Source organism: Oncorhynchus masou, chromosome 6 (genome assembly GCF_036934945.1).
Source record: "Oncorhynchus masou masou isolate Uvic2021 chromosome 6, UVic_Omas_1.1, whole genome shotgun sequence".
Classification (NCBI taxonomy): domain Eukaryota; kingdom Metazoa; phylum Chordata; class Actinopteri; order Salmoniformes; family Salmonidae; genus Oncorhynchus; species Oncorhynchus masou.
In genome coordinates this window covers 69807082-69877323 of record NC_088217.1, presented here as the reverse complement: position 1 = coordinate 69877323, position 70242 = coordinate 69807082, and the positions used below count along the sequence as shown (strand labels likewise).

The following is a 70242-nucleotide window of genomic DNA, read 5'->3' as shown; positions in this document are numbered from 1 at the left end:
AGAGAGAGAGGAGAGGACAGATTGAACGAGAGAGAGAGGGAACGATAGATAGAGACAAGCATAGAGAGAGAGGGGGGGATGAAAGAGAGAGCAATAGAAAGAGAGCGTGGAGGATAGAGAGAGAGAAAGAGGGGGGAAGACAGACAGACAGACAGACAGACAGACAGACAGACAGACAGACAGACAGACAGACAGACAGACAGACAGACAGAGAGGGGTCGATAGCTAGAGAGAGAAGAGGAGAGGAAGCCAGAGCAAAAGAAAGGGGAGGATAGATAGAGAGAAAGAGAGCGAGAGAGGAGGAAAGATGGAGAAAGATAGAGGGAAGGATAAATAGAGGGGATGATAGATTTAAAAATAAATAGGATAAATAGAGAGAGAGGGGAGGATAGATGGAGAAATTAACCCGGAGAAGAGTCCCCTGAGCAAGCTGGTCCTCTGTTCACAAACACAAATAGACCCCACAGAGCCCCAGGACAGCAACACAATTAGACCCAACCAAATCATGAGAAAACAAAAATAAAATGACTTGACACATTGGAAAGAATTAACAAAAAAACAGAGCAAACGAGAATGCTATTGGGCCCCAAGTTCACAGTGGCAGAAAACCTGACCACTGTGACTGACCCAAAATTATGTGCAGACTCAGTGAGCATAGCCTTGCTATTGAGAAAGGCCGCCAAAGGCAGACCTGGCTCTCAAGAGAAGACAGGCTATGTGCACACTGCCCACAAAATGAGGTGGAAACTGAGCTGCACTTCCTAACCTCCTGCCAAATGTATGACCATATTAGAGACACATATTTCCCTCAGATTACACAGACCCACAAAGAATTAAAAAATAAATCAGATTTTGATAAACTCCCATATCTATTGGGTGAAATACCACAGTGTGCCATCACAGCAGCAATATGTGACCTGTTGCCACGAGAAAAGGGCAACCAGTGAAGAACAAACACCATTGTAAATACAACCCATATTTATGTTTATTTATTTTCCCTTTTGTACTTTAACTAATTGCACATCGTTACAACACTGTATATATACATAATATGACATTTTAAATGTCTTTATTCTTTTGGAAGTGAAATGTTTACAGTACATGTTCTATTGTTTATGATCCATTTCACTTGCTTTGGCAATGTAGGCATATGTTTTCCATGGCAATAAAGCCCTTAAATTGAATTGGAGAGACGGTATAATGGAGGCCCATTTGAATCGTTATAGAAAGAGGTAGTGAGCCATGCTGTAGAACTGCACAGTACAACCCTGCAGATAAGCAACTCTATTTGTCCATTATTACGGCTGTAAAACAAGGCAGGCAGGCTAACATGCTAACAAGCGACACTAATCTCTATGAGGCTTAAATGGATTCCTTTACAACAGTTCTGTTGTTGTCACCAACACGAACTCACACCCCACCCACCTACCCACACACATACACACACAAATCCCCAATTACAATTAATTGGAGAGAAAACAAGTCACATTGATTATAGTATTATTATATTATTAACAGCGTGCAACAATGAAAGAGCGGAGGTTGCCTTATATCCCTACAAAACACTATGAGAAATTATAGGAAGAAGCCTATAACACTGTGGCCTGATGCTGAGAAATATGACCACATTGAAATTCATAGTCGTAGCCCTAGGCCTACATTCCCCCCTCCCCCCCAAAAGAAATCGATCCAAGTTTGACAGAGAATTTTCCTTCGCAAACCCCCCCCCCCCCCCAGCTCTTATCAGTAATTACAGCGGATTCACTGTTCTGTTCTCACAAATCATTTCCTGCCATTTAAATGTCACAACGAGTGTGACAGAGTGGAAAACAACACGTCTTCTCTTCTTCATCACATTTTACTGCTCGCTGCTGTGTGTGTGTGTGTGTGTTCATGTGTGCCATGCCTGGCCTCACCCTCAAATCAGCAAGACTGTTGAAAGATTAGAGCTGCCTTGCCTATAATAAAAGCCCCAAGTCGCCTCACTCTCGACAGCTACGAATACATCCGTGACTTCAGCAAAATGGATCTAAGAACAGCATTGGGGGGGGGAGACTTATCGCTCCATGTCAATGTCCTCACGTAATGCTACAGCCATTTGTCCAGCCTTTATCCACTTGACATGAGGGCACATCATACCAGGGCATAAAGAGAAAATATACATTACGCCCAGAGTATTTCAAAAGCTGTGGTGCATTATAATCAGTTAACCCAACTGTTATGGGTGGTGTGGAGAAGAAATCGACCCCGTTACATAGCGGGATATTCTTTTTGAGGATGTATCGTATCATTGTGACAATATCGCAATATCATTGTTTTGCTAGTTTGCTGTACCTGCACCAAATCTCCAGTATAGCTTGTTCCCCATCTTCTTTTTTAAATAGGGAGTCCATTTGTTTCCAGCACTTCTATTTCCATGACTGATCAAAACAAAATGTTCTCATGGGTCTCTCTTGTCCATCTGTAGCAGATATGGTGAGCAACATGTTTGGAACATCGAATTGCAATAAAATTACAACACATAGAATCGTAAGAATTGTGAGACTTGCAATAGATATCATATCGGCACACACTGTAAATATTGTGATAATATTGTATCGCGAGGTCCCTGGAAATTCCCAGCACTAATGGGGACTTTATTAATTGACTGTATAAAAGCCTTGGTCTTTAAGCTGTAAATACCTACAGTACATGTGTTCTGCATTATTGGGGCATCAACTAATAACACAATCCAAGACAAATGTATTGTTGTTGCTTACATTTTTTTTATTTTAAATATATATTTAAAAAAAATAATAATAAAAAAAAAAAATTTAAAATCGCACAAATGTCCAGCAACGTGAATAATAATTTATCCTCCATGTCTGTTCCATGAGAACGTTTTATACAGCACAGTAGCAGGTCCCCATATTAGGAATAGTCTCATTATAATGATGAGGACTAGAAATGGCTCACTATGGAGGTTAAAGGTCAGAGAGACACATTAACTGATGGAGAGGCTTCACAAGTTCCCCTCAAATCCATAACCTCTATTTCTGACTACACTCTCCCCTAATCCCTACTTGTCCAAAGCCAGACTAGTCATAGCATCCTTGTACTCTAAAATCACTCATTTGGAGCCACTAGTCTGCTTTAAAGGGGCTTACAGAATCACAGAAAAGGCCTCTCGAAAGAAGGTGGAGGGGACTTTTCGCTGGCCATCTCTGTGCCTATAGATGGAGAGCTTAGGCACTTTTCAAAACATGTTTACAAACTAAAACAGGTAGTCTATAGTCTCTAATTTATATATATTTTTTTTATCAAACGTTCAAATCTCCAAGGCTCTCAAAAATGTTAGGAATTTGTGCCTCTAGTGCAAGTCAAAAGGCTAATTGTGGACCTTTTTAGTGAAGAATTGTTTGTTTTCTATGATGTTTTTCTTTTCGTACATTGATATGTATAGTGTATATTAATATGTATAGTGTATATTGATGTGTATGTTGATGTGTATAGTGTATATTGAGGTGTACATTGCTGTGTATACATGGCTCATCTGTAAAAGAGACCTTGGTCTTAGCATTACTCCCTATCAAAACCCTTTTTTTTCTAAATAAAATGAAATACAATTTCAATCTACAATAAACAATCTACAATAAACAAAGATGAATAAATTAAAGAATTTGATCAATGAACTATTTTTTTAATCAGAAACATCTTTGATGGCATTGTTTCCAGTGATCCCGGTATTATTCATCAAAATATCATATTTATGCTTAAAATTAAAACCTCATCAAAGCTCGATTGACGTAAAACTACAAAGATAAATCGAACTACTAAAACGATAAAGAATAAAAGACACAATTTAATAAAAGCAATTGAACTATTCTACTCACCAACCAGAGACTCAACCAGGTTTATAAACGCACACAGTTTGCATAGAACACTGCCTTTGGTAACACATTGAAACACCCAATAAGTCAATTGAGGATGTTTGGCACCCGAGGCACTAACCGTCAAAAGGCCAATAGGTTGACTGACTGAGAGGACATACATCTGTCCACTGGTGCTTTGCTTGGGGTGTGAAACTATTTGCCATATGTGATGTCTTAACTTCCTACTTTAAACCTGACCCAATCTTAGCCAATCATGTTTTTGGTTATAGGGAAATGGAGAAAGTGTAATAGATTCATTTCAATGTACTAAACATGAAACCAAAAAGCGTTTAAATAACAGACAAAAAAAAAGTGTTTGAATACAAAAAAAAAAACAAATCCCGGGCCAAAGGGAAGAGGCATTCAGCAGAGTTATACACGCTATAGCCTACATTAGGTCAAATGTGTTATTACTATGTTTAGTGATATAACATGTGGTTATGTCAAAAACATGCGGGTGAGGTTTCTTTCTAAAGGGACAGCAATCACTTTTAGGCCATAGGGCGGATTGTAGCCTAGCAGTAGAGTGTTGGTCCAATTAACAGAAAGGTTGCTGATTTGAATCACCGTGCTACAACGTGAAAAATCTGCCGGTGTGCCCTTGAGCAAGACACTTAATCGTAATTTGCTCCAGTGCCACCATACTACTATGGCTGACCTGTAAAACAACATTTCACTGCACCTATCTGGTGTATGTGACAATAGAATGTTTTTCCCCCCAATAACTTTGCCAAAGCATCCTATTCATGGATGTATACAGCACTGTAGCCTATTGAGGGAAATGTAAACTTGTATGCCCTTGTCCACACCTGCTGTGCCATGTATAGAATGCCCTTATGGAAAGTCAAACTACAGATGCAATTGCCATTCAGGACCTCTTCTGGTGTCAGAGAACTGTTATGTGGTGAAGAGGTGTCGCAAGGTTCCTTTCAAATAAAATTAAACCATCCCATGATCACAGATATTTGACTGAAAGTTTCTAATAGGCCTAACAGTTATTTTATTTGGAATAAAGGCCAAATGATCACCATGGTGATGCTAGGGGATGCTATCTCTGTCGTGATGTGAATAGCTGCCTTTACACTGCATGCGATGTGAAATCCAAAATACACTCGGAAGGGTTTTTTTTGCGGGGGGGGGGGGGGTTATGCAATTTATTAATATAAACAAAGCGTGTAGCCTAGGCTACTGCATTGATCAGAGTGGCTATTTGAACAGATATGTAGACGGCAAACTATAGCCTACGTAGGATAATATAATAAAACATGACTGATCTCGTATACAATAGATCATATAAGACGCCGGTACTTACAGTATCTGGGGCAACCAAAGAGGAATTGTTCTTCTCACAGTTTGATCAATCTACAGTCCCTCGTCCTCTGTCAAAACCCGCTCATTAAACACTTGACGGGTGATGTGTGTCCAGACGCGCTTACGCTGAATACCACCGAGCACAACAATAGTGATGAACCGCAGCGAAACTTGGCAGGCAAAAAAAAAACATCTACGCAGCCAGACAGAAAAATGAAGAGAAGCACTGACTTCATTGGATAAGGAAATGTTGGAGCGATGCTGTTGTTTCCTTATTGGACACTAGTCAGACGATGCCCTTCCCGATTGGATAGGGGGGAAAAAATAGGTGGATACGAATAAATTGGACGAAATTGGGGAATTTTGACAAGTGAATTGCGCACGACGATTGGACGCAACCATGCGAATCTTTTACTCTTTTCAAACGTGTAATTTATATTATTCTGATATTAAATGTCTTTATAGAGCATTCATAAAGGCGTTATGCACTATGCATAGATGCTTCTCAAATAATTTATCAGCAAAGTCATCATATATAAAGCATTCATAACAGTATAGAAAATTACCTATGTATATTCTGAGGCATTATATGCCTTATCAGAGCCAATTTGCCCAGGGCCTCATAAAAGGTTATAACGGTTTATGAATGCTTCATTAATTGGGGCCATTATTCCTGGTGTGAAAAAAGTGGTAACAGACTTAAATAGTTAATAGTCAGCACCCTGAACATCTGTTTGAAGTCCTTCAATGTAAAGAACGTAGAGCACAAATATTTCTTCCATTGCCATGGCTGTGTTTATCTTAATTATGGTTCATCATCATTCTTAAGTGACACATCCTCTCAATCATGTAGGCACATGCGCAAAATGGCAAAGTTCCGTCCCCTCCACATAATCTTTAATTTATTTCAGTTTAATTTGAGTGAAATTCCACATTTCTTTATAATAAATAACTATCTTTGAAGAGACCAGGCATAAATTATTGCATACTGAACAAACATATTAAGGCAACATGCAGCAATTTGAAAGATTTGACTGAGTTACAGTTCATAAGGAAATTAGTAAATAAAAAAGTAATCTAATCTATGTATTTCACATGACTGGGAATACAGATACGCATCTGTTGGTCAAAAATACCTTAAAAAAATGTAGGGACATGGATCAGAAAACTTGTCACTATCTGGTGTGACCACTATTTTCCTCATGCAGCACAACACATTTCCTTCGCATAGAGTTGATCAGGCTGTTGATTGTGGCCTGTGGAATGTCGATCCACTTCTCTTCATTGGCTTGCGAAGTTGCTGGATATTGGCGGGAACTGGAACGCGCTGTCGTACACGTCGGTCCAAGGCATCCCAAACATGCTCAATGGGTGACATGTCTGGTGAGTATGCAGGCCATGGGAGTATTGGGACATTTTCAGCTTCCAGGAATTGTGTACAGATCCTTTGTGACGTGGTGAGGTTGGACCCAGGTGCAGAGAAAAGACCAGACGAGGAATCAGTGGTTAAGGACAAACATAATACTTTACTGAGAAACGGTAATCGAAGGATCACAGTAACACGCGAAAAACAACAAACACTAAGTCTCGAAAACTCACTTCGGAGACAAACGTACAGGGCAAACACTTCAAGCTTCTGCAAAGGACAACAGAAACACACCTCTTTAAAACAGGGAAATCCTTAATGACTAATAGGACACACCTGAATGTCATTAATGTCTCTAGGACGGTCTGTCGCCCTCTGGTGACAGGTGGAACCATGACATCCTTGCAACATGAGGCCGTGCATTATCATGCTGAACCATGAGGTGATGGCGGTGGATGAATGGCACAACAATGGGCCTCAAGATCTCGTCACGGTATCTCTGTGCATTCAAATTGTGTTTGTTGTCCGTAGCTTATGCCTGCCCATAACATAACCCCACCGCGGAGCACTCTGTTCACCACGTTGACATCTGCAAACCACTCGCCCACACAACGTCTGCGGTTTGTGAGGCCAGTTGGGCATACCGTACTGACAAATTCTCTAAAATGGCGTTGGAGGAGGCTTATGGTAGAGAAACTAACATCAAATGATCTGGCAACAGCTCTGGTGGACATTCCTGCAGTCAGCATGCCAATTGTACAGTCCCTCAAAACTTGAGCCACTGTGGCATTGTGTTGTGTGACAAAACTGCACATTTTAGAGTGGCCTTTCATTGTCCCCAGCACAAGCCACACCTGTGAAGTGGATGGATTATCTCAGCAAATGAGAAATGCTCACTAACAGGGATGTTAACACATTTTTTCCCCCAGAGAATTTGAGAGAACTGTTTTTAGTGCGCATGGACCATTTCTGCGATCTTATATTTCAGGTCATGAAACGTGGGACCAACACTTCAAATGTTGCGTTTACATTCCGGTTCAGTGTATAATTTAGGCATATTTGAATTATCAATTTGGAGCTGAATATGATGATACTTAATAACTACAGTATGCTCATTGTTCAATGCATTTGCATATCCATCTATTATTTCAAATATCTGTAAATACACTGTCATGGCCAAATTTGCAAACTACAAAATAAAGTGCGTGTGTGTGTGTCAAAGATTCACTGACTCACCGCACCTGCCTGGAGGGAGAACGACTTGGGGACTAGTCACATCTGCAAACAGTCCTGAAGACGTTCCACAGGAGCCAGCCAGCCAAAACAATGATGAGCAGAGAAAATGTGTTCAAACCACACACACACACACACACCACCACTGGCTTCATGGATGAATCACATAATAGCTGCACTCTGGTGAGTCACTCCCCAATGTCCTGAAGACTGTAGCCGACAACAGAGCATTGTGGCTAACAGTCACTTGTAGTTAGTCAGAGCCACAAAAGACATGGGGATATGGGAATGTGTAGTTTCTTTAACATCGATGGAGTAATTCTGCATAGTACTGTAAGGCACCATTCACTCATTCATGAGTAGGTTACGAGCAGATGACTGTGTTGTACATTACCCTAATGAAAGTCATGGAGGGTGTTGTTTTTAGCTAAGCCTACCCAATATGGTACATAAAACTACAGTAGGAGTCATGAATGAGGAACATGGCAGCTGGGCTTGAGGAACAGAAACAGACAGAATGCACAACAGACAGACATGAAAAGATCCTGGTTCGAGAAAAACATCTACAAGCCATCCAAGGACATGTGTTCAAGAAAATGAATAGACAAGACAACACAACACGTCAGTCATGTAGAGTGGAGAGCAACGGATCATTATTTGCAGTTAAGTTTAAAAACATATCACACACTAAGAGAAAGATATCACACACTGTGCTGTCCCACTGGCCCTCACAGTAACAACAGCACAACACGACACCCTGCTACCCAGAATACCAGTGGAAGCACTGCTCATTTAAAGCCCCTATACTGGACAGGAGACGAGAGCAATCACTTCACAAGGCAGTCTGAGTAAGCCTAACCTCACACCCAGAACCTCTGTTACAAGAGACTAGTGTAATCCTACTGATATATACAGGACAAAAATCCCATGTATCATTTTGAAATATGCAGTGGGAACTGAACTGCTTTGCTTCTTGTTACAAAGTCATGCCCATTCCCGAATACTTGAAATTAAGACAAGATGGATAGGTGTTGCTGAATGGCAGTGCAATTGCCTGTACTGTAATGATTAAAACGTTAGCCTGTAACCAGGGGGTAACGGCAGACTGATATTTGCACTATAAAACTGCCATAAGCCCGTGTAATTCAATAACGCGCCATTGAACGCCATAGAGGCCGACATGATTCAACAAAATATAATAATATGTTATTTAGCAGACGGTTTCATCCAGAGTTATGCGTGCATACATTTTAGATACCGGTGGTCTCGGGAATCAAACCCACTTTCCTGGCATTACAAGTGCCATTCTCTACCAACTGAGCTACAGAGGACCACAAGATAAATCTACTGTAGGTCCAGTGGCTATCAGTCTTCAACCTGTGTTGATATGAAGGACAGAATGTCCCTGTTACACGCAGAGTACTAAGCACGTATCGGCTACACAACTCTGATTAGGACTCATCCAGCACAATGGTCTACAGAAATTCCTCCAATCATATCAAGCATTACTAACAAGTGCTAACGGCCTGTGCCAGCAAACAACATACCTTCCATTAAATTGGCTATTATTTATTCTTCTCTCAAATGTAATCAGATTGGTGCCTGAATGGGCAATGAACCTCTAGCCTCTTAATCTTCCTCCTCCTCCTCCTCCGGGGGTTGTACCCTCTGACTGCGTACAGTTTGCTATAATGCACTATTCTTGACCTGGGCCTAAAGTAGCGCAATGGGGAATAGGGGGCCATTTTGGACGTAACCTCTGTGGCTCTAACAGTCTGAAGTGTCCATCTACATCCATGTTCATCATCGGTTCTAGGCTGAAGATGTTTCCTTTCTATTTCTGGACCTGCGTGGCACATCGCCGTTGCTACTTATGCTCATTGATATGACCGGTTGGTTTCCATGGATATGCTGCTGTGCTGAGCCTCAGGATTGCAGATCGCAGTTTGAATAGAATGTATTCGGAATACTGCTTCCAAACTGGAACCTTCCATGTTCCATATCCATCACGATCTGATCTAAATTCATATTCACCAATAATCACAAAGACGTGACACATACGCAGTGTTATACAAAATGGAAGGCAAGTTTGAATGTACTGTATTGCATTTTTAATATTGCTTAAAAGAAAAAGTGGAAGAGACACTGTACGCAAATTGAAAGGAGACGTTTTGATGACAGATCTATTCTTAACATTTACAACATCAGTTTGTTTTTCCCTCATCCACAAAGGTAACTATTCATTTTCAACTTCTATAGAACTGGGGGCATGATCTAATTAGGCGTTGTGAACTTTGCCGTTACTCAGACAACCTGTACGTCCTCTGATGTTTTACTGGTATAGTGCACAATGACCAAAACCACTTCAATCAAAAAGAGCCCATTGATTTTGGCAGGTTTGGTAGATTGGGCTCAGGGATGCAGGCATCACCCTTAAATAAAAGGCAGGGTCTTTCGTGTGCCATCGCCGTGTTCGAAAGCATCAATTTATGACTGATCGACAAATAACAATAAGTAGTTATATAGGATGCAAAAGGTTATTTCTAGATCAGTCAGTCAGTCTGCAGTTGCCGACTGCAGCGTAGTCGATCTCAAACACGACCCCCTGTCTCTGCTCTACTGCAGATCCAAATGGCGCCTCCAGTCGAACACGTTAGCTAGGCCCCTGCTCCTCTTCCTGCTTCAGTCTCTTCCTCAGATGCTCACCAATAGCTGCCAGAGGGTTAGTCTTGCTGTGTGCCAGGTTCTTCACAGCTTCACTAAACCGACTGGTCTCACTCTCCCTGAGATCAAAACAAAACACGTAGGTCGTATGGTAATAAAAAATATAAAATAAAGAGACATAATAATGGTAAAAGTAAACAGCAGATGGGCAGTTTATTATCTTGGTTGCGCTGATAATCAGCAGGACAACATTTAAATTTAAGCTTCATGTCATTTTCTCATGGAGAAAAACAAGTTAGACATGTGATCATCAGTGGTGGTTTGGCCATGGTCGGGTACAGGTCAATGTGAGGTCTTACAGGAGTTTGCGTTTTTGTGCTGGCTTCATCAGGCTGAAGTCTGTTGGTTCTGGCTTCTTCTTCACTGGCCTGAGAGGGAGAGACAAAATGACAAAGGTGGTCAAAAAAGTGATTGATTTCATATGGAATGATTATGGTTAAAAAAAATGTAAAACAAATATATATATATATATATATATATATATATATATATATATATATATATATATATATATATATATATATATATATATATATATATATATATATATATTTTTTTTTTTTTTTTTTTTTTTTTTTAATGGTAGTTGGGACCACAATGTGCTGTCCATGTGCGATGCTTCCAGGCAGTGCCATAGTTAGGATTTTCCTGTATGTGTTTAGTTATTTAGGACTGGGGCCAGACAGACGAGTACTTAATTTACTAATAACAGACAGAGATGGAGGCAGGCCAACTGAGCTGATCCATTCTGGCCTTGTCCAACAGTTGACCATGCCAAGTTGTGATGTACAGAAGAACCTTGTTTCTTTGGCAAAATGGATGTTGAGTTTACCAAACACATCAGCAAAGATGTAACAAGAACGCGGTGGGACAAAACATGCTCTTGCGAGTTGTGACACGTTTGTCAGACAAGAGTGAAAAAGGGGTAGACGCGGACTTGCTTGCGAATTAAAACTATTTCAATCCAAATAAATGTGTTTTTCAGCAAAAGAGGTCATGGGAACTGCAGCTAGGTTGGAGGCAGTGGGGAAGCCAAAGGTCAAAAGGTGAAAACAGCCCTGTGGAGCTACAGTAAACACACAGTCTAGTCCAAAAGGTCCATCCAGGACAGGACAGCTACAAGAGTTCAACGCGGGAATTAATCAAATATTATCATCATAAATATCAACTCTTCTCATAATAACACAGATGGAACACAACTGAGAACTTGATATCGTTGGCAACTGAAGAGAGAATGTTTTGGCTGAAGAGCTAGTTAGTCAATAATGCCTGAAGGCATTGGCAACTGGAGGCCCATGGGCCGTACCCCTTTTTGTAGGCCTGCGGACCAATTAAAAAAATGTTTAAAAAAACTCAGTGGCGATATCAACTTATTGTTGAGAGTTAGAATAGAATACACAAGGTGCAATTTCAAAAGTTGGTTGTGCATCAGTCACTCAACTAGCCCATGTCAGCCCCAAAAAAATGTGATTGGTCAAGTGGCCAGCTATTTAAATTTGTAGTAAGCATGGTCGAATGACCGACCGGGTTGGGATCCATTCATAATCAGTTATGATATTAAAAACTGCAAACATTTGCATCCAACACATGACAAAATGTGTAGAATTGCAGGAAACTTAAAACATGTATTTTTTTCTCTTCGCCGTCACGAGGGAGGCCGCTAAAAAGTTTTGCTCGCAAGGTGAGGTAAATAATTAAAATACTGATCTATATTGTATGCTAAAAAAAAAAATTGGGAAATTATATTAAATTTATACTAATACAATTGCACAGAGAAATACATTTTGTCTAACAAGTAATACCCCAGGACCAATGGAAGAAAATAGCCCATAACATCAAAGATCCACCAGCATATTATACAGTTGGTATGGGGCTCTTTCCTGCTCATGCGTTCTCATTTCAAACCCCCCCTTCGTGGGCGTGGCCAAAGAGCTTGATTGTCATGTCATCTGACCAAATCATTGGTGCCAATCCAAGTGCCAATGCCGTTTAGCAAACTCTAGGTGTTTACATTTGCTGGATGACATGAAAGTATAGCTCTTGGGCCACACACACCCGTGGTAGGTTTGGCTTTGTTTCGAAATGAGAACGCATGAGAAAGCACTCACATGCACTCAATGAGAAAGCACTCACAAACGTCTACAGATGCACAATCGAGAGCATCCTGTCGGGCTGTATCACCGCCTGGTACGGCAATGGCTCCGCCCACAACCGTAAGGCTCTCCAGAGGGTAGTGAGGTCGGCACAACGCATCACCGGAGGCAAACTACCTGCCCTCCAGGACACCAACCACCCGAGCCACTGCCTGTTCACCCCGCTATCATCCAGAAGGGGAGGTCAGTACAGGTGCTTCAAAGCAGGGACCGAGAGACTGAAAAACAGCTTCTATCTCAAGGCCATCAGACTGTTAAACAGCCACCACTAACATTGAGTGGCTGCTGCCAACACACTAACTCAACTCCAGCCACTTTAATAATGGGAATTGATGGGAAATGATATATTTTACATCACTAGCCACTTTAAACAATGCTACTTAATATTATGTTTACATAGCCTACATTACTCATCTCATATGTATATACTGTACTCTATCATCTACTGCATCTTTATGTAATACATGTATCACTAGCCACTTTAACTATGCCACTTTGTTTACATACCCTACATTACTCATCTCATATGTATATACTGTACTCGATACCATCTACTGCATCTTGCCTATGCCGTTCTGTACCATTACTCATTCATACATCTTTATGTACATATTCTTTATCCCTTTACACTTGTGTGTATAAGGTAGTAGTTTTGGAATTGTTAGGTTAGATTACTCGTTGGTTATTACTGCATTGTCGGAACTAGAAGCACAAGCATTTCGCTACACTCGCATTAACATCTGCTAGCCATGTGTGTGACAAATACATTTGATTTGATCTGAAAATAATCTCATACCTACTGTAAAATATGGTGGTGGATCTTTGATGTTATGGGGCTATTTTGCTTCCACTGGCCAGCTGCGTCATGCCCTTTACCCAGTACCAAGACATTTTTAACCAAAAACCTGGTTGCCTCTGCCAGGAGCTTGAAAATTGGCCACAAGTGGATCTTCCAGCAAGACAATAACTAAGCATATGTCAAAATCCACAAAGAAATTATTAATTGACCACAAAATCAACATTTTGCAAAGGCCATCTCAGTCTCCAGACTTGACACCCACTGAAATCTTGTGGTTTGAATTGAAGAGGACAGACCATAAGCGCAAACAAAGGATATCTGCCACGTGTGCTCCCTCTCCGGTCTCTAGGACACCAGGCCGCTCGTTATGGCGCACACCTGTCACCATCGTTACACGCACCTGTGTGTCAATACTCACCGGGACTCCATCACCTCCTTGATTACCTGCCCTATAAACTCAGCAAAAAAACTTAACATGTGTAAATATTTGTATGAAAATAACCAGATTCAAAAACTGAGACAAACTGAACAAGTTCCACAGACATGTGACTAACAGAAATGGAATAATGTGTCTCAGACCAAAGGGAGGGTCAAAATCAAAAGTAACAATCAGTATCTGGTGTGGCCACCAGCTGCAATAAGTACTGCAGTGCATCTCCTCCTCATGGACTGCATCAGATTTTCCAGTTCTTGCTGTGAGATGTTGTCCCACTCTTCCACCAAGGCACCTGCAAGTTCCTGGACATTTCTGGGGGGAATGGCCCTAGCCCTCACCTTCCGATCCAACAGGTCCCAGACGTGCTCAATGGGATGGAGATCCGGTCACTTTGCTTTCCATGGCAGAACACTGACATTCCTGTCTTGCAGGAAATCAAGCACAGAACGAACAGTATGGCTGGTGGCATTGTCATGCTGGAGGGTTATGTCAGGATGAGCAGTAAGGGTACCACATGAGGGAGGAGGATGTCTTCCCTGTAATGCAAAGCGTTGAGATTGCCTGCAATGACAACAAGCTCAGTCCGATGATGCGACCGATGATGCTATGACACACCGCCTCAGACCATGACGGACCCTTCACCTCCAAATCGATCCCGCTCCAGAGTACAGGCCTCGGTGTAACACTCATTCCTTTGACGATAAACGCAAATCTGACCATCGCCCCTGGTGAGACAAAATCGCGACTCTTCAAAGGGCACTTTTTGCCAGTCCCGTCTGGTCCAGCGATGGTGGGTTTGTGCCCATAGGCTACATTGTTGCCGGTGATGTCTGGTGAGCACCTGCCTTACAACAGGCTTACAATCCCTCAGTCCAGCCTCTCTCAGCCTATTGCGGACAGTCTGAGCACTGATGGAAGGATTGTGTGTTCCAGGTGTAACTCGGGCAGTTGTTGTTGCCATCCTGTACCTGTCCAGCAGGTGTGATGTTCGGATGTACCGATCCTGTGCAGGTGTTGTTCCATGTGGTCTGCCACTGCGAGGACCATCGGCTGTCCGTCCTGTCTCCCTGTAGCACTGTCTTAGGCGTCTCACAGTACGGACATTGCCATTTATTGCCCTGGCCACATCTGCTGTACTCATGTCTCCTTGCAGCATGCCTAAAGCACGTTCACGCAGATGAGCAGGAACCCTGGGCATCTTGCTTCTGGTGTTATTCAGAGTTAGTAGAAAGGCCTCTTTAGTTTTCATAACTATGGTCTGTGACCTTACTTGCCTACTGTATGTAAGCTGTTAGTGTCTTAACGACCGTTCCACAGGTGCATGTTCATTAATGAAACATGACCTGCCAAACCGCACTCAACACCAGACCGTTTAACCAGGAAAACCAACTGCACCAACGTGTTGGAGGAAACCATTCCGCAGACTACGCTGGGCCAATTGTGCGCCACCCCATGGGACTCCTGGTCACGGCTGGTTGTGACACAGCCTGGGATCGAACCCGAGTCTGTAATGAAACCTCAAGCAATGCGATGCAGTGCCTTAGACCGTTGCGCCACTCGGGAGGCACCTTACTTGTTAAACAAAATCCCTTTCTCTGAGCAATTGTATTCGTTTAAAAAAAATGTGAATACATCTAATTATGTATTTTTTACAGTCATTTTTGCTCATCTTTATCAAGGGTGTCAATAATTTCAGACCCCACTACACACACATTGTTCCTAACAAATATTCTACCTACCACATACAGGGCAAGAGGGTCTAAGTTGTCATAGGTAGGCCAGCATGTAATATAGGCGCCGTCTGCACTCTTACAATGGTTGAGTTGTATAAGGAACCACACAACCCCCATCTTATTTTAGAGGTGTCTGTCAGTGTCAAGAAGAACAACCTTCCTCTGGGGGGTGAAAGTTCAGGTACCCTTATTCCATAATTCCTTATTCCATTAAAAATCTATTTTTAAAGATAACAAAGACATTTTATGGTTTTTGATAAAAAGGTGGAATTGAAGGAAAATGTATCTGACATCAAGTCAAAAATCATCAGAATGGAAAAAGAACAAACGTTCCATTCCTTTAACATGATCTGCCTGGTCCCGTTTGATCTACTCTATGGAGAATTCCAAAATTATAACTTCAGTCAGAGAGGAATTCCAGTGTCACACAGCTGGCGGTCATAAGCTGGTCTTGTTCACACTTCACACACACACTTATAGTCACTGCTGACATCTCTGGCCTTTGGCTTATGTTAGGATCCCTGTTTCACACTTCAAATACGTCCATATGTCAGCCCGACAGAACAGTATTAAGCCTTACGTGACTTCCTTGTATGAATATACAACGGGCATGTCAAAAACGGGTTCAAAAGCAATTTGCCACATCCATCTCCTGGTCTTCATCAAAAGACTGCCTTTCACCAGCATATAACCGTTCATATAACCGTTCTCGAAGACTTGTTCTCGATCTTCTCTATAGCGCCTGCTACTTCGGACTCCTGGGAAAATTAACTTGGGAGAAGGGAGCTAACCTCGCCACTGCCTAGCAACCATGTCTCCATGGACTCTGATGGAAGGCTTTGCAAGAGCCACGAGGCTAATTACATGTACTGGAACATTCTAAAGGGCCCTTTTATACAACCTATATGGTGCATAGCTTTTTTTTGTTTTTGAGTCTGATAGTTACAATTAGGAGGTGGGCCTGTGTGTGCTCCGCTGAGCCCCCATCTTGTTTTACTTTATCTTTAAGCTGAAGAGAGGGAGAGGGACACAGATAGAAACAGACAGGAAGGAGCGAGAGAGAAAGAAAGAGAAATAAAAAAAGAGAGAGAGAAAGAGAGAGAGAGCTGTAGCACATGAAAAAAACAAAAGCAAGGCATTGGCTCCAAGGCATTAAGTCATACAGACATTTATGACTGATTGAAAAACTGCCCATTACAATAAACAAGCTCCACTGAGGCTTTCCCGAGCTGAATTTGACTGCAATAAATAACCCTGGAAGCATCCAGAAACCAAAAGAGGAATGGTATAATGCACAATTGAAATGTCCTCAGAACGAGATCAGACTTCATTCACTTGCAGGATTGCCGTTGGAGGAGACTTCTTCCCCTCTTATTTAGTGAATTTTACTGCATAATCTCACCACTGGTGTATTCATTAGTCGAATTCCATTGCAAAACGTTTGGTGTGTTTACCGTTTACTCTAGGAACCAAAGGGAATGAAACGAGGAGGGACCTACCTGCATTCGTCTAATAGAAAGGTTTTGTAAAAGACCAAAACGTTTTGCTAAAGACCAACCTTTTTGCAATGGAATCCGACTAATGAATACACCCCAGTCCTCTTCCTTCTTCCTCTGTTTTGAACGGAAGTCAATTGCTCCCTTATTATCTTGCAACCCTGCCACATCCGTCCTCTACGCCTCAAAACGACTTACTAAAGCCTGGCTAACTGTGCTGAAGGCCATACTGTAGAGGTAGGGGAGTATTGTGTGCTGTGGCACTCTGGTTCTGTCATAATGTACTGTGTGGAAAATATATGGAAATGTCCATCCAGGTCTGTGCTGTAACATGGCTCATTAAACCCAGTGACAGTGTCCTGAAGCACTGCTGCTGGGCTGGCCCCTGCTACCAGGGGCCCCTGAGACCAACCAAACACTAGGACATTATGAGCTCATGTATTCCTGTGACAAAAATGCTAAGAAAGACCTAAAACAGAGGATTGAAATTCACTTGGATAAACTCAACTTGACAAAAGGCAGACAAAGGGTTGGACAGTGTGAGGAGACGACAGAGTGACATAAATGGAACCTATGACATGACATGGTGGTAAAGAAAATGATGACCCATTTCATGGATGCAACAAGGCTCTGCTAGACAAACCTACAGCTGTAAGAACAGTCAGTGGGTGTGAGGAAAAAGAGGATGGTGTGAAATCATAGCATTGTTGGGGTGTTCCCCAGGGATATGTACTTACACACGGTTCTTTCTGGAGGCCTTTCTGGAGGTCTTGGTGGTGGAGGGGATGAGCTGGCAGAGTTCTGGCAGGGCGTCTGCCAGTGGCCTCATGTCACCTACAACGGGCATGGCTGCCCTCTTAGCCTGGGCCACTTGTTGCTCCTTGGCCAGCTTGATGGAGCTGATCTCTAAATGTCACACAAAAAAAGCATTTAAATCAAATCAAACTTTAATTGCCACATGCTCCAAATACAACAAGTGTAAACTTTACCGTGAAATGCTTACTTACAAGCCCTTAACTATTCTTGAATTGCACTGTTGTTTAACAAAATATTTACTAAAGTAAAAATATACTAAAGTAAAAAAATATTGAAAAACTATAAAAAGTAACACAATAATGAGGCTATAAACAGTGGGTATCTGTACCGAGTCAGTGTGCGGGGTACAGGTTAGTTAAGGTCTTTTGTACATGTAGGTAGGGGTGAAGTGACTATGCATAGATAATAAACCGTGAGTAGCAGCAGTGTATAAAATAAATAGGGGGGGGGGGGGTCAATGTAATAGTCCGGTGGCCATTTGATTAATTGTTCAGCAGTCTTATGGCCTGGGGATAGAGCTGTTGAGGAGCCTTTTGGTTCTAGACTTGGCACTCTGGTGCCGCTTGCCGTGTGGTAGCGGAGAAAACAGTCTTTGACTTGGGTGACTGGAGTCTGACAATTTTATGGTCTTTCCTCTGGCACCGCCTATTATATAGGTCCTGGATGACAGGAAGCTTGGATCCAGTGATGTACTGGGCCGTACTCACTACCCTCTGTTGCGCCTTATGGTCGGTCAGATGCCATTCCAGGCGGTGATGCAACTGGTCAGGATGCTCTCGATGGTGCAGCTGTAGAACATTTTGAGGATTTGGGGACCCATGCCAAATCCTTTCAGTCTCCTGCAGGGGGAAAAGGTATTGTCGCGCCCTCTTCACGACTGTCTTGGTGTGTTTGGACCATGCTAGTTCGTTGGCGATGTGGACACCAAGGAACATGAAACTCTCGACCCGCTCCACTACAGCCCCGTTGATGTTAATGAGGGCCAGTTGGGCCCACTTTTTCCTGTAGTCCACGATCAGCTCCTTTGTCTTGCTCACATTGAGGGAGAGGTTGTTGTCCTGGCACCACACTGCTAGTTCTCTGACCTCTTCCCTATAGCCCGTTTCATTGCCATCTGTTGGGGCGGTCTTTGAATTTGAGTGGGTCTAGGGTGTCTGGGAGAATGCTGTTGATGGGAGCCATGACCAGCCTTTCAAAGCACTTCGTGGCTACCGACGTGAGTGGTATGGGGCGGTAATCATTTACAGGTTAGCGTCGCCTCCTTGGGCACTAGGACAATGGTTGTCTGCTTGAAACACATAGGTATTACAGACTCAGTCAGGAAGAGGTTGAAAATGTCAGTGAAGACACATGCCAGTTAGTCCCCGCATGCTTCGAGTACACGTCCTGGTAATCCATCTGAATCCTGACCTGTTTAAAGGTCTTGCTCACATCGGCTACCGAGAGCGTTATCACAGTTATCCAGAACAGCTGGTGCTCTCATGCATGCTTCAGTGTTGCTTGTCTCGAAGCGAGCATAAAAGGCATTTAGCTCGTCTGGTAGGCTCGTGTCACTGGGCAGCTTGCGTCTGGGTTTCCCTTTGTAGTCCATAATAGTTTTCAAGCACTGCCACATCCGACGAGCATCAGAGCCGGTGTAGTAGGATTCAATCTTAGTCCTGTATTGACGCTTTTCTTTTTTGATGGTTCAGGAAGGTTACAATGTTGTTTCCATCATGGCACAAGCAACAGAGACTTACTGTATGTCAAAGATATGCCTCCACAACAAGCCTTACCAAGATGACCTATAACCCTTTGTAGAGTGGCATTTATACACTACATGAGCAAAAGTATGTGGACACCTACTCGTCAAACATCTCATTCCAAAATCATGGGCATTTAATATGGGGTTGGTCCCTCATTGCTGCAATAAACAGCCTCCACTCTTCTGGGAAGGCTTTCCACTAGATGTTGGAACATTGCTGTGGGGACCATTTATCACAAGAGCATTAGAGAGGTCGAGCACTGAGGTTGGACAATTAGGCCTGGCTCGCAGTCAGAGTTAGCGTTCTCCTGGCATCCGCCAAACCTAGATTCGTCCGTCGGACTGGCAGATGGTGAAGCGTGATTCACCACTACAGAGAACGCTTTTCTACTGCTCCAGAGTCCAATGGTAGCGAGCACTACACCACTCCAGGCGACGCTTGGCATTGCGCAGGCTTGTATGCGGCTGCTCGGATGGAAACCCACTTCATGAACCTCCCGATGAAAAGTTATTGTGCGGACGTTTGCTTCTTGAGGCAGTTTGGAACTTGTTGCTCCCAGATGTTTCCACTTCACAAGAACAGCATTTACAGTTGACCGGGGCAGTTCGAGCAAGGCAGAAATTTAGATGAACTGACTTGTTGGAAAGGTGGCATCCTATGACGGTGCCAAGTTGAAAGTCACTGAGCTCTTCAGTGAGGCTATTCTACTGCCAATGCTTGTCTATGGAGATTGCATGGCTGTGTGCTCGATTTTATACACCGGTCATCAACAGGTTTGGCTGAAATAGCCGAATCCACTAATTTGAAGGGGTGTCCACATACACTACATAGTGGATACAAAAGTATGAGGACAATCTCTTTCTCTTGAGATTGAAAACATATGGTTAAAAGCATTGTGGTTTGGGCCTTTTGGCTTTCATCATAGAGTGGTGTTGATCCCATCCATTTCAGCCATGAGTTATGATGACTATGAGCCATATGGTTTCTTATGTGCAGACTTGCCCATGTAATTGACTGTGACCATTATCTGCTGCAAAACACTAAATCCGACATCCCCACAGACTTGAACAAATACTGTGATCAGAGCAAAAGGGAGGAATATTCAAACCAGATGTCATCGGTACAGACGTACAGTTCGTGAACAGGTGAAAATTGAGGCGCATTAAACTTTATGGCTTTAAGTATCAATTCTGACTTTGGTGGATACGACCTGATCATAGACAGGACGTGTTGAAGGTATTAAAATGTCTGCTGAAAAATTATTCGCCGTTCATGTCATTTAGGCTAATCCTTAGGCTATTTCCAGATTGTGTAGAACTGTAGCTAGATACTTGATTGAATTGCCACCTCCATCTCTTATTTAGGCTAAATGAAGGAACACATGGGGTATTAAATCACCTCTGTGGAATATACAGTCGGAATAATAACCCTTATTCGTCAACACATATTTTGCACATCCTCATCAGTACAGATCCAGAGGACCCCCATACTGCAGATACAGACAGCCCTGCCTCTTCCTGGAATACAGTTGGTCTACGTCGGAAAAGCAATTATCCAATTTTTTTTCTTTCTCCTTGTTAATTTCCAAAAACTGCAGAGGTCTGAGGCTCGCAGCCTGTCTCTAATTTCAGACTGAGTCAAAAGAATCATTAGAGCCTAATGATATGCACAGAGGAGACATCTTGTGTTACACAGAGAATTGATTGGATCAGCAGATTGGGTTACTAAGTGATCACAATTCTAGAAAAGTAGGTGGTGGTGTTAAAAGTGCAATCTGGGATTCTGTTCAATGGTCATTTCAGAGGGCTGCTGATTTGCTGGCTAACAAATGCCAGACTGTAGCTTTAAAAAGGGGTTGTAAATACATAGACACAGCTAGCTCTGTCGCGGGCTGGCGCAGCGCAGAGACCTCAGGTTCTCAGTAGAGATCAGTGGGGATGGAGCTCCTCATCGCACCGACCTAATGCTGTTATGTCCTGAAGGCATCTATATCTTGCCTTTCAAACATTTGATTTTTGGACACAAAAAGGCATAAGCCTACTACTTTTGATAAATTCAAACTCTTTGGCGAGAGAGCCCCAATGTCAGGATTTAAGGAGTGTCGAAAGACAAAAACGTGAAGGTTGAAACTGTCAAAGATTCCAGCCACCCAAGTCACAGACTGTTCTCCACAGCAAGCGGAACCAATGCACCATGTCTGGAACAAAAAGTACCCTGAACAGAGTCTACCCCCACCCCCCCCCCCCAAGCTATAAGACGGCTAAATCGTTAGTTAAATAGTTAACCAGTTGCTACCCGGTATACCTGCATTGACCCTTTTTGCACAAACCTCTTGACTCAGCACATATGCTGCTGTTGCTGTTTATTATCTATCCTGTTACCTAGTCACTTTATCCCTACCTATATGTACATATCTAACTCAATGACCTCGTACCCCTACACGTTGACTCTGTACTGGTACCCTGTGTATATAGCCATATTATTGTTACTCATTGTGTATTTATTATTTTCTATTTTTTCCTTGTGCTATTTTATTTCAATTTCTTACGCTATTTCTATTTTGCATTGTTGGGAAGGGCCCATAAGTAGGCATTTCACTGTTAGTCTACACCCGTTGTTTACGAAACATGTGACAAATAACATTTGATCTGTTACGGAGTCCCCTGCCTGTGAGTCTTATCACTTAATGAAGCTCACTCCACCCAGGCCCCAAACCGTGCCAGAGATCAAGGGGTCATGAACTGGCTCCCCAATCTCCTATTGACCTTTGTGACCAGGCCACCGGTTGCTAGCGTCTGGTGGTTTCTAGGGAACCGGACACAGTCCTCTTGCCTGCTTGGAGCCTACTCAGTCTCTCTTCAAGTGGACATGTGTGATGGTGTGTGGGCAGAAGTGAGTACCAGTATTCGGCCCATATTATTATTGCTCTTGTATCTGCTTAACCATTCATTATCATGATATGTCTAGTATAGACAGTATATTCATTCATCATCTCTCTTTGTACAGAACCACATTAGTCACATATGTTCCTGCCAATAAAGTTCCCGATTGTGTGTAACTCTGAGGGTGCCTTACTCCTGCTGACAAGGAAAAGGTGTCACAGACCAGTCAAATAGGAGAAACAGTACGAGTCAGATCTATGTTACGTTATGATAATACTCACTGTTAAGCCACCTGTCTCGCCTCTCCTTCATCTTCTCTTTCTTTGTCTGCTGCTTCTTCTCCTCCGGGGCTGTGAACAGATAGAGTGAGTGAGTGAGCATCCACAATGTTACACTGATACTTCACGCATTCAGTAGAGAAAACATACCCATGAGGGTACCCACAATGTATGTGAAGAGGTCATCATCAACAATAGAAAATATCATTCAAAGCCAATTCAAATCACCAACATTCAAATCAATTCACCAACATTCAAATCAATTCACCAACATTCAAAGCAATTCACCAACATTCAAAGCAATTCACCAACGATAAAGGAAGAGTGGCAACTTTTTTAAATGCTTTGGAAATCGAAACGTGCCAGGTCTTTTTCCACAAGATGAATGGAACCAGTAAAAATGTTCCCATTGCCAAATAAATCATTCACAGTTGAATAGAATTATAATAACAGATTTGAGTTTGGGGTATAAAAATGGACATTTCCCAGTGAGAGCTTGATTGGACAGGAAAAAGAAAAGCCCGTAAAACTTTAAGCCCAACGGGAGAAAGTAATCACAGTATTGTTGTGAGCACCTCAGAAGAAGATATGGCTAGATCAGGACATGTGGCATGTCTTTCCTGGTTCAAAGGCATGGAGAACAGGGAGAGATACCGTCGGAGGGAGGGGGGGGTTGAGAACAGAAAACACTACCTACTATATCTATCTATTTCCCCCTCTTTAGAAAAACATCCTGGGATGGAATGTTTTCAGTAATTGGGACAAACAAGTTGAGGGCCCCCTGTGCTTAGAGTAGCCCCAGTGGTGTGTGTGTGTGTGTGTGTGTGAGCATTTGTTCCCATCTCTGCCCTTCCTGACAAAGAAAGCGCTATCACTGACACTGGGCGATAAGAGCAGAGGTTATCACACAGACAGTTGCTTCCTGTAGCGCAATGACAAATAACAGATGCTGGGCAGTACGCATATGGTCACTGTCTACCATATCACTGGAGTGTCTAGTGGAAAACGTACACATTTGAGAGAGAGAAAATGAGATGGGGTTGGTAAAGAAAAGCAAATCACTGATTTAAAACTACAGTACAGCGGTTGAATTGTTTTGAACACAAAACATGGCCTTGATATCTGACAGGGCAGGTGACAGTATTTTGTGGTGTGCTTTTTTTCTTTTTTAATCCATCCCTGTGATTTCAAGCTCTGTTGACGAAAGAGAGAGAAACAGGATCGATGCGCTGCTCCATGACTTTGGGAAAATTAAGTGTGTGTTGCAGCCTGGCCCTATAGAGTTGAAGTCGGAAATTCACGTACACTTAGGTTGGAGTCATTAAAACTCGTTTTTCAACCACTCTACAAATATCGTGTTAACAAACTGTAGATGTGGCAAGTTGAATAGAACATCTACTTTGTGCATGACGCAAATAATTTTTCCAACATTTGTTTACAGACAGATTATTACACTTAAATCACAATTCAAGTGGGTCAGAACTTTACATACACTAAGTTGAGTGTGCCTTTAAAAAGCCTGGAAAATTCCAGACAATGATGTCATGGCTTTAGAAGCTTCTAATTGACATCATTTGATTCAATTGGAGGTGTACCTGTGGATGTATTTCAAGTTCTACCTTCAAACTCAGTGCCTCTTTGCTTGACATCGTAGGAAAATCTAAAGAAATCAGCCAAGACCCCAGAAAAAAATTGTAGACCTCCACAACTCTGCTTCATCCTTGGGAGCAATTTAGAAACGCCTGAAGGTCCCACGTTCATCTGTACAAACAATAGTACGCAAATATAAACACCATGAGACCAAGCAGCCGTCATACCACTCAGGAAAGAGACGCATTCTGTCTCCTAGAGATTAACAAACTTTGGTGCGAAAAGTGCAAATCAATCCCAGAACAACAGCAAAGGACCTTGTGAAGATTCTGGAGGAAACAGGTACAAAAGTATCTATATCCACAGTAAAACAAGTCATATCGACATAACCCGAAAGGTCGCTCAGCAAGGAAGAAGCCACTGCTCCAAAACCACCATAAAAAAGCCAAACTACGGTTTGCAAAATAGAAATGGTTGGCCATAATGACCATCGTTATGTTTGGAGGAAAAAGGGTGAGGCTTGCCAAAATACCAGCAACAGTGTGTGAAAACCTTGTGAAGACTTACAGAAAACGTTTGACCTCTGTCATTGCCAACAAAGGATATATAACAAAGTATTGAGAAACTTTTGTTATTGACCAAATATTTATTTTCCACCATAATTAGCAAATAAATTCATTAAAAATCCTACAATGTGATTTTCTGGATTTTTTTTTCTCATTTTGTCCGTCATAGTTGAAGTGTACCTATAATGAAAATTACAGGCCTCATCTTTTTAAGTGGGAGAACTTGTACAATTGGTGGCTGACTAAATACTTTTTTGCCCCACTGTAGCTAATAGAGCCTACTGATGGAATTGGCTCTGTAATTAGCAACGCCGCAGTCCTTGACTGACATGACTGAGAGATCGGTAAAGTGAAACTCAATGGGACCCAAATGTTACATGCCGCAACATCTCTAGTAGAGACCTTTCTTACTCTCATGTTCCTTATGTCAACACACAGTGCCACAATGCATCATCTCCGAAAAGGCAACATTGTACCCTGGGATCTAATTTTAAGAGGTTCGTACAGCACTTTGTGGTTGCCTATTCAGCGACAATATGTTATTCCTGTCAAACTGAACAAAGGAGATCTGTTTCGTTTTGATAGATGTTGTTTTCGTCTGCCAATGACAATAACCACGACGATGGATCAATAACTAGGTCTATTCATCCAGACCTTTTCAGATGAATCACGTTGTCATCATTACCATGACATTGTAGATGTCGTATCTATCATTAGTGTTCAATTAGAAACGTCCAATCATTGAATGGCAGCTTGAGGTTACAGCATTGTGCAGAGCAGAGACGGAGAGCCTGGAGATGTTGTTTAATGGGGCACCACTCCCTTCACCTCCCCGATCAATAGCATCTCATTTAATGACGCAGATGAGCTTCTGTTAAATGTTGGATATAGCCTACAGACAGGTGGTACGAGGCAGTGACATGGGTTGCACCCCACCTCTGTTGTAAAACGCTGAGGGATGGGCCTGGAGAAATGTGACCGTCATAGACTGACCATCCATCATCATTTTTCTTGGTTTGTTTTAACCATGTTTTCAGGCAATCCAGTGTTTGTTTACATTTGCACTCTTTACAAACATTGGAGTAAACAAGCTTATATTTCTAGGGTATGATCGTTGAACCAAGCTCAAGAGGCATGCATAAGTTATATTCTTCAACAGGGTATGTCAGTAATTATATCAAGTCCATAAAATGGAAGTAGCAATTAAGGATTCTAGCTTTAAGGTACTTCCAGTTGAAACGTAAGCTTTGAAAACACAGTCCTCACGTTGCATTTCGAAAAACAGATATTTGGTACAAGAGAAAGACATTAAAAACACATGGGAATGAGCGAGTGTGATGGAATTGGCCTTCGGGTCCTAATCACTGTACTGGGTTGAGTGTGGCTACTAAGCTACTATGTTACTGGCCATGACCCCACTCTCAGAGGGTGTCTCGGGGGGGGGTTATACAAAAATAAAACACATTATGTCCAATTCACATGTGTATAACACAGACTTGGACTAGGACATATAAGAACCCACCTAATAACTTAAATCATCTGTACTGTGCCAGTCCATCTCTGAATCTAGCTTCCTTGTAGAATGTATTTGAATAGGTACTTTAATGTGTTAGAAATGGATTTGACTTATCAACAAAAGTGAGGAGGAAAGGCAGGAAAGAACTATTTCCAATCATGTTATGACAATACAATACACAGTGCCCACGCTGTAGAGGCAAATCAATTCTTCAGCCTACATTCTGTTGGGAATGACTCTCCACTAACGATAGCAGGAAGGGAAAAGAACTAAAGGAGAGGAGTGGGCAGCGCGGTTGGCAGGGGGAGCTGGCAGGGATGTCCGGGTTGTGTGGTCGTAGCTAATATCATTCTGCGGCAATGAAACTGTCCATGTGGGACAGCGGGAGTAAGTCACAAGGGAGAGAATTCATAGTGTTTGTTTGTCATTCCCCTGCCACCTCCTCGCCTATCCACAGCTATTAAAAACATCCTACAGCTTCTCTCCTTATGCAAACAGCCATTATGGTATGGGACCAGGGTTGGGGTCAATTTCATTTCCAGTCAATTTAGAAAGTAAAGCAAATTCAGATCACACAAATTTTTTTTCATTGAAACGCACTGGGAAAAATTTGAATTGTGGTTTCAGCGTACTTTCTGAATTGAAATGGACCCCAACACTGGTATGGACTGCCCCAATAATACCTTTCACAATAGTATTTATCATTGAAATTATGCCAAGGGGAATGATTCACTTTGACAAATAATCTACATTGAGGTAATGTCCTCCATATCTGAGTTATGCTCTAGCTAACATGGTTAAAAGTGCTCATGCTGGGTGAATGTGCTGCTGCATTGGCCTAGAGGTCGACCGATTATGATTTTTCAACACCGATACCATTATTGGAGGACCAAAAAAGCCGATACCGATTAATCAGCCGATTTTTAAAAATGAATTTGTAATAATGACAATTACAACAATACTGAATGAACTTATTTTAACTTAATATAATACATCAATAAAATCAATTTAGCCTCAAATAAATAATGAAATAAATATATATATATATATATATATATATATATATATATATTTATCAGCCGTTTATCAGCTGCGCGCTAATAGCGTTTCAAACTTCACTCGCTCTAAGCCTTGGAGTGGTTGTTCCCCTTGCTCTGCATGGGTAACGCTGGTTAATGAAATGCAAATGATATAGAGGGAAACAGTCCTATAATAACTACAACCTAAAACTTCTTACCTGGGAATATTGAAGACTCATGGTAAAAGGAACCACCAGCTTTCATAGGTTCTCATGTTCTGAACAAGGAACTGAAACGTTAGCTTTCTTACATAGCACATATTGCACTTTTTCGTTCTTCTCCAACACTTTGTTTTTGCATTATTTAAACCAAACTGAACATGTTTCATTATCTACTTGAGGCTAAATGGATTTTATTGAGGTATTATATTAAGTTAAAATAAGTGTTCATTCAGTATAGTTGTAATTGTCATTATTACAAATACATTTTTATTTTAAATCGGCCGATTAATGGGTATCGGCATTTTTGGTCCTCCAATAAATCGGTATCGGCGTTGAAAAATCATAATCGGTCGACCTCTAATTTATACTATAGTATTTTTTCATGTGGGTAACTCTACCTAGCAAAATAGTTTTCATAAATTGATACTTTCGAGTCAAAGTATCAATACAATATCATCCAAAATAATATACACATGCGATATGTAACTGTATCGATCCCCCCCTACGAAAGACACAGTGTGACACTGACTCCAACTAACCTCATATACTGTAAATATGCAATTTAGCAGATGTTTTTATCCAGTGACTTCCAGTCAAGTTTGAATATATTTTCCATAGGCCCCAGCGGGAATGGAACCAACGATAAATTGGTGGTCCAAGCGCCATGCTCTACCAACTGGGCCACACCCAACCACAACCTAGATCTACTGAAGTTAGACTCCCTTCTCACTGACAGGATGACCTCACCAATTCCCAGCCACCCACACTGCTGTTGCTGCCATGGCGATTGATGAGTCAGGACAAGACCCAGCCCCCACATCACAAATCAGGGTCATTCTTAACCCCCGGGGTATATCACTGCAACTAATAAATCCTGGCCGAAAATCTCTAACCTTATATCGGAAACTGCTTCAATATCACAGAGTTTATCTCAAGCCAAAACATGGTGGCGTAAAAATTAACTATCAAACCAAGCCAAAGTATTTTCATCGCTCTCTTTTCATTTCTACGTGCATCTTCAGCCCAGGCTCAGATACAGCTCTTCCAGCAGCAACACACACACCACCTTTCATCACAGGCCAGTTCCTTCCTGCCTGGTCCAATCTTTAATCTGCCACCGCAGTGTCGACAACAAATGTGTTGTCCTGCTGTAGCAGCAGAGGTACAGGGGCCAGATAGGCATCGCTACTACTGCTGCATCCCCGTCCCTGACAGCCCTGGTCCTGAACTGCTGATGGGTGAAGCCGACCCGACCTGGGGCCGTTTGTGGTGGGGTAAGAGAGCCTTACTTACCACCTCCCTGGTCCTCCCTGTTCCCCCAGAGAGGATTGGGTTCTCAGCACACAGTGAAATAGATAGCACCGATGAGATGGCAAGAAAGGCATTTCACTGTACTAGTGCACGTGACAAAAACGTGAATCTTGATTAGGCTTTATAATGAGTGATTGGGAGAATTACATATTTCCTTTCCTGCTTGGGTTTGCCCCCGCTTAGCCTCTCCGCTTTCCACCTTTTCTTTGGCTTAATTGACAGGCAGCTCTCTGTTAGGTGGAGGAGAGGAGGGGTAGTGCCTTTGGGGCGCTGACAACAAGATAAAGAGGTGGTTTCACCGGGTCCCGGCTCAGATACTGATATGCCCTATTAAAAGTGCAAAGAGGGCTCTTTGTCAAAACAGAGGTGGTCACTGAATGATCAACTGCCGCAGTCATCGCTTTTAACATCACGCCGTGGTATGGCAGCAAGGAGTTCTGCTCTTTGAAACAGATTGTTCTGTTCAAGACGCACGTAGCACAGAATACATGTAAGTGAACAGGGCTCTACAGTGCGACCGTTTTACTCGCATATGAGCCTAAATATTTTGCTGTGCGACCTGGCGTCCTGGCAGATTCATGCTTGCACCATTACGACAAAGAAAACAGCTTGTTGCCTTAAATATTTTGAATTGTGCTCCTAAATTGTTTAACTTAGGTGTACACATGCTCCTTGTAAAAAAAAAAGTTTTTTAAATGTCAGCGTAGAGCCCTGGTGAAGACTATGAACTAAGGCAATTGAATAGGCCTAAAAGAAAATCAACTGCAGAGACAAAGTCAGGATGGGAAAAGTTTATTTTTTATCTAACCTTTATTTAACTAGGAAAAAGGCACGCACAAACATGCACACAAAGTGCCAACAAATATGCCAAGCACCAACAGTAAGTGTGCATAATAATACTAATTAAATCAATCGAATTAAAAGTGGCAGATATATATCTGCTCGGTTACAAGCCCCCAGGGGGACCTACAACAGGCAACGGATGAAAAGACATGACACACACACAGCATTTGCTTTGTTCTCTCTGCCGGAGCAGAAAGAAGCGAGTATTTTATAATTAACAGCATAGCAAAGTAGAGTGGCTAGCTGGACAGATGCCCAAACAGAAACCAGAGGGGCTTTAATCCCTGTGGGCAGAGAGACACCGCTGAGGACAGAGTGATCGCGAAGAAGAACCAAAATAAATGTAATATTAATGTAGTAGAGTCAGTGAAAGTGAATTTGGGATCCTTCAGGTGAAAAACCCCTATTAACACGACAACGTGACAGTGTTTAGCTGAAGTGATAAGCTGTAGGCTAAAATAATTGCTCTCTATAACGCCGGCTCCCTTCCGTTCCCTCATTGTTAATGTGTAGAAGGAGGCAGTGCTTTAATCACAGCAGCTTTCACAGCTAGAAGAGCCTACAGTTCTCAATGTCTGTCTGCTTAGATGAGATGGGAAAAAATCCAATTCATACCATTTCCGTGGACAGGAATGAAAAGCAGCATTCTTAATAAACCCTTACTTATATCGCCTCAATTTTCTTTTCCCACTAATGTAGTGTCAAATTAGATTTTGCTTTCCAGAACCTAGTTACCATTTCACAAAGAGGCCAATATACAGACACTGTTTTGGGAAAACAAGAGCACGCTGACAAACATTTCACCATGGCAACAGATGGAATACTGCATCTCATTGCCCTGTCCTTTTTTTTTTTTTATTATCTCATACACTTGTCATCAGCCAGGAAATCACTTGCTTTAATTAGTTAGCCTAATCAATAGACATAGCTAAATATACCCGTTGTTATTAGATCACACACATCCAACATATTAACACACCCGGTTAGTTTTGACGCAAGAAAAGGCTGAAGACTGAGTACTCGTTAGCAGTGTGTGTGCGCGTCTGCAAGCGAGTAAGAGAGCAAGAAGAGGAAAGAAACAGCAGAATGCAGAAACGGAAGCTATTTAAATCCTTGCTCACTAGCTACAGGGAACAGCCAGACACCATCTCCAGAGATCGAGCCAGCCAGCCAGGGACCGGGCACCCCTGAACACCCCTCCCACCATGCACTACAGACAAAAGCCTAAACAAGCAAGAGACAACAAGACATTGGAACAACCTTGATGAGAAAGACAAACAGTAAAAGTGACACTCAACGCAGCTCTCTGACAGTCTCTCTGACAAAGAGTCAGGGCAGACGACTACACGCTGTGTATCGACATCATCACTGCTACACTGTAATACACAAGGGACAGGAACACCTGATGCTTTCCCATGGGGCCGCAGCGAGGTACCCGACCAAGAGAACTACACCCTGCAGCACCAGCCTCCTCTGTGTCCGTCAGTGGTGCCACAACTCGTCTAGTCAGGGAGGAACACTGATGCAGGCGACTGAACAGAACCTTGATTTCGTGCCTTAACTATTTATGCTGCAGAGCGGCTATAAATAGAACCAGTCCTCTGTTGTCTAACAAGGAAGACGGGCTTCTTGCTGCAGCTCTGCCACTGCAGCTGGAGTAGCTGCTCTGACTGACTTACATTGGGCTTGAGCTTATTCAAAAAGAGCCTCGGTCTCAAGAGGGAAGAGGTTGGCGTGCGCATCGTTTCTTATCTATAGGTTAACATCCTACTTACTTTTCTTCATTACAAATGTTATACCAATGCTAAGCAATATACTGCATAGACTGAGCTGTTGCCATCGCTAAGCAATATACTGCATACACTGAGCTGTTGCCATCGCTAAGCAATATACTGCATAGACTGAGCTGTTGCCATCGTCACATCACAAGTCACTTGCCGTCGAGTGATTCCTTTGTATTTTCTGCCCTCTTGTGGTAGAAGAGAATAACATATTGTGTTCAGAAAAATACTGTGTGTCTGGTTGATGTTGCTGGAAATAAACAATGTCTCCTGGACGTTTGGGGGAGCTAAAACGTCACGAAAATGAAATGCATGTACTTGAAGGTAGAATACGGTTAGTTGTTGAGACACACAGACAAGTACTCTCGTGCAGATTTCCACTGATTAAGTAGCTAAATATTTGGTTTGACAATCAAAGTGTCTTTACCTTTCTGTGCAGGTGTAACAGTGTCATTGGATGGTTCTTCAAACTTCAGAGTTTGCACGAGGGCTTCAGGGCTGATTTGTGTGCCAGCAAAGATTCCACTTGGAAAGGAACTCAGTGGGGTCTGTTGGAAGAGAACATCCACATTGACACCCAACATAAATATATTGGAGGGGAAAAAACACACTTCAAAGTAATTTCTCTATAGTCAGCTAGGTTGATCCCATGAACATGTATGTATACATTATGATCCTAGCTAGCTGACAACTAGCTAGCTAGTGAAATAGATAACTGTTAGCTAGCTAACGTTAACTGTTCTAACAATAGTTTTAGCTACAACGTTAGCTAAACCATCTAGAAGAGACGCAGTTGGAAAGCGAACGTTAAATTATGTGTTGATAAAATACCTTCGCGTTTTCATCCTTCCTTATGTGCAACTGTGCATTGTTTGTTTTGTTTACATCGAAGATGAATGAACCACTTGGAATCGGTGCCTTTTCTAAATCTGTGGATCTTGCGCTACCGGACGGTGGACTGTCAAGTTTAACCGCAGCCTGATGAAGCTTTTCACGGACCCGCTTTATCTTTCCAACCATACTGCCTTTTAGTTACTGAGTTCAATAAAGATACGATATGTCTCCGAAGCCACATTCATGCTCGAGCTAGCTAACAACGTGGAAAATCTTTTGACAACAAAATGTGCGTCTCTGTGATATGTGACCGGGGGAAACAATTACGTGCAAACGATATTTCCGCCTCTTCCTCACAAAGTCCCGCAGTGACTGATGGAGTGGGCAAAAAAATAGGCCTACAAGAAAACAAAATGGGTGAAGTAAATCACGGCCGTGTATCTAAATTATTAAGATGATAAAATGTCATATGTATGTCATCTTTGTATATATACATCCATAATCGAATCTCACCAGTCTCTGAACTCTTTAGATAATTGAAAATCATCTTTATTTGCAAATGGATATGGCAAATAACTAAATACTGTAGAAACATGCATACATAGTTAAATACATATACAAATAATATAGGTCTATGAAGTCTGAACTGGCCAATAATACAAAAGAGTTAATAGGTATGCTATAACACAATACAATAGGCTATGCATCAGGGATCTCCAACCCTGTTCCTGGAAAGCGAGTGTCCTGTAGATTTTCACTCCAAACCCTAATCTAGCACAGCTGATTCTAATAATTAGTTGGTTGATAAAGCTGGTTGTTAGTTACAACTGGGATTGGAGCAAAATATCTACAGTAGGGTAGTTCTCTAGGAACAGGGTTGGAGACCCCTGCTATACATCACGAACACACACAGTGCGTGTACAAAAATATACAACTATTAACACAGCAACAAATATTTACATCTTCTATAAAATGATCCAAAACAGATGACACAAGTTGAGGCATTTTTTAATCCCGCTGTTATTGCTGTTTATACTAAACAAATTGTTCAGAATATTGTTCATGGAAATGATAATATGCATTAGAGAGAGAGAGAGAGAGAGAGGAGGACTGGAGTATATTAGGTTTCATTGGCGTCATAACCCATTTTAAACCAAAACTTGCCAATAAGGAAAAGAGGGAGGAAATGTGTCCTGCAGTAAGCCTAGGCAACTCTAACTAAACAGTCTCTTCAATGTTACGTTCTCGAGGAGCTTGGTTCATCAAAAATACTGTGGTGTGGATAAGATGACCGGCTTAAATTATGTTGAAATGTGTCATTACTCTTGACCAGTGGAGGCACACTTCTCCGATACATACAGTATCATTGCAACAAAACAAAAAAATTATCTCAAGTACAGCTGTGTAGTTGACTAGCATGTGATGAAATAGAGTTGGACAGAACAGAATCATCCCAGAGCCAGTTCTTCAGTAATACATCAGATTGGGAATACACACTATAAATATAGAATTGTAAGATCACAAGTGAACACCACACCAATCATACTTTCTAAAAGTACATTAATACCTACAAAAAACATTTGGCTTAGTATATGCACAACATTACATACTATTTTGAGGAAGTAGTTACAGGAACTATTCATTACATAGTTTGTGAAACTAGCTCTTGAATGTCAAAACTGCCTGGGGACACTATGATGGTTTGTTCTCCTTTAGTCGCGTCTTCCACCTTCTGTGTCTTTCACCTTCAGCGTCTTCCACCTTCCACCTGTTCCATCTACAAGTCTTGTAAATGCCAGGGAGGTAAGCAGCGACTGGAATCTCTAGTGTTCAGCTCATACAAGGTTAGTGATTCTAACATGTACAAATAAGGAGGCGGGGGGAATAATGGTTCCGTCCTTAGACAGGAGGTGGATGTGACGGTATCCTGGAAAAGGGAGTAAAACAGCTGTAGTAGACCATTCATCCCATCGTATTAAATGCTATTACGTGTGACTGTCATATTAGGAGGTTATATAATGAGTTTGTATGAAACGCTTAAATACATGGATGAGCCTCACCTTGCTGAATACATGAGAAAGGCAAGGTATACTGTCCGACAAAATCATTCCTTGACGCCTTGTCGTAGTCCTCCACCACAAAGCGTACCAGGGCCAGTTCAGGCGCATGGATGGTGAACCGCAAAGTGTCATACCACACTGGATTGAATCCTGAGCAAACACAATTCATAAATATATCAAATAATAGAATATAATACTGTACTATACTGCTTTAATGTATCAGCATTTCTGTAAAAAGTCACATTGTAAGCATTTATGTGATTGGGATTTAATGGGTGTGTATATTACCATTGTTGTCTATGTATCTGGTCTCCTGCTTGGCCTGGTCTAGAGGAACTCCATGGATCTCCACTCTCACAAACGGGTCCACAACGGAGCTCTCCTTGATATTCACTTTGGGAAGCTGCTGTCCACTGATCACCTTGAAAACACACACAAATATATACACACACAATGAGAGCACTTTAGGTCAGATCGGAAGGTTAGTGTTCCACTTGGTTTCTGTAGTTTTTCTGTTGTGGCTCAGGTTGTGTCTTAGGTAGGTCTCAGTTTGTTATTTGTACCTGAATGCAGAGACTGAGTGGTCGGTAGCCTTCCCGGTTAATTGGAACCTCCGGATCAAAACTCCTCTCTGACATCCTCATGAAGTCAGGTTTGAGGACGTAGCCACAGCGGCCATTTTGACTAAACAGTCCATCGTTGAGGTCCATCTCAACTCCTGCCGTCTGGAAATTCAACGCAACTGAGGAAGCAAGGAAAGCAGAGAAATTAACCAACTGATCTGAACAGAAGTATAAGCTTAACTAGCTTCAAAGTCATGTTTGGAAAAATGGAAATTGATATTTTGTTTAATCATTGTGTCGTGCCTTAGAACGACCTAAAACGCCCCTCACCTATTTGAGTCCCTGTGTTCCACATTTCCTGTGGGTTGAAGTTGGAGGAGTCTGTTCTGAGGCCACTGGGATAAACCCTAGTCAGTTGCCTGGCATTGTGATGCACAAACTCTGCCCCTGGAAGAGAAAGGCAGTTAAACCATACATGAGATGAGCTTGAGGAACCATGCAATTGAACAGTACACGTACAAAGCATTGTGTCTTCTAGTCATTCTGCCTCTGTTTACGGCCCTTACTTAATAACTGACTAAATCTCACTAATCAGGCAACATTTCCTTTTAGTAAATCAACAACTTTTGGCATCTGTTTTGTGGTCCAAACAGAACGACACAAATTGTCCTGAGTGAGTAAGTGACTGGTTGATCCTGACTGATGATGTCGTGAGCTACAGTAGAGATTCAGGCCCCACCTGCCTCTCTCAAGTGTTTGCGGGCTTTGGACTCTGTGAAGGAGGATATCTCGTAGAACTTGGAGTGAATGCGGGAGTGCTTGAAGCTGCTGAAGTGGACACTCTTGCAGTAAACCACGCAGTCCGACAGCTCCTTTGACAGACGCTGCTTCGATTTCTGAGGAAAAGAACGAGAGTTGAATTGAATAAACTTTATTGATCCACAGCTGGGAAATTGGAGTGTTGACCTTTTCTAAGCTACATTCAATTCAACCACATATAAATTGGGCAATGGCTTGGACAATACTGCACTAGGAGGATTGGATATACACAGTGAAACCCTAGTTTTGAGAGCAACATGGCACTCATACAGTTTGAGAGGAGGAGTGGAGTGCAGCTAGCCCTGGGTGAAAGCAGCAAGTGGACCAAGGCAACCCCAATATGGAGTAAGTGATACTTCACTATGAAGCCAACCACAGTAGGTCTGCCAGTGCCAATCAGGCTTCGATGACCGAAAGCTTGAGGTATGCAGGCAGGCACAAGGCCAGACTAATTAGCAATGCAACCAGGTGTCCCAGTCTTAGTGCACACCTGGGCTGCCTCTATATGAAAGCCGATCCGGAGCCGAACACAAACAGAAACTCTGAGCTACAGTCCCGTCTGTAGGACAGGACATCATCAGAGTAAGTTACACCAGGGCCAAGGGCATCCCAGAGCTCACTGCTCCTGTAGACAGCTGGCTTTACCCCTGATTACTATATTGATCAAACCATGTCAACCCTAGTATGGCATTCTCATCCATGGCTTTCGTTAAACATAGAGTATCAATGTTAAAAGATGTCTTCGATCCATGGACTCCATCTAATCTGTTCATGGGCACTGCTTGTTATTGAGCGGTATCATGAAAGAACCAAGACTAAAGGTGCTTCCCCAACTTCAATTAAGTGTCTCGTTTTAGAGGGCTCTCTACCTCTATCCTACAGTCAGTCAGTCAGTCAGTCAGTCAGTCAGCCTTCTCTCTCAAAACAGTAGTACAGTCTTGAAGGAGAGTTGGTACCGTCGGCTCTCTCGTCCTCTCTCTCTCTCTCCATGGCTACCTCTAGTATTTGTATGGCACCGTTAGGAGGCTCACTTGGTATAGTCCCTGGCTTTAGCCCTATATCTTTCATGAGCGATGTCAGAGTTGAACGCAACCCTTGGACAATATCAGTCCTATAAAAGTGTTATAACTTAGCTAAGTCAACACAGAAGATTCAGACAAAGAGGATACTCTTTTTGCCCTGATGAAGTTGAGGGACAATGGGGGAGTGAGTGACGGACGTCTTATGCTAAGTGGATTTGAGAGCGGGAGATGGAGTTGAGGAGGAGTGACAGTGAAATATATAGGACTACATCCAGGCAGGCCCAGAGTTTAGTGACAGGACTAGGGTTGCAAAGCTACCGGTAGTTTACCAAAGTTACCGGTAGTTTATCAAAGCTACCGGTAGTTCACCAAAGTTTACCGGTAGTTTACCAAAGCTACCGGTAGTTTACCAAAGCTACCGGTAGTTTACAAAAGTTACCGGTAGTTTACAAAAGTTACCGGTAGTTTACCAAAGCTACCGGTAGTTTACCAAAGCTACCGGTAGTTTACCAAAGCTACCGGTAGTTTACCAAAGTTACCAAAGTTACCGGAAGCCTCAGTATTTTTGATAATTAAGAGAACATCTATGGCAGTCTAACATAACTTTGGTCATTCATATATATAGTATTCATTTTTTATATCTGTGTCCATATAGAGAAAATAGCCTAAGTAATGAAAAAAAACATTACTCAGCAATGGCATTCTTTTCAATGGACACTGCAACTCCTCCAACTATTGACATTTTTTACAACTGCCACCAGTTTGGTGGCAAAACATTAACAACAAATGTTGACATAGTAAATAACTAAAAGTGTGTAAAAAAATATATAAAAAGGATATTTCATGCTGAAACACTCATGTTAAATACCAATGGTATTTACTAAGTTGATGGTTTATATTTAGGATAATGTTTTACAGCTTTGTCATTCTATCATCTTATTGAATTATTTCCTATATTTTACATGTGATAGGCCACACAGAGGGACAGAGATAATTACAGACACCTGTGATAATCTGAAGTACCCAAAAAGGGTGAAAGATACCAAAATTCTGGTACTTTACTGGTAAACTTCTAAAGTGTTCAGTAATATACCCTCCCTTTGAAACCCTAGACAAGACACACAGACAAACGTCTCGCAGGTCGATCCCTAGAGGAAGTGGTGAGAGGTCGGACAGCTCCGGCCGAGGATCAGTAGCCCACCTCGGCTGTCACTGCAGAGGTTATCTTCGTCAATGTCTCATGCACAATTGCACACACCCACACACCAGTAGCCTACCCTGGCCATGCGTCGGAGGCTGTTGCTGTGGAGGCTGTCCTCATCGATGTCAGCCGCCTCGTCCTCGTCGCTCACCTCTCCTGTCAGGGAGTCCTCCGGCTCCACCGGCCCGTTCAGACTCTCCTCCAGACCTCCGATCTTCTTCCCCTTGAGAAGAATCTTCCCCTTCAGATCCTGTCAGTGAGAACAATGGATCTAGATCGTTTCATCACCCGGGAATAGATATCCTGCTTCTGTACCAGGGCATGTTTCAGAAAGCCTCTCGACAGCACGTCTCTCTCAACCTCTCTCTATTGCATATTGGTAATGTAACACAGATAGATATTTAGATTCACCTACGTACTTGATGACTGTGGGCAGAGTATACAACAACCACTCGGGCAGAACAAATATACATCATGCACAAACAGACAATAGTCTTTGCATTGAGATGCAGGGCATATAAAGTCTTTGCCTTCATTGCCCTACATGGACCTGCAGGTCACGCCCAATACAATGTCGAAAGACTGAGAGAACGATCAGTCATATTCTATTCAGTGCTGAGGGAACAATATTGTGTCTTTTTCATAATTCACGGTGCCAGTGTTGCATCTTACAGCACAGATCACATGGCCCGGGAGGCACTGATAGAAAGGTAGGTAGCAAGACAGGTAGTGAAAGTGAAGGTGAACTGACAGGTCACTCTACAGTGGGGTTTCCCAAACTCGCTCCTGTGTTCAAACTGTCAAATATATGCATTTTTTTTAAATTTTGCTTTCTGCCACATATCCAGTATTTGCATATCTCAAATGAGTATTCATGATTCTTTTGATTACACGTAATCTATTGGAATACATTTAGATTTTTGTACAATGAACTTTTGGGCAGGTTAATCTGTTTTATAGCCTTATATTAATATAATAAAACAGTGATTATAAAAAGTGAATCTGAAATTCTGTTAATTCTAATGAATGTGCTCTTCAATTATCTTTGAGGGATTCTATCAACAAGATAAACTGGTTTAATAATGTACATTCTAGGGCCTCCCAGGTGGCGCAGTGGTCTAAGGCACTGCATCGCAGCGCTAGCTGTGCCACCAGCCACGCTAGCTGTGCCACCAGCGGCTCTGTCGCAGCCGGTCGCGACTGGGAGGTCCGTGGGGCGACACACAATTGGCCTAGCGTCGTCCGGGTTAGGGAAGGTTTGGCCGGTAGGGATGTCCTTGTCTCATCGCGCACCAGCGACTCCTGTGGCGGGCCGGGCGCAGTGCGCGCTAACCAAGGTCGCACGGTGTTTCCCCCGACATATTGGTGCGGCTGGCTTCCGGGTTGGATGAGCGCTGTGTTAAGAAGCAGTGCGGCTTGGTTGGGTTGTGTTTCGGAGGACGCATGACTTTCGACCTTCGTCTCTCCCGAGCCCGTACAGGAGTTGTAACAATGACACAAGATAGTAACTACTAATAATTTGATTCTACAAAATTGGGGAGAAAAAGGGGGGTAAAAATTATACAAAAATAAAATTCTGTACATTCTGTACACTGACTCCACCCTAAAGGGTTTTGTTGAGGTCGGCAGGTAGCCTAGCCTAGAGCCTAGCTTAGCCTAGCCTAGAGCCTAGCTTAGCCTAGCCTAGAGCCTAGCTTAGCCTAGCCTAGAGGGCGGCAGGTAGCCTAGAGCAAGGTTTCCCAAACTTGGTCCAAAATTGTTCTCTCGCTCCCTCGAGCTAAATTGAGGACCGAGGGGGCAACGTTAGTGAATTGGACCTCCACTTAAGATGGCAAACAAACTGCATCCGGTTTCAACTGGGATTCCCCCGAGGGAAAGTGGATAATGCAAGGGCTGAGGGGGTCAAAATAATGTGTTTGGACTGCAGCACATGGCAATTTGACATGGGTAAACTCAATATGGCCGCCGGTCCACCCATTGCAGAACGCTGGCTTGAATTAGAATAGTAATGCCCGTTGTAGTAATTGTATTTCTGTGGGAACAATTCTGTCCTATCACCACCACCACCACCACCACGCTACGTTTGCTCTTGCCATGCCGTGGTGAGAGTCAGATCAGAGCAGATTACCTGGCAACTGTTCCTGGTGCCTGCCTTACCTCAGGAGAAGGAAAGCTGACAGGTATCTTTCCATCCAGGGTGCTTTTCAGCAGCTTGTCCCCAAGGATGGTGTTGAGGTGTTGGGCCATGACTCGCTGCTGTTCAACACCGCAGTGGTTCTCGGTGGACAGGATGACCGGGTACTCTGATACCTGGGAGGGGAGGAAGGGGGGAGTGAATAATTCAACACTGGACTGCAGCATTCTCAGTGTGAGGAGAAAGGCTATACCTGCTACCAGTTTATATACACCAGCGGCTTCTCCACTATGGCAGACAGAATAGGAGTCGCATGGAGCAGTCCAGACCACCATCCAGTTGCAGACAGACAGAAAGTGAGTCCCAAATGACCCCCCCTATGTAGTCCATCCACTACATTCTGGGCTGTCCTGTATGAGTGGCTGCATCCCAAATGGCACCTTATTCCCTATGCAGTGCACTATTTTTGACCAGGGTCCTGAAACCCTGACACACAACATGAACCTGGCGGCACGGAGGACTGTCTTGGCACAGAATAGGATAAGTCTTTGACAGGCAGGTCATATGCTGGTTTACTGTGTGAGGGCTCGGCTTTCTGAAAGGGCCGTGGCTTTGGGATATCATGATGGAATGATCCCCCTCCTGACTCATACACATATAATGAGGTGCTGAGTGAGGAGTGTGTTGATACTGCAAGGTACTGCAAGTTCTTGGATTCCTGTGTGCAAAGTACTGCACTGGTAACGGACCATGAAAATGCTAAACAATGATTGGATCTGAATAGTTGAAAACACCCCTGTATTCTGCACTGATATGTAAACATTATGTCACGATACCACAGAGAATACCTGTGAAGCATACCATACAAAGAAGTTTAATCTTGTCATTACAATTTTTTTCTGGATAAATAAATACCTTGAAGGCATAGTTTCTCAGTGCGATCACAACATCTTTGAAGAGGATCTTGGAGGTGAAGGTGTGTCCGTGGTAGACGATAGGCTCTCCATTGGGACCGTCCCAACAGTCTACTTCTACACACCGACAGCCTCGCTTCAAAGCCCTAACGAAGAAGAAACAAGTTAGCCTTTTTGGACTTTGTCCCAGAGTATATTCATTTTTAATGGACATCGATCAACCCCTCTGATTCTGTCTTCTAAAAGTTATGTCGTAATTCACCTCAAGACAGAGATCAAAATCATCTTCCAATAAAAAGGATAAACCACTCTCAAGAACGGCCTACTAAGCCTTCCCATCAGCCACCACTGGCGTAGTGTACATACCGAGAGATCAAAATCATCTTCCAATAAAAAGGATAAACCACTCTCAAGAACGGCCTACTAAGCCTTCCCATCAGCCACCACTGGCGTAGTGTACATACCGTATGTATCCCTCGACACTGCTGTGTCCTCGAAGCTGGTCCTCCATCAGGTATGTGTTGTGTGAAGAGGAGATGAAGTAGTGGTTGAGGGGCTGAGTCATGTCCTGGTACAAGCTCTGCTGTCTGGGGTGGAAGATGGAGCCCTCAGCCGACGCCAGGTACATCAGGAAACCGTCGATAGACATGGCCTTCAGCATCTTCGCTGTGGAACAACAAACAAAGTCAAAAAAGAAAACATTGCTATCAGTTGAAACTATATATTTATATTTTTCATTACAACCATCATGATATTCATTCAAATATATTGGCTCTTGGTTGAAATAGCAAGAACTGCTTGACCAGGGATGTTGACCTGATAATATGGTTATTGACCTGATTATTCGTAGGGTGTGATTGGTCAGCTATAGCCACAAATCATGCCAGGGTCAGAGGTCAGTACTACCTGTGTCGGAGGGTTCGTAGCGCTCGATGAGCTCCATGGCCAGCTGCTGAACCCCGTCCACCTCCTCCAGTTGTTCATCTCTCAGGAACTCCTCCAGGTCCCGCAGAGACAGCTTCTGTCCGTCGCCAGAGTAGTCCTGGAACACCCTGAGAACGTCCTCTCTCTGGGTCAGCATCTTGTAGAACAGGACAAACTCATCATCCTCCAGAGTCCCCGTCTGAGACTTGTCTGCCGTCTGTAGATAAAATGGAGAAAGGTCTTCAGGCCTCAACAGACACCAGCAATGTACAAGAATCAAAGATATACGGTCTTATTAAGATGATCTCAGGGCTTTTACCATGAAGAGTCGGTGAGCGTGATGTTCGTTCATGTCCACGTTCATCATCTTCAGCAGGACCCTGATCTCCGGGAAGTTCATTCTGCCGTCATTGTTCTTATCAGCCTTCTTAAACCATTCACAGATCCACCTGGAAATGTTGCTTAAGGGAAACGTCATCATGCTACAGAGAAACCTTTGGAGCTATAACACAAACGATAGTCTGCTATACACATGTATAGTGCACTTCTTAACTTCACTAGGCAAACTCGCTAGGACTATGTATCATATTTGGCCAGGTTCCTGTTAAGCACTTTGTGACAACTGTTGATATATACAGGGCTTTGTAAATACATTTGATTGATTGGTTTTACTTGTCAGAAAGGATACTGGTCAAGCTTCTCACTCTCGCCCATGTTCTCCAGGTTCTCGATCAGCTTCCTCATGCCTTTGATCCAGGACTGGGCCTCATCCGCCGAGTCTGCCACCAGGTCCAGGTTGCCACGGCGACCACGGAACACCAGGGTGAAGCAGCGGTCCGGGGGAAACTCGTCTGCGATGCTGAGCAGAACCTCTGACTGGTGGCCCTCACGCACAGTCTCCACGTCACTCACAGAGACTGTTGAAAGGGAGAAGAGAAGCTGAATACTATCTACTTAGGTATCTCTTTAGGTATTTATCTCCTTAGGTGTTCTTCAGGCCCTTTGCTCCACTTGTGGCTAAAGGGAATAAGTCAAGTCTTTAGGTACATGGTGAACCCTGTAGCCCAATATTATCACTCACTTCAGTGATGAGAAATCTAGACCCCTGCCACAACATAATGACTCAAATGAGAGTACAAAACATTAGAAACAACTGCTTTTTCCGTGACATAGACTGACCAGGTGAATCCAGGTGTCACTGACCAGGTATCACTTGTTAAAACCACTTCAATCAGTGTAGATGAAAGGGGACAACAGGATTTTTAAGCCTTGAGACAATTGAGACATGGATTGTGTATGTGTGCCATTCAGAGGGGGAAATGAGCAAGAGAAAAGATTTAAGAGCCTTTGAACGGAGTATGGTAGTAGGTGCCAGGCGCACTGGTTTGAGTGTGTCAAGAGCTGCAAAATTGCTGGGTTTTTCACGCTCAACAGCTTCCTGTGTGTATCAAGAATGGTCTACCACCCAAAGGACATCCAGCCAACTTGACCTTCGATACCTTGTAGAGTGCATGCCACGGCGAATTGAGGCTGTGCTGAGGGCGAAAGGGGGTGCAACTCAATCTTCGGAATGTTTTAAGTATCATATGTGACAAAATGTGTGTCAGTAGGTGATGTTGCCTAAACATTGTCTAAGCATGTAAATGTCACTACTCACATGTGGAGTGGGCGTTCCCGGCCTTCTTGGACTTGTACCAGATGGTCATGCAGTCCTCCTGCAGCTTGAAGTAGCGCTGCTTCTTCCAGGTGCGAGACTTAATCTTCCTCATCACCGTGCCAACAATCATGGACTGGAGGTTGTCATCGCCCTGGATACCTGATCAGACACATTGGGGAAAGAAGGTGTCAAGGCCCAGATAACTGTCCTGTCCTGACATACATTATGGCAACTGCTCAATATCAGTCAACAGTAGCCTGGTCTCCGATCTGTTTGTGCCATCTTGTCAACTCGTACAGATCTGGGATCAGTCTAAGGACATTCATCTCAGTCTCGCACAGACCCATAGAGTCATTTCGCACTACCCACTGGGCACACACTGGTTGAATCAACTTTGTTTGAACATCATTTGTCTACATATTGTGACGTGGCATCAACGTGGAAAACGTAGAAACATTAAAAAACATTTTCATCCTATATTCAATATATATTGGGGGGTTGAAATTATGTCAAATTTCATATATTATAGACATTTTATTTGACCTTGTTTCAATGTTGATAGTAAAATTGTATTTTTAAATCAATGTCATTGTTTCAACATCATGCCATCAACCTAAATAACGAGGTATTGAAATAAAATGTGAAGGCACAGTCCAACAATTCTTGCCTGAACAGTGACTACTACTGGTATATGAGGGGGAAATGCATTTCAGTGAGAACAAGTCTACCATCGAGACGCCTACATCTATGTACCATACTTCCCTTTGAAAAAAAGCTGTGTTCGTTTCAGCTGAGCTATTATGTAAACACCAGATTGACACTGATCAGCTTCCATACTCAGTTGCGTAGACTACCTAAATAACCCTAGCCCTAACCTATCAATCATTAATTTGTTGACAAACTGGATATTGAATGGTGAACGCAATTGATATGTTGGATTCACGTCTCCATCTCAACCAAAAATCCAAGTTCAAGAATAGCATTAAATCAAATCAAACTTTAAATTAACTTGAAATAAAGTTTGATTTGATTTAGTCCTATTCTTCAAATTATATTTTTGGTTGAGATGGCGACATGAATCCTACATATTAATAATTTGTAGATTAAATTAGAAATCCATCAACCATCCTTCATATAAAAGACAATATCCATTATTATTAATATAATGAATTTTGCATCCTTTTTATAGGGCTAATGGTAACTACTTCTAAACTTCCAAAGATCCAATCAACCATGGATGAATGATGGTATACCTAAACTACATGTTGAAATGATGGGCTGCATTTACACAGGCAGCCAAATTCTGATATTGTTTCCACTAATTGGTATTTTTACCAAATCACATCAGCTCCTTTTCAGAGTAAAAAGACCAATTAGTGAAAAAAAATATCAGAATTGGTCTGCCTGTGTAAATGCAGCCAAAGTGTCCTTTGTTGGGCAAATCAGATGTCAATGTAGCCTACATAAACTCAGCCTCACTCCGAATTGCCTTTCATATCGGGGCGGCAGGGTAGCCTAGTGGTTAGAGTATTAGACTAGTAACCGAAAGGTTGCAAGGTTCAAATCCCCGAGCTGACAAGGTACAACATCTGTTGTTCTGCCCTTGAACATGCAGTTAACCCACCGTTCCTAGGCCATCATTGAAAATAAGAATTTGTTCTTAACTGACTTGCCTAAAATAAATAAAAATATACAGCTTGTGTTAGAAGAGTTACTTTAAAAACGATTTAACGTTATTTAGGTAGTCAACTCAAATGAGTATGGAAGTTGATCAAGGTCAAAATGTATTGAGATGATAGGTCAGCTAAAGTGAACACAGCTTGTTTCCAAAGCTAACAGGGTACATAGAGGTAGGCATCTGGATGGGAGACTTGTTCTCACTTAAATACATTACCCCTTATATACCAGTAGGAGTCACTGTTCAGGAGGAAATCATTGGACTTTGTCATCACATTATTTCAATATACCACTTTATTTCGGTTGATACAGTAGCATGAAGTTGAAACAAAGACACTGATTCAAGCATACCATTTTACTACAATATTGAAACAAGGTCAACTAAAATATGTCGAATCAAATCTACATTTCAGCATCATTTCAACCACCCAATTTAATATACAATCAAAAATATTTTTTACGTTTCTGTGGAATTTTCAACGCAGTTTCAACGTATACATAGTTCTGATGATTATGTTGAAATTAGATTGATGTAACAACCTCGTAATCAGGTTAAGTCAATTTATTTCAGTTAACATTTTACCCTCATTTTTATGCTTACAAAGCTGGTTGAAATGAGATGACTTTTTTCATATCCAATGTATTTTCGTGTTAATTCCACGTGGCAAATGACGTTGAAACAACGTCGATTCAACCAGTGTGTGCCCAGTGGGTATTGTTCTGATCAATATGCATATTTATATCTCAAGAATAAACTTACGCAGGCCACATCCCATAGAAGCCATCTGTGGTTGTTTTACGCTTTTTCCACCTGCTGCCCAGCAAAAAGGTTGACAATTGTATGTATGGTAAGTCATCAGAATGTGTGAAGAGAGGAGAGGTGCTAGGATGAGAGGAAGAGAGGATAGGTGCTAGGATGAGACAGGATGAAAGCAAAGTTGTAATATTTTACAACCAAATGATAGTTCACAACGCTGTAAAGTCAATACTTAGAATGTCATATTCAAACTACAGCAGCATACATATTTTGTATCACTCTCTGACTTTGCCAGAGTCGTTTTTGGATTTGACTCTCAACCTGTGATGTGTGCCCTGTTGGGTTCAATTGCATGTATTTAATTGACTGAATTTAAATGGAATTTACACCCAATTTTATGGTCATTCTCACGATACAGGCATTTGACCCACAAATTCTCAAGTGTCATTTTTCAAACAATTTTCTCTTGGATCACTGAGATATGAGATTTTCTTAAAACTGTATTGTTGGTTAAGGGCTTGTAAGTATTTCATGGTAAGGTCTACACGCAACAAATAAAATTGGATTTGATTAGGATCTTTACTTCTATCTATTTCATCATAATTATCTTTTTTTCTGATATTATGCATTTTATAACAATTTCCACAACTGCCAATGTAACAATTGTCATTACCGCAACAGTTTTGCATGGACTCACTGCATGGACTCAATGACGACCTCATCTCTCATCTCTCATCCCACACATAAAATTATCTGTAAGGTCCCTCAGTCGAACAGTGAATTTCAGAAAGATTCGTCAACAAAGACCAGGGAGATTTTCCATTGACTCAAAAAGAAGGGCACCTATTGGTAGATGGGTAAAAAAAATATATATATTCCTTTGAGCATGGTGAATTTATTAATTAAACTTCGGATGGTGTATCAATACACCCAGTCACTACAGGCATCCTTCTGGACTCAGTTTCCCGAGAGGAAGGAAACTACTGAGGGGTTTTTACCATGAGGCCAATGGTGACTTTAAAACAGAGAATTTAATAGCTGTGATAAGAGAAAACTGAGGATGGATCAACAACATTGTAGTTACTCCACAATACTAACCTAATTGACAGAGGGAAAAGGAAGCAAGCTTGTACAGAATAGAAATATTCCAAAACATGCATCCTGTTTGTAACAAGGCACTAAAGTAATACTGCAAAACAAATGACAAAGCAATTAAATTTTTGTCCTGAATACAAAAGTGTTATATTTGGGGCAAATCCAATGCAACACATTACTGAGTACCATTCCTCATATTTTCAAGCATAGTGGTGGTTGCATCATGTTATGTGTATGCTTGTAATCGTTAAGGACTGGGGAGTTTTTCAGGATAAAAAATAAACGGAATGGAGCTAAGCACAGGCAAAATCCTAGAGGAAAAGATGAATTCACCTTTCAGCAGGACAATAACCTAAAACAAAAGGCCAAATCTACACTGGAGTTTCTTTACCAAGAAGACAGTGAATGTTCCTGAGTGGCCAAGTTAAAGTTTTGACTTAGATTTATCTATCTTAAATCTTTAATCTAAAGCTTGAAGATCTATGGCTAGACCTGAATGGTTATCTAGCAAAGATCAACAACCAGAGGTTATTCTAACATGTATTGACTCAAGGGGTTGAATACTTCCACCTTGACAAAAGCATTTTGACAAAAAATTACAATTAAATCCAATTAAACCACTTTGAAACAACATATTGAAAAAGTCAAGGGATGTGAAGACTTGCTGACAGCCCTGTAAGTACTGTAATTACATGCAGGTATATTTAAAAGTCAAAAGTAACAAAGAGACAAGAAAAATAATGGTACAAGTAATATTGGTGTATTAGGATGTGGATATTTGTGATTAAAAGGTACTATAGATACAATTCTGGATTGAATAGGACGGTATAACACAATATGCCTATAAAGTATCTACAGTTGAAGTCGGAAGTTTACATACACAGCCAAATACATTTAAACTCAGTTTTTCACAATTCCTGACATTTAATCCCAGTAAAAAATCCCTGTTTTAGATCAGATAGGATCATCACTTTATTTTAAGAACGTGAAATGTCAGAATAATAGTAGAAAGCAGAATTTATTTCAATCATCACATTCCAAGTGGGTCAGAAATTTACATACACCCAATTAGTATTTGGTAGCATTGCCTTTAATTGTTTCAATTGGGTCAAACGTTTTGGGTAGCCTTCCACAAGCTTCCCACAATAAGTTGGTTCAATTTTGGCCCATTCCTCCTGACAGAACTGGTGTAACTGAGTCAGGTTTGTAGGCCTCCTTGCTTGCACATACTTTTTCAGTTCTGCCCACAACTTTTCTCTACTTTGTCGTCCTTAAGCCATTTTGCCACAACTTTGGAAGTATGCTTGGGGTCATTGTCCATTTGGAAGACCCATTTGCGACCAAGCTTTAAATTCCTGATTGATGTCTTGAGATTTTACTTCAATATATCCACATAATTTCCCCTCCTCATGATGCCATCTAGTTTGTGAAGTGCACAAGTCCCTCCTGCAGCAAAGCACCCCACAACATGATGCTGACACCCCCATGCTTCACGGTTGGAATGGTGTTCTTTGGCTTTCAAGCATCCCCCTTTTTCCTCCAAACATAACGATGGTCATTATGGCCAAACAGTTATATTTTTGTTTCATCAGAGCAGGGGACATTTCTCCAAAAAGTATGATCTTTGTCCCCATGTGCAGTTGCAAACCGTAGTCTGGCTTTTTTTATGGCAGTTTTGGAGCAGTGGCTTCTTCCTTGCTGAGCGGCCTTTCAGGTTATGTCGATATAGGACTTGTTTAACTGTGGCTATAGATACTTTTGTACCGATTTCCTCCAGCATCTTAACAGTGTTCTTTGCTTGTTGTTCTGGGATTGATTTGCACTTTTCGCACCAAAGTACGTTCATCTCTAGGAGACAGAACGTGTCTCCTTCCTGAGCGGTATGACGGCTGCGTGGTCCCATGGTGTTTATACTTGAGTACTATTGTTTGTACAGATGAACGTGTTACCTTCAGGCGTTTGGAAATTGCTCCCAAGGATGAACCTGACATGTGGAGGTCTACAATTTTTTTCTGAGGTCTTGGCTGATTTCCTTGGATTTTTCCATGATGTCAAGCAAAGAGGCACTGAGTTTGAAGGTAGGCCTTGAAATACATCCACAGGTACACATCTAATTGACTCAAATAATGTCAATTAGCCTATCAGAAGCTTCTAAAGCCATGACATCATTGTCTGGAATTTTCCAAGCTGTTTAAAGGCACAGTCAACTTAGTGTATGTAACCTTCTGACCAACTGGAATTGTGATAGAGTGAATTTTAAGTGAAATAATCTGTCTGCAAAAAATTGTTGGAAAAATTACTTGTGTGATGCACAAAGTAGATGTCCTAACTGACTTGCCAGAACTATAGTTTGTTAACAAGAAATGTGTGGAGTGGTTGAAAAACGAGTTTTAATGACTCCAACCTAAATGTATGTAAACTTCTGACTTTAACTGTAAATATGTGAGATATGAAAAAGAGTGTGCGAGCAAGGAGACCTACAAATATGACTCATGTCAGGAAGAATGGGCCAAAATTCACCCAACTTATTGTGGGAAGCTTGTGGAAAGCTACCCAAAACGTTTGACCCAAGTTAAACAATTTAAAAGGAAATGCTACCAAATACTAATTGAGTGTATGTAAACTTCTGACCCACTTGGAATTTTATGAAAGAAATAAAAGCTGAAATATATAATTCAACCAACTATTATTCTGACATTTCACGTTCTTAAAATAAAGTGGTGATCCTAACTGACCTAAGACAGGTCATTTGTACGAGGATTAAAAGTCAGAAATTGTGAAAAACTGAGTTTAAATGTATTTGGCTAAGGTGTATGTAAACTTCCGACTTCAACTTTATATAGTTTAATGTAAACTTCAACTAGTATACAATTGTTAGGTTTGATGGACACTACAGCATCATATTGTGTTTTATTAAAATAAGGTTTTTCTAAAGTACAATTTTATAAAATGACCCGAGAATTTAATCCGGACACATCTCGGTAATGAGAATTTGGGGTGAAAATGTACAAAACACATTTTTTTTTAGATTGATTTAAAATAAGAAACTGCCAAAAAACTAGACATCTTAGTCTTCAGAATTATAGTTTATTTTTGCAGATGCATCATGGTTTTGTAACAATTTGAAACAGACATGCTTAAAACTGGTTTCATGAGAATCACCCCAATGCTGCATAGCACAGCACTTTTTAAGTCCAGGATCAGCAGCCTCTTTGTCCAACCCTCATCCTCCTATCTTCGTCCATTCAGCATGTACCAGCCGGGTGGAAAGCACCGGCTCTGTTTTGCTGTGTCATGTTTTCACTGAGTTGTCCAGTCTATGACATTGTCCTCTTCTTGTTTTGAGAGGTGGAATTTCTTTCAGGGCAGCAGACACTCATGTTTAAAAAACAATCTCTGCCATTGTTTGGAATGACATTCCATTCACTCATCATAGCAATCCTATCTAGGTAGATTTATGAACAAGGTATAAAAATAGTTAATAATCCGCTTATCAACCTTCGCAGTGGAACTGAAACCCATCTAAAATAATGTCTGGTGGGACAAGAAGTTAATCCCTGTCCCAGGAAATGATCTCACGCTTGGCCATGTTCATGACTGCTGACAACATCGCACCCCAAAAAAAACTAATGGAAACACTTCTGATAGCATCCTCACTGAGAAACGTTCGTTAAACAATTGTGCAGAGTATGGTTGGTTTGCATATTAAACACACCTATCAAGCCTTTGAACTTCCAGAGCAAAAAGCAATAAAAAGTTAATGCAAAGCAATTCCATTTACTTAATCGAATTTGAATGATTCATTGTAAAACTATGGTTATTGTGATCGATGATACACCACGCCATTGCAAAACTCACGCATCACTTATGCTGTTCTATTTGCAGTACGTTTAGCAATTGAGTTTCATTATTCATGTCTGCTATTGCTAATAAAATACCTTCTTTAAGTCTGCCTGTCCTCTTCTCATACTGACACCAGTTATACACATGTATGACATACAGTACCAGTCAAAAGTTGTCAAACCTACTCATTCAAGGATTTTTTTCTGAATTTCTTACTTTTTTATACGTTGCAGAATAATAGTGAATATATCAAAACTATGAAATAACACATTGAATCATGTAGTAACCAAAAAAAGTGTTAAACAAATCAAAATATATTTTTTTTATTTGAGATTCTTCAAAGCAGCCACCATGATGACAGCTTTGCACACTCTTGGCATTCTCTCAACCAGCTTCGTGAGGAATGCTTTTCCAACAGTCTTGAAGGAGTTCCCACATATGCTGAGCATGACCTCAAACCATCTCAATTGGTTTGAGGTAGGGTGCTTGTGGAGGCTAGATCATCTGATGCAGCACTCCATCACTCTCCTTCTTGGTCTAATAGCCCTTACACAGTGTGTGCTGGGTCATTGTCCTGTTGAAAAACAAATGATAGTCCCACTAAGTGCAAACCAGATGAGATGGTGTATCGCTGCAGAATTCTGTGGTAGCCATGCTGGTTAAGTGTGGCTTAAATTCTAAATAAATCACAGACATTGTCACCAGGAAAGCACCCACACACCACCACCTCCATGCTTCACGGCGGGAACCACACATGCGTAGATCATCCGTTCACCTGCTCTGTGTCTCACAAAGACACGGCAGTTGGAACCAAAAATCTGAAATTTGCATTCATCAGATCAAAGGAGAATTTCCCGACGGTCTAATGTCCATTGCTCGTGTTTCTTGGTCCAAGCAAGTCTCTTCTTATTATTATTGGTGTCCTTTAGTGGTGGTTTCTTTTTATCAATTCGACCATGAACCCTGAATCATGCAGTCTCCTCTCAACAGTTGATGTTGAGATGTGTCTGTTACTTGAATTCTGTGAAGCATTTATTTGGGCCACAATTTCTGAGGTTGGTAACTCGAATGAACTTATCCTCTACAGCAGAGGTAACGCTGGGTCTTTCTTTCCTGTGACGGTCCTCACGAGAGCCAGTTTCATAATAGCGCTTGATTGTTTTTGCGACTGCACTTGAAGAAACTTTCAATGTTCTTCAAATTTTTCGGATTGACTGACCTTCATGTCTTAAAGCAATGATGGACTGACATTTCTTTTTGCTTATTTGAGCTGTTCTTGCCATAATATGGCCTTGGTATTTTACCAAATAGGGCTATCTTCTGTATACAACCCCTGCCTTGTCACAACACAACTGTTAGGCTCAAACACATTAAGAAGGAAAGAAATTCCCCAAATTAACTTTTAACAAAGAACACCTTTTAATTGAACCGCATTCCAGGTGACTACCTCATGAAACTGGTTGAGAGAATGCCAAGAGTGTGCAAAGCTGTCATCAAGGCAAAGGGTGGCTACTTTGAAAATATAAAATATATTTCAGTTTGTTTAACACTTTTTTGGTTACTACATGCTTCCATGAGTTATTTCATAGTTTTGATGTATTCACTGTTATTCTACAATGTAGAAAATAGTCCAAATTAAGAAAAACCCTTGAATGAGTATGTGTTTCCAAACTCTTGACTGGTACTGTTATATACACACAGTGTGTTATACATGTGTATAACTGGTGTCAGTATGAGAAGAGGACAGGCAGACTTAAAGAAGGTATTATTATTATTTACAATGATGGCCTACCCTGTAGAAAACAGTAAAGAAACAAAAACTCTTGAATGAGTTAGTAGTAGTAGTGTCCAAACATCATTTCACTGGGTTCAGAAATAAAAACATGTCTCCCAAATAATTTAATTCATCCTCACCAGGAACACTACAACACATTTAAAATGTTACTAATTGAAGCTGGTCAAGTTTCTCTCTACATACAATAGTCAGTAGGCTAGCAAACATGGGAGGAATTCATGTATTGACAGACATAAAATGAAAGAACAGCGGGCTGGAGAGAGGATAGCTACCGACTCACCCGATGGAGGGGCATCTCAGCTGGATCCAGGTGCGTCCTGTGCCTGTTGTGGTTCCGGAGCTTGAGACAGGGAGGGGAGCTGGCCCTGTCTGTCTGGCTGGGTCAGCTCTGGCTCTGCATGCCGCTGTAGAGAGCTGAGAGAGAGGCGGGCAGGGATAGCTGATCCTTACTTAGTCAACACAGTCACCAACAACACTCGGACACACCCTTCCCATCCTCCCCCCCTCCATTCATCCAACCTCGTCTTTGTTGAGTTTTTTTCCATTCAAAGGGAGTGTTAAATGGGCAGTCAGTTTGAAATGTAATGAGCTGTACAAAGATCAAGTACCTGAGCCAACAGCCCAGATCAAAAAGTATGTTATTACTTTAAGCTTCAGCTACACATTTTAGGTCTTCTTTTGATAAATATAAAAAGGCACTATTCATTCATAAATGAGGTGAAAGGCTATGTAGGTGCCCCAAACTGAACAACTGGGGTCATACTTTTCCATAAATGACTAACCCCATGTTACCAACAGTACTCTACTGTATATACAGTATACTACACATCATTGAGTTTATTTTGTATACACTGTTTAATGACTTATAAAACAGAACTTAAACATGTTAACATATTGAAATGATTCGGGATTTGTTCAAGATAAAGACAACTAAACCTGCTGCAATGAGCCCAAGTGAACAGGGGACAATTACCTAAAGGGAGACACCGTACTCATCAAAGATGCAGTACACTCACACTTGGCACATCAGGTCAGTGTTTTTATAAATGATGAATAAGCCAGGTCAGAGGAGGAGAGTTTAAAGAGAAGAGGCATTACTCAAATGTTTTTTTTTTACCTTTATTTAACTAGGCAAGTCATTTAAGAACAAATTCTTATTTACAATGACAGCCTACCAGGGAACAGTGGGTTAACTGCCTTGTTCACAGGCAGAATGAAAGACTTATACTTTGTCAGCTCAGGGATTCGACCGAGCGACCTTTCAGTTACTGGCCCAAAGCTCTAACCACTAGGCTACCTGCTTTGCCACTGACAGAGAAACAAGGCTGTGTTGAGGCCGGAGTTACCTCTACAGTTTAGCACTGAGAACATTTACTTATTTTTTCTGACCAAGTCTCCACTCAGGTTCCAGAGCATCAATAATGCACTGCAGCAGCTCAGGTTTCACACAGATAGACAGGGCCAAGGCTCAAATGGGGGGGTCCCTTATCTGTTAACACTGAAGCACGCCAACACGTTTACCTTGCAGCAACCTCTGTAATATACACAACTCAGAAGCAGCTTGATTTCAGTTGATTTCCATTCACTAGCCTATTTGAGATGTGTATATCTATAACACATGCATGTAACTACAAAGCAGTTACTTTGTAATATGTTATTACACAAGAGAAAGTATGCCACAAACAGTATCGCATACGTCAAGGTGTAAGATTTTCGTACACTTCAATCTCAGAACACTTAGTGAAGACTCCAAAATTTCCTTGAGAAAAAATATAAAACTAATAGTTTGAGGACAAGTGAAAACGCATCCATATACTTCTGGAGATAGGGCAGACAGTTTGATCTGAGTGAAAGATACTGTGAGAAAACGGCTGAGTAGAGTTCTTTCATTCAAAAGAGTCTTTCTTCACAAAATATGCAGCCCTTTATGAGACAAGTCTGTCATTCAAACTGGTGGCTTCTTCCGGTCTCTGGAAGCTGGGTCCTTGCTGGTGGGTATCACTCAGTGCAGCTGCATGGTAAGTAGGGTTGCAAAATTCCAGTAACTTTGGCAAAACACCCAGGTTTTACATAAATCCCATTTGGAAAATTCCCAGATTTTCTGATTATTCCACACGGATTCCAGGAAAGTCTTCGTAAACCTGGGAATCATGGGAAAGTTACCATAATTGTGCAACCCTGCTGGAGAAGTGAGGAGAGCTACTGTGCGGGCAGAGGGATGCCCCTGGGGTCTGTGACTTGGCCTTCCTGTAAGTTCTTCACCAGCTGTGCCAACCAGCGTTTGGTGGTGGTGTCGTCTTTCAAGACCTGGGCAAACGTGGTATCTTTAAGCTGGTCTGGTAGACACTGACGGAGGGCCTCTCGGGCTCTGGTGTGGGGGCAGAGGTGAGAAAAACAAAGTCATGTTAGTTATGATAGTGAGTAAGTCACTATCAGCAGAATCTATTATCTATCCAGATAAGACCATGAACACATCCACTGTTTTCAGTGCCCAACATCATTTCCCCAATATGTTTTTTTTTAGTAATTCCTTGAAAATTGCTTCAAAAACACTGGAGGAACGAACGCAGGCTAAATGAGACAAGCAACAGCGGGTCGAAGAGTTGATTTCAATACCTGGAGTTGTCTGACAGGCGTAGGTAACAACGGACAACATGTTTCAAAAGACGAGCAGAGGGCTCTTTGGAGAGCTGAAGAACCATTTTGCCCTGAAAGAGAGACAAAAAATATATATATATATTTTAAAATTATTTAAAAAATTATTCAGGAGGCAACCAGTGACTAGAAAAGTATAATATTTTTAATATTGGTTAACCTTGAACTTACAAGTATCATGGCCACATGGGAGAAGCGTTCATACGTTTGGCAAATGTATGCCAGCCCTGTGTCATCAAGTAGGATTTTTTGTAGTATAAAAGTTGCTACCTGTCGGACAGAAAAATGAGGGTTGAAATTAGTGATGCACCGATATGACATTTTTGGCCGATACCGATATCTGATATTTTCCATGCAAAAAAAAAAAAAACAATACCGATAACCAGTATTAAAATTTTTAGCGGCCTTTTAAGCATTCTAGTACAATTAAATAGTTAACACACACACACGGACGCAGCAGTCTAAGCCACTGCATCTCAGTGCAAGAGGCATCACTACAATCTCTGGTTCGAATCCAGGCTGTATCACATCCGACCGTGTTTGGGAGTCACATAGGGCGGGGCACAATTGGTCCAGCGTCATCCGGGTTTGGCCAGGGTAGGCCGTCATTGTAAATAATAGTTAAATAAAAGGTTACACACACAGACCAAAAGGTTATTTTGGTGGCATTTACGTAGGTCCCTATTACCAGTAAAACATAATCAAAACCAATTTCTTTCACTTACTTGCTGTGCTGTTTCGTTGCTCACTTGTTTCATTCTCAACAAGGATTTCTATAGAACGCCGTTTGGGTCTTTGCGTGTCAAAAAAGATACACGTCACATAACACTATTTGATGTTTCAAATAACATGACGTAATCTGTTTCAGTAGCTTGCTAACTATTTAGCTAGGTGTCATCTAAAATAACCTTGATTTATGAGACCGTTCTTATTTGATTAATGGTGATCAGACCAATCTATGTGAAGCCAACCACAATAAGGGTTAACCACAATAGTGGACTTTGCGGTTAGCCTTCGAAATAAAAGTATGGCATAATACAATTTATATTCATTTGCATCACTGCCAATGTCATACTTTTATGTTGAAGGAAAACGGCAAATTCCAATCCTTATTGTGGCTGCTTCACGACACTTAACCTGGTCCGGTCGAGCCTCACTAGCCAGATGAAGTGAGCTGGCTGCTTATAACGTTAGCTTTGGGAAACAGGGTTAAGTAGCTAGCTAGCTATTTATTTTCATGAACTGAAGTTCAATTTCAATAGGCGAATAACAAGTGGCAACCTAGCTAATACTTACTCACAAGGATTCCTAAATCATAGCTAAGAATAATAGTAATAATAGTAGTTTCTACTGGTCATTGTTTTCAGGGTGGTTGTATTGGTGCTAGCTAGGTACCAAGCTAAAGTTAGCTACCCCAGAAGTTGAGGTCGAACAAATTATGCTTTATTACAAACGCGGTATTGTAAACACATCGTTCGTGGCCAGTGTTTGCTTGTTTGCAGACTTTTTTTGTACAACTTTCAGTGCTACTGTATCTTTTTTCACACGCAAAGACCCAAACAGCATTCCATAGTATGTATGTCGTGAAGCTAATAGCAGTGACGCTATTACTGTGTAACTCTGGTAGGACAACATCTCAAAAATAGCGCACTTGGTAGTGTGTACCGGTGCTCGACCAGTCAGTGAATGCCAACATCACCCACGACAGAGAATGGTTGATTGTCAAGGGCAATAAATGCCATTATCTTGGCTTTAATGGATTTCGCCTTTGAGTTGTCTCGCTGAAATTGTCTTACACTTTCAATTGACTGCTCGATCCACACAGTAGACATTGCGGGCTAGGTTAGGAATGCTGCGTTGCACGTGTAAAATTGTACGTGGCGTTATTACGTCATGTACCTACATTATATATGTGTGCACGGTAGCTTTGACATCGGTTTTTAACGTCGGCGTTAAACTAGACATCAGGGTGATGCCGTTGTTGGCATTTGAGCTAATATTGGCCGATTTCGATATGTTCACCAATAAATCGTGCATCCCTAGTTGAAATATATTTATCTTTAGAGACAGAGAGAGAGAACGACAGAGAGAGCGTGCAAGAGACAGAGATCAGCTCAACGTAATTGAAGACTAACCACTTCTGGAAAAATTGGAAAATGCTGAACAAACAACAACACTAAGAATTATCTATCCAAAATGGAGATGTATGGATAAACCACTTCTCCAATCTATTTGGCTCTATAACAAAGAACACCAAAAACATATACATGATCAAATCTTATAATCAACTATTCAAAGACTACCAGAACCCACTGGATTCTCAAATTACCTTGAATGAACTACAAGACAAAATAAAAACCCTCCAACCCAAAAAGGCCTGTGGTGTTGATAGTATCCTCAATGAAATGATAAAATATACAGACAAATTCCAATTGGCTATACTAAAACTCTTTAACATCAACCTTAGCGCTTGCATCTCCCCCAATATTTGGAACCAAGGACTGATCACCGCAATCCACAAAAGTGGAGACAAATTTGACATCAAAATACAGTGGGATATGCGTCAACAACAATCTTGGGAAAATCCTATATATTTTTGTCATTAACAGCAGACTCATACATTTCCTCAGTGAAAACAATGGACTGAGAAAATGTCAAATTGTCTTTTTACCAAATTATCGTAAGACAGACCACGTATTCACCCTGCACACCCTAATTGACAAACAAACCAAAACAAAGGCAAAGTCTTCCCATGCTTTGTTGCCTTCGAAGCCTTCGACTCAACTTGGCATGAGGTGGTGTTGGGGGAAAAAAATATGACATTATAAAATCCATGTACACAAACAAAAATTGTGAGGTTAAAATAGGCCAAAAAAACCCCACATTTCTTCCCACAGGGCAGTGGGGTGAGACATGGACGCAGCTTAAGCCCCACCCTTTTCAACATATATATATCAACGAATTGGCGAGGGCACGAGAACAGTCTGCCTCACCCGGACTCACCCTACTAGAATCTGAAGTCAAATGTCTACCGTTTGCTGATGATCTAGTGCATCTGTCACCAACCAAGGAAGGCCTACAGCAGCACATAGATCTTCTGCACAGATTCTACCAGACCAAAATACTGGTGTTCCAAAAGAGGTACAGTCACCAGGACCACAAATACAAATTCCATCTAGAACACAAAAGAACTATACATACCTTGGCCTAAACATCAGCACCACAGGTAACTTCCACAAAGCTGGAGACGATCTGAGAGACAAGTCAAGAAGGGCATTCTATGCCATCAAAAGGAAAGTAAAATTCGACATACCAATTAGGATCTGGCTAAAAAAATACTTGAATCAGTTATAGAACCTATTGCCCTTTATGGTTGTGAGGTCTGGGGTCCGCTCACCAACCAAGAATTTACAAAATTGGACAAACACCAAATTGAGACTGCATGCAGAATTCTGCAAAAATATCCTCCTTGTACAACATAAAACACCAAATAATGCATGCAGAGCAGATTTAGGCCAATACCCGCAAATGATCAAAATCCAGAAAAGAGCTGTTCAATTATAAAACCACCTAAAAGGAAGCGGTTCCCAAACCTTCCATAACAAAGCCATCACCTGGGGCTCTGCTCACAAACACAAACAGACCCCACAGAGCCCCAGGCCAGCAACACAATTAGACCCAACCAAATCATGAGAAAACAAAAAGATAATTCTTTCCAATGTGTCAAGTGTCTTTTATACTGATAGCACCTGTTTGAATTTGTTATCACTCATTACCTGTATTAGAGGACAGAGGAGCCTCTTAAAGAAGAAGTTACAGGTCTGTGAGAGCCAGAAATCTTGCTTGTTTGTAGGTGACCAAATACTTATTTTCCACCATAATTTGCAAATAAAACCATTAAAAATCCTACAATGTGATTTTCTGGATTTTTTTCTCATTTTGTCTGTCATAGTTGAAGTGTACCTATGATGAAAATTACAGGCCTCATCTTTTTAAGTCGGAGAACTTGCACAATTGGTGGCTGACTAAATACTTTTTTGCCCCACTGTATATGAAATACAAATTGTATAGAGAGAAATAGTCCTATAATTCCTATAATAACTACAACCTAAAACTTCTTACCTGGGAATATTGAAGACTCATGTTAAAAGCAACCACCAGCTTTCATTTGTTCTCATGTTCTGAGCAAGGAACTTAAACGTAAGCTTTTTTACATGGCACATATTGCACTTTTAATTTATTCTCCAACACTTTGTTTTTGCATTATTTAAACCAAATTGAAAATGTTTCATTATTTATTTGAGGATAAATTGATTTTATTGATGTATTATATTAAGTTAAAATAAGTGTTCATTCAGTATTGTTGTAATTGTCATTATTACAAATTAAAAAAATGTTTAAAAAATTAAAAAAATAAATAATTGGCCGATTAATCTGTATCGGCATTGAAAAATCATAATCGGCCGACCTCTAACAGAGAGAGCTACAGAACCAGAGAGAGCTACAGAACCAGAGCGCTATAGAACGAGAGATACCGTTTTGGAAAGCTCACTGCCAGACTCCATTATGCGAAGGCACAGGGGAATGATTTCTGTCGTCAACAGGAAGTTGATCACTTCCTGCTCATCTGTTTTGACCAAGGCACCTGACAATCAAACAGGAACATGTTATAGAGAAACATACATGACACATACTGTATTGTCAAAGTAATTGGATAATTTCATTACTTAGGCAATGACAACATCAGAGAGTGAGATAGAGAGAAAAAAAGACAGAGACAAGGCATCATAGCAATAGAAGCACAAAAATTATATAAAGGATATTTACCGATGACTCCGAGGCTGGTGAGTCGGAGGTACTCAAATGGTCTTGTTTTGCTGACAGTGTGTAAGAAGGGGTACAGGAATAGAGGAATGTGTGCTGCCAGAAATGCCGATCTGTGAAAAACAACAGTACACAAGTTACACATTTCACATCATATAGAAGAAAATACACTGACTGTTTTGGGATGAGTGCACTGTTAAATTCAATCATGATGAGAGAGAAATCAAGGGACCCACCTTGTCTCTGGATGAGAGGCCACGCATTGCAGAAGTGCTAATGCATTGCATACTCTGTTGGACTGGTGAGCGGTGAGGGTTGGGGGGTTTATTGAGGGGTAGATGTTGACTATTTCCTATTTATGAAAGAGTATGAAGCGGGTCATCATCAAGTTAAGAGCCACACTCACAGAGGAAAACCACGCTCCATCTTGCTGGAGACTAGCCGGTGAGTCTCGTCCACAATCTTACCTGCAGGAGAGCAGCTATAGTCCCACAGGAGTGCCATAGCATTGGAGCCAAATCTGGCACGGACTCCCGTTTTTTACTGAGCTCCAGCAGGGCATTCTCGCGTGTCTCTGGGCTGGACAACTCGTTGATCCACTGGTATATCTTTTCCCTATCCACTTGGGCCAGAGCCGTGGTTACAGCCTGTTTTACAGGAGAGGTGGAAGTATTGAGCTAAATTGACATTGTGTTTGAATTAACAACAGGGCTAGCAATGGGTTTCTAGCCACCTTCATGAATGAATGAGTTAGCTAGGTAGCTAGCTGGCTGGCTACCGAACGGTAGCTAACAACTGTCAACAATATGTCAATTCACGTTACTGTCATGGATACAGTAACTTTCCCCCAAATAGTTCGCCACCATAGATAGCTACCATAACTAGCTCATTCAAATGTATGCATTATCCAAACAGTTTACCACAAGAGGGGTTCGAAACATCTTTGTAATAAGTTTAGCATTAGCTAGCTAATAGCAACTCTACCGGCCAAAGTCAAGACAGTAATTGGCCTTGTGATAGCAAAAAAACAAAAAATAAGCCTTGTGTAGTAAGCTCTTGTTAACCTAGCTAGATAACGCTTGCAAGCTAGCAATATCGTTTGTGTACTTACTGCTCCTGTAGCCAACATTCTATGCAGCGCTTGGATATTTTAGAAACAAGTTTCGTAAAATATAAAAATATGTTTCTGTTGTGAAAACAGACAAAGAATCTCGCGAGAGCGCAACTGCGTTCAACCTTTCAACTCAGACGTGCCTCAAGTGTTCCGCTGGGAAAGTGTCGTGACTATTTCCGCCTTTTTCTGTTTTGGACCAGACTTCAATATTATGCACTTGTTCGACATTGCAGCCGACAGTGGGCGACTACCGAATGACAGTTCTACAAATAATGATTATTATGATTATTATTTATAGATAATGCAATCAGTCGTGATCCCGAGAGGCACTGCATCTCAGTGCTAGTGGCGTCACTACAGACTCTGTTTCGATTCCAGGCTGTATCACAACCGGCCTTGTTTGGGAGTCTCATATGGTGGCGCACAATTGTCCCAGAGTTGTCCTGGTTAGGGTTTGGCTTGTCTAGGCCGTCAATGTAAATAAGAATTTGTTCTTAATTAAGTGACTTGCCTAGTTAAATAAAGGTTGCATTTGAAAAAGGTCACAATTGACCTACAATGCTTCATGGATTTGAAGCTCTCCAACACAGCCAAAATAATGAAATTCATATTTAATCTAATTATATAGGAATTTGTGGAGTACTTTACATCTACTGGTGTATTTCATGGTTGTCATTTTTGTGCGTTTTGACTTTGAGGCCCATAAAAAAGGGTGTTGATCCACATTCTCTCAACTGAGCCACACTCCCATTACTACATGCATAAATATAAACCTTAGCTACATTGATAAAAATAGAGTGGTAGTTTTTGATACTATACATTTTATTTATACTCACAATTGTGAAGTGTGTACATAACATGAACACCCTTTTCGGATGATCTGCATCCTACATATTGAGCAACTAAAGTTTGAGTTGATCACAGAGTGAAACAAGGAGTTAGACTTTCATTTTATTTCAACAAATATCTGTTTTTATTCATAGGCATTGAAGTTAATGTATGCCAATAGGACCAGGTAGTAGGAGGAGTGTTCCACTGCACCAATAAACGCTCAAATATTTGTCTGTTTAGTGCCCAGTTCTAAAAAAGCAGCTCAATCCATCCAGATCCCCTCTGTAGTATTACTCATTAACCAGTCCAGCCAACTGTATTTGTTTGTTTTGGGGGAGGATGATGTGATGCAACTATAGACAAGTGTTCATTAATTGATGTTAGTTAATCCTTCAACAGTTGGCTAGAACACAGTCCCCAGCCCAGAAAAAGGTTTCAGAAACACTGGTCTGGATAGCACAGCCTATAGCCTCAGTGGTTGCATCTTCAGCGTAACAAGACCAAAGCAGTAGGATACATCTTGTATAAAAACAAACTAGTTGACCTGTCAATGTGGATAATAAGAATCGGCCTGCTTGACTGCTACTTAGCTGAGTAATGTTTTGATCACCTAGATCAATGTTGACTGCTGAGTATGTTTGAGCATTATAGACTGTTTAATCCTTTGGATCAAAGGTCACAGAGGCTATAAAAGAGTCACTACTGCCATAGCTAATAATAACCAACATGAAGCTCTTTGATTCAGATTTAACAATCATTTTGGTGATGGTGCATATTTTGTGTACTATTTAGGAAACAGTGTTACTGGTACCAAAATGTTCAGACACTCTGCATACCATAAATACAAGAGATGAAAACACAATGAATGCAATATCGTAATGCGGTGGTGGGGCTAGATCTGTGCACCACTTCACATTTCAATCATAATTATTGAAATTGCCATCTCTGATCCTGAGATATCATCTAATAGGATTTAGCCAAGTGTTTACTATGGCTGTGGTGAGAAAGCAGAGGTAACAGCTAGAGTGGAGAGTTCACCAGCTATCCGTCTGTCAGCTTGGATACTTCCTTTGATCATACTGGATTTATTCCTTCACATCTGGTGCTCCAGTTTTTAAGTATAACCTATGGTGAATCAGGGATTTGTGTCTGTGAATGTTGCATGGGAGGCTGGCACCATCCGCACCAGGTCCTGGTAAATATTAGACTAGAGCAGCCTGGGAATCACTGCCAGCTGCCCTAGATAAGAGGACAATAGAGCAAGTTAATGATTCAACCAGCGTTACAGATGGACAGACTGCTTAAATGTCCCGTTTGGGGATGAAAAGACAGACTGGATGGGTTGGTGTGTGATCGTGGAGCAGAGAGAAAGGGGGAATAAAAATATGCCTTAAATTGGTCTGATTCCTTGTCTCGGATTACCCGACTCTGTGATTATTACGCATCATGGCTAAGCTGGTGGAGTGTGTGCCCAACTTCTCAGAGGGCCGGAACAAAAAGGTGAGTAGGCATGGAAGATACAGAAAGTGGATTAGCTATTGGCACAGCAGAAGGAAACCGTTAGTAGTAGTCTGGTGTGATTAACACAATACACATGGTAGCTTTATATTGGTCATGTAAGAAGACTTTCTGTCTGAAACGTCGATCTTGATTACCAATAAAAAAAATATTTTACATTTTTCTATATTTACATATTTATATTTATGAATCAAGGGGGGCTCATGGAGACTGTGAATACCTAAGCAAACAAACAAGCCAATTCCAAACGATTTTACAGAATAATCTCAATCCTGAATGTTATCTCGAGATACAAACAAAATATTTTCTGAAAATGTTTTAAGAGTCAATGTGACTTGCTTCCAGGTGATTGATGCAATAGCAGAGGCCATTTCCAGCACGGAGGGATGCAGTCTGCTCGACGTGGACCCTGGATCCTCCACCAACCGTACAGTCTACAGCTTCGTAGGCTCGCCACAGGCTGTGGTGGAGGGTGCATTGAACGCTGCACGCACTGCCTTCCCACTCATTGATATGACCAAACACTCAGGTAGGAGATAGAGAGTAAGAGCTAAAAAAGAGAGATAGAAACTGTTGACCCCTCACATGACTTAGTCAAACAGTTACACTACCATTCAAAGTTTGGGGTCACTTAGAAATCTCTACACAGAAATACAGTGTAGGCATTGTTAATGTTGTAAATTACTATTGTAGCTGGAAACGGCAGATTTTTTATGGAATATCTACATAGGCGTACTGAGGCACATTATGAGCAACCATCACTACTGTGTTCCAATGGCAGGTTGTGTTAGCTAATCCAATTTTATCATAGCTAATCCAAGTTTATCACTAATTGATCATTGGAAAACCCTTTTGCAATTATGTTAGCACAGCTGAAAACTGTTGTGCTGAATAAAGAAGCAATACAACTGGCCTTCTTTAGACAAGTTGAGCATCTGGAGCATCAGCATTTGTGGGTTCAATTACAAGCTCAAAATGGCCAGAAACAAAGAACTTTCTTCTGTAACTCGTCAGCCTATTATTGTTCTGAAAAATGAAGGCTATTCCATGTGAGAAATTGCCAAGAAACTGAAGATCTGGTACAACTCTGTGTACTTCTCCCTTCACAGAACAGCGCAAACTAGTTCTAACCAGAATAGAAAGAGTGGGAGGCCCCAGTGCACAACTGAGCAAGAGGACAAGAATATTAGAGTGTCTAGTTTGAGAAACAGACGTCTCACAAGTCCTCCACTGGCAGCTTCATTAAATAGTGCCCGCAAAACACCCGTCTCAACATCAACAGTGAAGAGGCAACTCTGGGATGCTGGCCTTCTAGGCAGAGTTCCTCTGTCCAGTGTCTGTGTTATTTTGCTCATCTTAATCTTTTGTTCATATTGGCCAGTCTGAGATAGGCTTTTTCTTTGCAACTCTGCCTCGAAGACCAGCATCCCAGAGTCGCCTCTTCGCTGTTGATGTTGAGACTGGTGTTTTGTGGGTACCATTTAATGAAGCTGCCAGTTGAGGACTTGTGAGGACTATGTTTCTCAAACTAGACACTCTAATGTACTAGTCCTCTTGATCTTTTGTTCCCCCGGGGCCTCCCACTCCTCTTTCTATTCTGGTTAGCGATAGTTTGCTCTGTTCTGTGAAGGGAGCAGTACACAGATCTTCTGTACGAGATCTTCAGTTTCTTGGCAATTTCTCACATGGAATAACCTTCATTTCTCAGAATAAGAATAGACTGATGAGTTTCAGAAGAAAGTTTTTTGTTTCTGGCCATTTTGAGCCTGTAATCGAACCCACAAATGCTGACGCTCCAGATACTCAACAAGTCTGAAGAAGGTCAGTTTTATGGCTTCTTTAATTAGCACAACAGTTTTCAGCTGTGCTAACATAATTACAAAAGGGTTTTCCAATGATCAATTAGCCTTTTAAAATTATAAACTTGGACTAGCTAACACAACGTGTCATTGGAACACAAGAGTGGTGGTTGCTGATAATGGGCCCCAGTACGCCTATGTAGATATTCCATAAAAAATCTGCCGTTTCCAGCTACAATATTCATTTACAACATTAACAATGTCTACATTGTATTTCTGATCAATTTGATATTATTTCAATGGACAAAAAATGTGCTTTACTTTCAAAAACAAGGACATTTCAAAGTGACCCCAACATTTTGAAGGGTAGTGTATGTTCAAAGGCCATAGTTCAGAAATACCACGACTCCTCTCCACCTCACTTTAAGTGCAAATAAGGTGTGGCTATGTACTGTTGATAAGTTGTTTAGTGTGTTTAGTGGAATAATATGTACGTTTGTTGTAGGGGAGCATCCCCGGATGGGCGCCATGGACGTGTGTCCCTTCATCCCTGTCCAGAATGTCACAATGGAGGACTGTGTCAACTGTGCCAACCTTTTTGCCCAGCACTTAACAGATGTGATGCATGTACCTGGTAGGTTTTCCTCTCTGACCTATTGACCTATAGTTAACATATTGGCCATTTACTTTGCTGTAGACAAAGCCACAAGGTCAGTTTTAGTGCAGTGCCCCTTGGTTCTGTGTATTCTATCCCATATGGTATTGCTCGCAAAAAGCCACATACAGGTGAATAAGACACGTTGTCGTTTCTCCATAGTGTATCTTTATGGAGAAGCAGCGAGGAAAGAGAACAGGAGATCTCTTCCCTCTGTCCGGGCAGGAGAGTATGAGGCCTTGTCTGAGAAAGTGAGTTTGACCTAACTTTATTGTATCCATACCCTATGGGCAACATTTCCCTCATTGTATAAGAGAATAGAGCAGTGAAAAATAAGCTAAAAATCAAAGGCAGTGCTTTCACTACTTTCAGTTACAGTGGGGCAAAACAAGTATTTATTCAGCCACCAATTGTGCAAGTTCTCCCACTTAAAAAGATGAGAGAGGCCTAGGTATCATCATAGGTACACTTCAACTATGACTGACAAAATGAGAGAAAAAATCCAGAAAATCACATTGTAGGATTTTTAATGAATTTATTTGCAAATTATGGTGGAAAATAAGTATTTGGTCACTTACAAACAAGCAAGATTTCTGGCTCTCACAGACCTGTAACTTCTTCTTTAAGAGGCTCCTCTGTCCTCCACTCGTTACCTGTATTAATGGCACCTGTTTGAACTTGTTATCAGTATAAAAGACACCTGTCCACAACCTCAAACAGTCACACTCCAAACTCCACTATGGCCAAGACCAAAGAGCTGTCAAAGGACACCAGAAACAAAATTTTAGACCTGCACCAGGCTGGGAAGACTGAATCTGCAATAGGTAAGCAGCTTGGTTTGAAGAAATCAACTGTGGGAGCAATTATTAGGAAATGGAAGACATACAAGACCACTGATAATCTCCCTCGATCTGGGGCTCCACGCAAGATTTCACACCGTGGGGTCAAAATGATCACAAGAACAGTGAGCAAAAATCCCAGAACCACACGGGGGGACCTAGTGAATGACCTGCAGAGAGCTGGGACCAAAGTAACAAAGCCTACCATCAGTAACACACTACGCCGCCAGGGACTCAAATCCTGCAGTGCCAGACGTGTCCCCCTGCTTAAGCCAGTACATGTCCAGGCCCGTCTGAAGTTTGCTAGAGAGCATTTGGATGATCCAGAAGAAGATTGGGAGAATGTCATATGGTCAGATGAAACCAAAATATAACTTTTTGGTAAAAACTCAACTCGTCGTGTTTGGAGGACAAAGAATGCTGAGTTGCATCCAGAGAACACCATTCCTACTGTGAAGCATGGGGGTGGAAACATCATGCTTTGGGGCTGTTCTTCTGCAAAGGAACCAGGACGACTGATCCGTGTAAAGGAAAGAATGAATGGGGCCATGTATTGTGAGATTTTGAGTGAAAACCTCCTTCCATCAGCAAGGGCATTGAAGATGAAAAGTGGCTGGGTCTTTCAGCATGACAATGATCCCAAACACACCGCCCGGGCAACGAATGAGTGGCTTCGTAAGAAGCATTTCAAGGTCCTGGAGTGGCCTAGCCAGTCTCCAGATCTCAACCCCATAGAACATCTTTGGAGGGAGTTGAAAGTCCATATTTCCCAGCAACAGCCCCAAAACATCACTGCTCTAGAGGAGATCTGCATGGAGGAATGGGCCAAAATACCAGCAACAGTGTGTGAAAACCTTGTGAAGACTTACAGAAAACGTTTAACCTCTGTCATTGCCAACAAAGGGTATACAACAAAGAATTGAGATAAACTTTTGTTATTGACCAAATACTTATTTTCCACCATAATTTGCAAATACATTCATAGAAAATCCTAAAATGTGATTTTCTGAATTTTTTCTTCTCATTTTGTCTGTCATAGTTGAAGTGTACCTATGATGGAAATTACAGGCCTCTCTCATCTTTTTATGTGGGAGAACTTGCACAATTGGTGGCTGACAAAATACTTTTTTGCCCCACTGTATCTGCTTGCTCTGCCCTCATATACAGTTGAATTCAGAAGTTTACATACACCTTAGCCAAGTACATTTAAACTCAGTTTTCACAATTCCTGACATAGAATCCTAGTAAAAATACCTGTCTTAGGTCAGTCAGACTCACCACTTTATTTTAAGAATGTGAAATGTCAGAATAATAGTAGACTGAAATATTTATTTCAGCTTTTATTTCTTTCATCACATTCCCAGTGGGTCAGACATTTACACTCAATTAGTATTTGGTAGCATTGCCTTTAAACTGTTTAACTTGGGTCAAATGCCTTCCACAAGTTTGCCACAATAAAGTGGGTGAATTTTGGCCCATTCCTTCTGACAGAGCTGGTGTACCTGAGTCAGGTTTGTAGGCCTCCTTGCTCACACATGCTTTTTCAGTCCTGCCCACACATTTTCTATAGGATTGAGGTCAGGGCTTTCTGATGGCCATTCCAATACCTTGACTTTGTTGTCTTAAATACCTTTTGCCACAACTTTGGAAGTATTCTTTGAGTCATGGTCCATTTGGAAGACGCATTTGCGACCAAGCTTCAACTTCCTGACTGATGTCTTGAGATGTTGCTTCAATATATCCACATCATTTTCTTTCTTCATGATGCCATCTATCTCTGAAGTGCACCAATCCCTCCTGCAGCAAAGCACCCCCACAACATGATGCTGCCACCCCCGTGCGTCACGGTTGGGATGGTGTTCTTCGGCTTGCAAGCCTCACCCTTTTTCCTTCAAACATAACAATGGTTATTATGGCCAAACAGTTCTATTTTTGTTTCAGCAGACCAGAGAACATTTCTCAAAAAAGTATGATCTTTGTCGCCATGTGCAGTTGCAAACCGTAGTCTGGCTTTTTTATGGCGGTTTTGGAGCAGTGGCTTCTTCCTTGCTGAGTGGCCTTTCAGGTTATGCCGATATAGGACTCGTTTTACTGTGGATATAGATACTTTTCGGTTTCAAATATTTTTATTAAACACACACAAGAATGGTGTATTGGTATATAAGACAGGTATACAATTCTTATCTAAACATAAAAGAGCATTCAGGAACAACAAGACCCAGAGCCCTGGGTGCAAAACAAATAATACAAAACACGACATACAAAACAAGGACATGTAGAAAGAAAGAGGGAAGATGTCCCCCCTATCCCCCCCCCAACTGCTCGGGTGGCAGGGCCAGCACATGCTGCCCAAAGGTAGATTAAAATATTACAGTTGAGAGTGCGTTAATAAGTACAAATTCACAGCGCCGACTCGTCCAAGTAGGAGAGGAAAGGCTGCCAGGTTTGATCAAATGTTGATAATTTATTGTTCAGAATATATCTAATTCTTTCTAAGTGTAAAGTGTTTGCCAATTCACTGAGCCATAATTTGGTAGAGGGCGCTTCCCTCCTTTTCCAAAACAACAAGATGAGTTTTTTTGCCGAAATGAGACCGTACGAGATTAGTTGTTTTTGGGGGTTGGTTAATCCGTTTAGGGACTCAGATACTCCCAGGATTATCAGAAGCGGGTCTGGATCTATTGAAGTCTCCAAAACTTCAGAGAGGATCCCAAAAATTCTACACCAATAACCATGCAAGCTAGAGCATAGGGCAAAGCAGTGGAGTAGTGTACCCTGCGCAGCCTGACATTTATCACATGTAGGGGATGTATCATGAAATATCCTATTCAGTTTAGTTTTGGAAGTGTCATCTGTGTAAAACCTTGAATTGTATGAGACGATGTCTGGAATTAATGGAGCATGTGTGGATATACTCCAAGCTCTCTTCCCAGTGTGCCACAGAAATGTCAGTCCCTAGTTCTTGCTCCCATTTTGCCTTGA

At 41.6% G+C, this 70242-nt stretch overlaps 5 protein-coding genes across 14 annotated transcripts in view; 1 reads left to right on the top strand and 4 right to left on the bottom strand.

Moving 5' to 3' along the window:
• The window catches only part of LOC135542517 (double-stranded RNA-specific editase 1-like), a 66810-nt gene extending 61359 nt beyond the window's left edge, over positions 1-5451 (bottom strand). For 3 of the 4 annotated variants that reach the window (XM_064969535.1, XM_064969539.1, XM_064969538.1), the window contains exon 1: positions 5224-5451. The gene's annotated coding sequence lies outside the window, so the exon portion shown is untranslated. Of the gene's footprint in view, positions 1-3872; positions 3957-5223 lie in introns of those variants that run through there. The other variant, XM_064969537.1, reaches the window with a different exon arrangement.
• Positions 5452-9915: 4464 nt separating this feature from the next.
• On the bottom strand, positions 9916-32883 carry LOC135542516 (ribosome biogenesis protein SLX9 homolog). The gene is made up of 6 exons (XM_064969532.1): positions 32562-32883; positions 32158-32278; positions 22887-22955; positions 17900-18068; positions 10845-10913; positions 9916-10604 (listed from the first exon to the last, which is right to left on the bottom strand). Exons 1-6 carry the CDS (start codon positions 32748-32750, stop codon positions 10475-10477), a joined length of 747 nt encoding a protein of 248 aa, XP_064825604.1. The 5' UTR covers positions 32751-32883; the 3' UTR covers positions 9916-10474.
• Positions 32884-33097: 214 nt separating this feature from the next.
• On the bottom strand, positions 33098-53459 carry LOC135542514 (1-phosphatidylinositol 4,5-bisphosphate phosphodiesterase delta-4-like). 4 transcript variants are annotated; one of them, XM_064969528.1, is made up of 16 exons: positions 53306-53459; positions 46296-46418; positions 43859-44017; positions 42890-43118; positions 42521-42650; positions 42184-42418; positions 41742-41943; positions 41279-41423; positions 40387-40539; positions 38306-38479; positions 35927-36083; positions 35518-35634; positions 35188-35366; positions 34913-35045; positions 34625-34774; positions 33098-34491 (listed from the first exon to the last, which is right to left on the bottom strand). In XM_064969528.1, the coding sequence occupies exons 2-16, from the start codon at positions 46390-46392 to the stop codon at positions 34400-34402; spliced, it is 2352 nt and encodes a 783-aa protein (XP_064825600.1). In that variant the 5' UTR covers positions 46393-46418; positions 53306-53459; the 3' UTR covers positions 33098-34399. The 4 variants fall into 4 exon arrangements, with proteins under 4 accessions (XP_064825600.1, XP_064825602.1, XP_064825603.1 ...); XM_064969530.1 differs by having other exon boundaries at positions 46296-46349; XM_064969531.1 differs by lacking the exon at positions 46296-46418.
• A 402-nt stretch (positions 53460-53861) lies between these two features.
• LOC135542513 (CCR4-NOT transcription complex subunit 9) lies at positions 53862-61748 on the bottom strand. 2 transcript variants are annotated; one of them, XM_064969527.1, is made up of 8 exons: positions 61616-61748; positions 60972-61151; positions 60741-60856; positions 60508-60617; positions 60216-60325; positions 55852-55950; positions 55642-55733; positions 53862-55393 (listed from the first exon to the last, which is right to left on the bottom strand). In XM_064969527.1, exons 1-8 carry the CDS (start codon positions 61631-61633, stop codon positions 55225-55227), a joined length of 894 nt encoding a protein of 297 aa, XP_064825599.1. In that variant the 5' UTR covers positions 61634-61748; the 3' UTR covers positions 53862-55224. The 2 variants fall into 2 exon arrangements, with proteins under 2 accessions (XP_064825599.1, XP_064825598.1); XM_064969526.1 differs by having other exon boundaries at positions 53862-55406; positions 55643-55733.
• Positions 61749-63724: 1976 nt separating this feature from the next.
• The window catches only part of LOC135542512 (formimidoyltransferase-cyclodeaminase-like), a 16913-nt gene continuing 10395 nt past the window's right edge, over positions 63725-70242 (top strand). For 2 of the 3 annotated variants that reach the window (XR_010456104.1, XM_064969525.1), the window contains exons 1-4: positions 63725-63949; positions 64313-64496; positions 66272-66400; positions 66584-66672. Coding sequence is in view for 1 of the 3 variants with exons in the window: in XM_064969525.1 (XP_064825597.1) it covers positions 63896-63949; positions 64313-64496; positions 66272-66400; positions 66584-66672 (456 nt within the window). In the remaining 2 variants the exon portion in view is untranslated. The remainder of the gene's footprint in view (positions 63950-64312; positions 64497-66271; positions 66401-66583; positions 66673-70242) is intronic. The other variant, XR_010456103.1, reaches the window with a different exon arrangement.

Bases quoted from the DNA above. Each gene is read 5' to 3' on its own strand.
- LOC135542516 (XM_064969532.1), bottom strand. From the start codon at position 32,750: ATGGTTGGAAAGATAAAGCGGGTCCGTGAAAAGCTTCATCAGGCTGCG. The intron at 22,956-32,157 runs GTAAAGACACTT...ATCTGTTCACAG, and splicing joins TGTTACACCTGCACAGAAAG to CCCCGGAGGAGAAGAAGCAG. The intron at 18,069-22,886 runs GTGAGTATTATC...TGTGACATTTAG, and splicing joins GCGAGACAGGTGGCTTAACA to AGATCAGCTCCATCAAGCTG.
- LOC135542514 (XM_064969528.1), bottom strand. From the start codon at position 46,392: ATGACTTACCATACATACAATTGTCAACCTTTTTGCTGGGCAGCAGGT. The intron at 35,635-35,926 runs GTGGGGCCTGAA...TTTCTCTTCCAG, and splicing joins CAAACACTTGAGAGAGGCAG to GGGCAGAGTTTGTGCATCAC. The intron at 35,046-35,187 runs GTACAAATAACA...TGTGTTTTCAAG, and splicing joins CACTCAGTCTCTGCATTCAG to GTGATCAGTGGACAGCAGCT.
- LOC135542513 (XM_064969526.1), bottom strand. The intron at 60,326-60,507 runs GTAAATATCCTT...TTTGATTGTCAG, and splicing joins CACCAGCCTCGGAGTCATCG to GTGCCTTGGTCAAAACAGAT. The intron at 55,951-60,215 runs GTATCTCTCGTT...TCTGTCCGACAG, and splicing joins GCAGTGAGCTTTCCAAAACG to GTAGCAACTTTTATACTACA.